We start from the raw sequence: 72089 nt of genomic DNA on the forward strand, positions 1-72089 counted from the left end.
TAAGTATATAACTCATTATAAAGTTCACAAAATAACACATGTTCTAAATATATAAGTAGTAAATACTCGAATAGAAATAGATTCAAAATTTGATATGAATCACAAATCAATCTATATTATAAATCTCACTATAATTATAGAAATGTTTAAAAAAACACAAGTTACAAATTTACTAGTTACAAATTAAATAAAAATTACAAATTATAAATATAAATAAATCCCATAAGTTAAAATTTTAATACTACATAATAATATATCTAAATTCATCTTTTAAATAGTGGGAAAATTCATATTCTAAATAGGTTATACGAAAGTCAAACTCTTTGACTTCTTATCAATACCCTTAGTATTCAAGTATGTGATGTCTATCTCAATATAGACTTCTATCCTGTCAAAGTCTATCTCAACATAGTTACAACATTATAGTGTTTTACGTCTTGTCAAGTCCATCTCAATACAGACTTTTGACTCTATCAGGTCTATCTCAGTATAGACCACCATTAAGGCTTATAGAGTAGTTAGAGACATAAATCAGTTGTAAGTCTTTTCTTTCTATCATAGGCACTGTTATTTGCAATGCAAATTAAATGACAGTTTTTGAATCACAATGTATATGTAGTGAAGGTGTCGGACACCCCCACATCTGCACGGTTATCAGCATATTTCTTAGCCACTCAACTTCTTGGGATACCCCCATTATCTTTCATAAGAGGCGGTTAGCCCTTTTCCACTCAAGTCAGGGATCTCTTTAGGTCTACCTCAAAATAGACCACTCCAATTGAGTATAAGTCACTAAGAGCACTTTTGTACTCAAGTCATTATGTGTGAATTCATTAGGTCTATCTCAACAAAACCACCATTCTCAAAGATTTATGAATTCATTAAGAGCTGTAGCTCAACCTCACAAGTACACAACATTATAGGAATGATCGCGATCAACTAATTAGTGTACTACTTTGTGATTCTTTTCATGGCTTCGTTTGACCACAAAAGTGGGATCCACCATGAATTCATCACATCATGGGCTTTAAGTCATTCCATCAATAATTCAATGACTAACCCCCACACATTCAAACAAGTGTGAAGGAAGTAGATGTCTGAGCGGAAGTGAGCGTTGACCTTAATGTTAGTGGTTTAGACCTTGAACTGACACGTAGTGACTTGAGTAACTTTCTCCTTAGTAGTGAGTTGAATCTTGAGCTAGCCAAGGAGAGGTAGTTTTGAACTCATGTGCACACATCAGCACCCTTTATACAGGTTATTCGGAAATCAAGCTCATTGACTTGAGGTCTACCTTTGCGTAGACCCTAACTTAGAACATCTTATGTTCAGTTGCTTTACGTAAGCTTGGCTTACTTTGTTGATTTTAGGCCCATTTCCTTCGATGTATCGAGGGCGGCCTTTCTATTTAATCATTTAGTGAGAGGATGTGCAATATTCCTCTCGGACCTCACATACTCCAACGTGATTATCCCAGTCGTGATCAATTGTCTTACAGACTCATGTCTAACTCTTGTGTGCCTTATTGTAACACCCCACTTTTCTAACTCTTAATTACAACTCTAAACAGTCATTAACATCACTAAGCAGCGGAAAAACTAAAAGATAAATAGTGGGAGTGTCACCGCCACAACCACCACTCCGTGGTGATTGCACAGGCTAAAGGGGTAAAACTAGAAATAAAGTAAAAGTCTGGCATCCATCATAAAAACTGAAAACATAAGGGGGAAATACATCACCCCAAATAGTCTACATCATACTCAAAACATAAAGTCGATAAGTCTAAATCCATAACATAAACATCAATCAAACTAGAGTTTAGATATCTCTAACTACAAGACTAATCTAACTCGACTTCTTCACACTGATGGGCCCACCTGAAAGGGGTTTTGCAAGCAACACATAGACAAATATGAAAACACCCGTTAGCACAAAGCTAAGTATAACCACACTCAACCCTGTAAAGCATTCTAGCATTTACTTAGAAAACATTTGATTTCTTTATAACAAAAAGCTCATCTCAAATCATCTTTAGATTTATCACATTATTTCTAGATGCTTGCACCCTATAATATCAGCTGGCATGCTCATATATGTATAAGACTGTTCACATAGATTCATCAACATATAAGCTTCTCGAATAGCTTACCAAGCAATTCATGCTTACAGATAGGATCATGCTAATAGACCATATAACATGTGTTCTCATGCTTTCACATTCTCATCACATAACTAGATAAATAGAGCTTCTAGTACAACAAGATAATCACGCTCGATGGAAAATCTTAAGTCAAACTTCTCATTATAAAATCTCATACGATACTCTACTCATATGCAATGTCGTGTAATACTATACATCATTCTCATATGCAATCTCGTGCAATGCTATTATCATACTTCTTATGCAATCTCATGCAATACTATATACATACTCATATGCAATCTCGTGCAACTATATACTCATACTCATATGCAATCTCGTGCAATAATATAAACATACTAATATGCAATCTCGTGCAACTATATACTCATACTCATATGCAATATCGTGCAACAATATAATCATACTCTTATGCAATCTAGTGCAATAATATAAACATACTAATATGCAATCTCGTGCAACTATATACTCATACTCATATGCAATCTCGTGCAACTATATACTCATACTCATATGCAATCTCGTGCAACTATATACTCATACTCATATGCAATCTCGTGCAATAATATAATCATATGCAATCTCGTGCAATAATATAATCATATGCAATCTCGTGCAACTATAGATATATAAATACTCATACACTCTTTTATAAAATAGAGTACTTTCTATGGAGGCCTCTTTCTTACTTTCTTGAGTCTCTCTTGACTCTCTTTCTTTCTCTTGAGTCTTTATTAACTCTCTTTCTTGAGTCTCTATTGACTCTCTTTCTTTTTCTATACTCGTAGACGGCTTAGGGTTTCACCGAAGCGTGAATTACCCTATCGGGAACGGTATAAATCCGAACCAATATCTCCTACCGTCTACGGAACCAATCTCGTGGTTCAAACTCTGTGGAATCAGGTATCGAACTATTAGTGTGTGCACCCCCTAACCAGGATTCCAAGCCTGGCGGGCACTTTCCAACCTCGTAACGTGGGAATACGCCGTGTTACATATACTGGGACCGCAATGCCCATAAATATCTCCCGAGAGGACATAGTCAAAACGGTATCCTCCAAAACCTCACCGATATAGATAATACATAAATATATCTCTCATGCATCAATCTCATGCATGCAACAACTCTACTACTTCTTAATGCATCAAAGAATGATATACCGCATGCTTATGATTTTTGAAAGTATTCTTGGACTCATGTTGGCCCCTTATGCATTTTTGAAATATGACACATGTGAAATGCCAAAATGCTCTATAACATGCTTCTAAGTTATATATAAAATAACATGAAGAATTCAAAATATATTGTCATGCTCGATTTGCAAATAGGCAACTTCTATACATTTCACTTCAACAAATATGCTTCCATTCTCATTGATCAATTAACGCAATTAATCATGCTATAATAGTGAATCACATTCTCAAATGATCATGCTTCTATACTTAATAAAACATCAAACAGATCACAAGGATAACAATTTCTCATATACAGTGCATAGCAAAATATATACTCTGTGTAGTATTTCTTCACAATTTCCTTCATAACATACTCATTTTAAATCCAAATTCAACGAAATCAAAGCCAAAACGTGCGTCGGGACGATCTCGAAGAGCTGAGCCACAAGGGCCCGTAACACTCAGCCCGAAACGACACGTAGCTGAGCCACAAGGGCCCGGCCACTACACAGATTCTTCTCAGAATCAAAGTCAAGGGCCTGGGGCGAGACTCCTCATGGTCCGCCCCTTACACCCCGTTACTTCACCGGGACTAGGCAGCAGCCCTCCTCTAGGGTCGTGCCCTAGTCCCATGCAAGCACGGCTCTAGCCGGCAGCCCTCCTGATGGGCCGCGGCTAGGGCCGTTCATCTGATCTGATGCACACTGTGTTGTGCACCAAAAGATTTTTCATCTGCAAAATCCAATCCAAACAAGTCCAAAACAATCTCAACAACTCACAAACAAATACTAAATCACTTCTAAGCATGAACGCATCAAAAACTCATAGTTTCTACTCAAAACTAAGGCTTCACAAAGCCAATTTTAAAGAGGAATCCATGGGGTTATACCTCTTGTAGTCTTTCTTCTAGCTTGGATCTCTTCTTCCTCTCTATCTACCTTGAGCCTCCTTCACCACCTATACTTCCCAAACACCATACAACCTTAGCCTAGAACCTCAAAGATTAAAAGGAACCAGAAGAGAAATGAAGGCTAGGATTGAAGAGGGAAATGAGCTTACTGTGATATTGTTTTCTCCCTTTCTCTTGGTAGATAATTTGTGTGGAGAGGCAAAGAAAGAGATCAGGGAATCAAGATGGAATAATGGAGTTTATATAGTGTCCAAAACCCTATGTAGAAGGCCAATGATTGGTTGAGGGCAAAAGGGTAAAAGCTTGCATACAAAGTGTTTCTCAGCAAAGTCTTTTGGAGTGGAATGGTACACCTTGTATCATGAACCAAGGCTAGAAATGCTAACTTTAAATACTTTGGGGTTGAAAGTGAATTTTCTCAAAAAGCTATTTGGATGAACACTTGTTTAAAATCTTTTTGAATTCTCCCGGTCTCACTAAGATAAATTTCTCGATTTAAATCTTGGTACGCGAAGTACCCGAAAGCTTAGGAATTTTCGAATAGAATCCATTTTTGGTGTCGAATTAATTTAAAATGTGACGAAAATATTTTATTCAAACACCGATTGATCACAAAATTTTTTAATGGAGTGAAAAAGGCTATTTTGGGATTTCTTAATACCGGATTTATAAAATGAAAATTTGGGTTGTTACACTTATTTTCCCATTGTAAGCACTATTCTTTGTTACACATATAGCAGTTTGAGAATCGCAGTGTTGGACATAGATGGTGTAGTATACCCCCACAACAGCACGTCTGCCAGTAGATTTTTTTAGCCACTCAGCCTCCTGTCCAGCTAGATCAAGCGCTATGAACTCAGCTTCCATAGTTGATCTCGCTATACACGATTGTTTCGTGGATTTCCACGATACTGCCGCTCCACCCATAGTGAACACATATCCACTGGTGGAGCTTACATCACTATTTTCATTTACCCAGTTCACATCACAATACCCCTCTAGGGTTGCTAGGAATCCAGTATAGTGTAGTCCCCAGTCGATAGTACCTTTTAAGTAGCGTAGCACTCTCCTTAGTGCATGCCAGTGGGTGTCACTCGGATTGTGAGTGTATCGACTGAGTCTATTTACCTCAAGAGCGATATCAAGTTTGGTGCAGCTCATCAAGAAGATCAGACTTCCAATTAGTTTGGCATATTCTTCTTGTGACACACCCGTCTCAGTGTTTTTTGATAGTTTTACGCTCGGATCATAGGGAGTTTGTGCAGGAGTCACTTCGAAGCTATTAAACTTCCTTAATAGCTTCTCTGTATAGTGACCTTGTGATAGCTTGTAGCCATTCTCGGATTTTATGACTTTTACTCCTAGTATCACATCAGCCTCCCCCAGAACCTTCATGTCAAACTTATCACATAGTGACTGTTTAGTCTCTTTTATAGCATCTATATTTTGGCTAAATATTATCATGTCATCCACATAGATGCATATAAGCACAACACTTGAGTCTACCTCTTTTGAGTATAGACACACATCTGATCTGTTTAGCGTGTAGCCCAGATCCATAAGTGTCTTATGAAAGTCAGCCTTATTTCAGGTGGAGATTAAGTGGCCCTATAACTATTCTGCATGATCAACACCCTACTTCTTAAGCACTCCCAGGTCGAGTGGTGAAACCGAAGTTTACTTAAAAACCATCTTCCTAGACAAAGTGTTCAAGAATGATGACATTTTCATGTTCTCATTAAATTGCGATTGAAGCCTTTGATATATGTTCTTATTTTATTTTAGTAAAAATATTTGAGCAACATCTATGCACAAATCATTTCAATCAATGTCATTAGTATTCAACATACTAAAGAAATAAGTACTACTAAGTAATCAAAACCTAGGCAACCCAACTAGTATTTAGTACTAAGAAAATCATACTTCATGTGACCCCTTAGAGCTAGAGCAATTATAGTTACTAATATATATATATATATATATATATATATATATATATATATATATATATATATATATATATATATATATATACATATATTGTTAGCCTACGAGGTCCGCATTTTCGCAAGTCAAAATTTTTAGGCTCTAACCAACCTCATTACGTGGTGGTTTAGGGATGACATGCAAGTTTTAACCCATTTTGACACCCCTAATTAAATATTTGGAGAAGAATTTTGTAAAATTACTAAAATACTCATTAAAAAGTTAAAAATTTTAAATATTTTAGAATTAAAATTAACGCTTATGTATGCCACCTTAGACGTACTATTTCTCCATATGTGTGTCATCCTTTCATTTTTATTAGATGCCCTTGAAGGGGTTGTATTTTGCGAGCATCTCCATTTGTATTTTTTTTTTTTTTTTTTTGACAAATGACCTATATGGATGATAAAGAGGGGAAAGAAGTTAGTGCATATTGCACACACCAACAGTGCCCCAATAGGTGATTGTAGTGCATGGCAGGTTAGTGACTCAATGTGACCGTCAATTGCCTAAGATATGACCTTTTAGCTGGGCAGGATGGGCTAGCCCATTCGGCTAATCCCATTTTGATGACTATATATATATAAGAGATGCATATTGCACACACCAACAGTGCCCCAATAGGTGATTGTAGTGCATGGCAGGTTAGTGACTCAATGTGACCGTCAATTGCCTAAGATATGACCTTTTAGCAGGCAGGATGGGCTAGCCCATTCGGCTAATCCCATTTTGATGACTATATATATATATAAGAGATGATTCAGGTGAAAACATGCTCCAACATAAAAAGTGATTACTAATCTTATCCATCCATCTAAGCAAATAAATCGTTGAGAGTTATTAGAAAATGCAGGGTTCTTTCTATAAATACTGAAAATTAAAAGTTTTTAATGATTATAAAATTAATCTCATATTATTTTACTAAAACACTCAACCATTTATGAATCTGATGGGCAATTGAGATCAATCATCATTACTTGTTTACATGATGATCATGTTCTCATTTGATCTTTCACTGACTGCACGAGAAAGCGCGACCGCATTTAAACAAAAATCTATATATATATGCAGTCCATAGTCATCATAACCACAATGTCGTACCTCTCATTTTCAACAGAGGCATATATGCACTCAGCGGTATAATTCTTTCTTCAAGGCTTTATATGCATATATGCATATATACATATAAGTGCATATATGCCTCGGTTGAAAATGATAGGTACGACATTGTGGTTATGATGACTATGGACTGCCAACACCATCTATAGATAATTGAAATATATATATATATATATATATATATATATATATATATATATATATATATATATATATATGTGTGTGTGTGTGTGTGTGTGTGTGTGTGCGCGCGCGCGTGCACGTGGACACGCTCATGTAAGAACAAATATTCAGGAAAGAATTGAGAATCCATCGCAGTCATTCACGTATCTAGATTTAATTGATCAGATGTAATTTAATATTAAAAATATGCGGTGGCGAACTTTGGTGTTAGTACCATGTGTTAAAAGTGTAAGTAATTGGTGCAAGTGTGCAAGTAAAAAGTGCAAGTAAAATCCCTTAAAAGTGCAACCATTTTCACTTAATAATATATATATATATATATATATATATATATATATATATATATATATATATATATATAGTCAGGTTCCCGTGTGGGCAGTGCTTCCCGTGCGAGTGTGCGGTCACTCACCATTAGGTACGCATAAATGCACCACAAAGTGTTCGAAAATACACCATTAGGTGTGGTGCGGTGGTGCATTTTGGGGTGCATTGGTGCATTTCCGAACAATGTGTAGTGGTGCATATTTATATACCTAATGGTGAATCCGCACCTGTCGCACGGGAAGCAGTGTCTGCATATGAACCAATATATATATATATATATATATATATATATATATATATATATATATATATAGACCGATCATGTGAGAACGAACTGCCTTGAACTGAGAACCAATCGCAGACGTTCATGTGTCCAGATCTAACGAATCATAAACACTGTTTTTTATTTAAATATTGTAATGCATGAAATAAATTATTATCTATTATTATTATTATTATTATTATTATTATTATTAGGTGGAAACTTGCCCATAAAGACAAAATCCCTCGTCCCATACCCTAATTTAACAAGATGATGGAAAGGTACGTAAAGCAAAATGATTCAACTATTTAGTTATAATAATAATTATTATATGACTAGTGTCTGGTGTCTACAAAAAATTCACAATATTAAGTGTGACCTTCACATTATAATTATTAAATTTTGATCTTACATCATCTTTACTCACAATTTATTACTTAAGTACCAATTGAGTTATCAGTACCTGCTTCTTTTTCATAAGCTCATAAGTCATAAGGAAAATACTTAGTGTACTCTCATTTTAAACTCACAATTTATACTTTCTTTCACATGCTCTTGATGTAGACACTTTTCTGTGAATCTATATGATAAAAATAATCAATCTTAATTTGACACCTCAAAAAATATAAATGAGAGAGTAAAATTTTAGGAGTTTATGTAGTAAAATTCTAAGTCATAATTCATGCATGGATGGTATAATGGTAGTACCACTAAAAGGCAATGTCTCCAAATTCCAAAGGAGTACTGCTTTGACAATTCTTATAACAAAAAGTCCAATTTACGCATCCCAGAAAAGGGATGAAGTGGCCTGGCAATCTTATCCACTTGGAAAATGTAATTAAGCATCCCGTTGATAATATAGTTTTTAGGGGTGTTAGCGAACAGAGCTTTCGATAAATTATTTGTGTTCGTGTTTGGTAAGTGTTCGTTTGTTAAGGTAAACGAACCATTAACAAATAAAATTTAGAGCTCGGTTAATAAACGAACAGAGCTTGAACAGTTGTATGCTCGTTTGCTAAGAGATCGTGAACAAGCTCGTTTGTGTTCGTTTAATAATGTTCTTGTGTCCATTTAATAATGTTCATGAACAAGCTCGTTTAGTGTTCGTTTAATAATGTTCACGAACATGTTCATAAATATATATATATATATATATATATATATATATATATATATATATATATATATATATATATATAATTAGGTTCTGGTGCGGTTAGGGTGCGCAGGTGCGGTTTAATCTGGGTCATTCATCTCACTTAAATCAACGTCCAGGATTACCAAAATTAAAAAAAAAAAAATGCGGTGGCAATTTTGTAATTTTTGTGATCATGAACATGTGTAGATGTTTGGTTATTAAAGGTTCACGAACGTGTTCATGAACGTAAACCAACGTGTTCGTGAACGTGTTTGTTAACGTTAACAAACATGTTCGTCAACATGTTTGTGAACGTTAACAAACACGTTCGTTAACGTAAACGAACACGTTTGTGAACGTGTTTGTGAACGTTAACAAACATGTTCGCGAACATGTTCGTTCGCGAACGTTAACGAACAGTAATGAACGCTTAACAAACGAACACGAACAGGATTTTCAAAAACCTTAACAAACGAACACGAACACTCCAAAATTCTTAACAAGCAAACACGAACAACCTCCGTTCGTTTATATTCGGTTCGTTAACAGCCCTATTGGTTTCACATAAAAATATTATGATAAAAATATATTGCATTTAATTTTGTACATAACTTTGCACGAACTAATAATATGACTTTACATTCATTTATATATTTTTATTTAGGGAAAATAACACTTTTTCTCCCTGAATTATATACTTATAATTTTTTTCCCACTGAATTATTCAAGTAGCAGTTTTTACCTCTAAAATGTTAAATGAACATATTTATCCTTAAAATAAATATTTCATTTATTTTTCTTCTCCAACAAATTATGACCACGATTTGGTTCAAACCGAACTGACACTATAGCAACCAAATTGAAATATTCCGATTACAATTTAGAATCGAAACTCGATATTTAGAGTTTATTAAAATCGCGAACCGAAACGGTCGATTCATATTCCGAATTGAAAAAATAAAATACATTTATTGTTGAATTTAGACTATTTTAAAAATAAAAAATAAAATTTTAAAATAAAGTTTGAACCGGCAGTTCAAACTGGATCCGGAATCGTGAACCGGCGGTTCAAAATTAAAACCAAATCGTGGTCATATATACTTATATGTGAGAATCAAAATTAATGTAAAAAAAGAACATACACTATTTGTAAATATTATAATTCTAATTTTAAGCTAACGCTAGTAGTTGTTCCAATTCGAACCGCCGGTTCGATTCATGATTTTAATAAATTGAAATCCAAATATTGGGTTCTGAATCTAAATCATAATCAAAAACTTTCAATTCGATTGTTATAGTGTCTGGTTCAGTTCGAACCGAACTGTGGCCATTCCTACGTATAAGTAATAATTTGTTGGAAAAAAAAATAAATTGAAATGTTTACTTTAAAGGTAGAAATGTCAATTTAATATATCGGGAGGGAGGGGGGGGGGGGGGTGAACTACCATTTTTAGAACAATTGAGGTGACTAATGTACTTACATGAATAATTTAAAGAGAAAATGTGCTATAAATATATAAGGGAAAATGGCACTTTTTCCCCCTGAGTTATATACTTATAGCACTTTTCCCCCCTCAATTATTTAGGTAAGCACATTAGCCCCTTCAATTATTCTAAAAGTGGTTGTTTTTCCCCCTAATATATTAACTTGACATTTATACCCTTAAAATAAACATTTTATTTATTTTACTTCTCCAACAAATTATTGCGTATACGTAGGGATGACTACGATTCGGTTCGAACTAAATCAGACACTATAGAAATCGAATTAAAAGTCTTCGGTTATGATTCAGATCTAGAACCCAATATTTGGATTTCAATTTATTAAAATTATGAATAAAAAAAATTGGATCCTGAACCGTGAACTGGCGGTTCCGGACCCGATTCGCGATTTTGAACCGTTTTTATTTTAAAATTTTATTTTTATTTTAAAAATAGTCTAAATTCAACAATAAATGTATTTTATTTTTTCAGTTCGGAACATGAACCGTCCATTCCGGGATTTTAATAAACTCTAAATATCGAGTTTCGATTCTAAATTGTAATTGAAATATTTCGGTTTGGTTGCTATAGTGTTTATTTGGTTTGAACCAAATTATGGTCATAATTTGTTGGAGAAGAAAAATAAATAAAATATTTATTTTAAGGGTAAATATGTCCATTTAACATTTTAGGGGGAAAAACAGCCACTTGAATAATTGAGGGGGAAAAAGTGCTATAAATATATAACTCAGGGGGAAAAAGTGCCATTTTCCCCATATATAATTTAGGGGAAAATGTCATTTTCCCTTTTATTTACAAATTAACCAATTCAATCATGAATGAAGTCATGTAAGAGTATATAATTTTGCGTGCATCTCGATCGGATTATCCTAGCAACATATTCATCTATCCGTTAAAAATTGTTCATCGTCCATACTACATGGAAATATTTTTTTTTTAAAAATATTATTCAATTTAAAAAAAGTCAACATTAGGATTGGGGTTCAACGTTTTGGAAGAATTTAAAAAAAATCGTAGTGTTGGTCCCAGTTGCATGGTAAACAATCTAGAGAGGGTGTGGGGAGTGGGTGAATAGGTTTTTTTAAACTTTTTACACTTGGAAAAAGTGTCAAATTGGCCCCTTAAGTTAACTGAATAGTGCAATTGGGTCCCCTAAAAAAAAAAAAAAAAAAAAAAAAAAAAAAAAACTTCATTCAAGTCCCCTAAATAGGTAAAATTGTTCAATTAAGTTCAAAATCACTTGTTTATCAGGTTAAATTAACGAGGTGTTGACACATGTCTTTTATATTTTAATTTTTTAAACAAATTTATTTTTATTTACTAAATTTACAAATATTATTTAAAAAATAAAAAATAAAAAAAAAAACACAGCCACCGGCTGTCCGCGCCGGACAGCCGGTGGTTGTCCAGAGAGGACAATCACGGCCGTCTAAGGAATACAGTCATGGCCGCCTAAGGAAAACGGTTATGGCCGTCTTCTAGATCTGGAACGAGGGCGACGACCATGGTCGACGCCCTCGTTCTAGACGACCGTGGCCATGGCTAGACATCCATGGCCATACGAGGGCGGCGACCATGGTCGTTGCCCTCGTTCCAGACCTAGAAGACAACCATGACCATCTTCTAAATCTGGAACGAGGGCGACGGCCATGGCCGCCGCCCTCATTCCAGATGGCAATGGCTGTCGTCGTCACCCTCGTTCCAGGTTTAGAAGATGATCATGACCGTCTTCCTTAGGCGGACATGATCGCCTTCCTTAATAATTATTTTTAAATAAGTATTTCAAAATATATCAATGCAAGATTATATAAGAGATGTTCATATGTAATTAAATGTTAAATTTGTTTATTTAAATTAGTAATTCAAAATATATAAATGCAAGAGAATATATGAGATATTGATTATAATTGTCACTAAAATAAATGTTTTGCAACTTTGTAATAACGTTGGTCTAAATACTTAGTCTAAAAATAATAGTCTAAATAAATACTACTTTTAGTTTAAATTTTCCTAAGTCTTCTTAATTCTTTTTTGGGTAGCATTGTCATTGTCTTCATCTTCAGTACTTGTCCTCTTATTTTTTATTGGTAGTGTGTCATGTGCAATTTGGTTACTGGTGGTAACATAGAGGGCATATTCATGCAATGAGATTATGGTGTAGGAAGTTTTAAATTGCCTTGTTGTGTATATGACTCAGATCTTAGTTGTACTATCTATGAACTCTTTATCTTGCAAGCGTCTGTTGATATTTGGTCGTGGTAGTTTTTTCTCCTACATGTTTCATGTGTTGTGAGATGTGTGTCGTAGATTATCATGTGAAATTATTGAACAAAATATTAATATTTATTATATTTGTATAAAATACTTGGTAAATGAATATATAACATATTTTGTATTATAACTTTGATATTTAATTACAAGATAGTGTAAAAAGAAGACAATGAACAATGTAGTGAATATAGTTAATTAATTAATTTAAAGGTAAGAAATCTTTGAATTGTAGAAAATAAAAATAATATAACTAATGAAATTATATCTCTTTTTAAACTTTTTTATAATGGATAATTTTTTTTTTTTTTTGAATAAAGGCATTTTAGACATCTACTTCTAAATTAATTAAATGCATATGCATTATTTTTTGTTGTAACTACTAATTTATTTAATCTAATCTAATAAGAGTAATAAAATGAGGTACTTACTTTTTCATCCACAACAATGAAGTCATTGATTTTTTTTTTCATTTGTTGTTGAAACAAATTGTTTTGGGAGTTTGTCAATGACAATTGCTACAATTGTTGTCAATAAAGGATGATAATAAATAATTTGAAATATATGGTTACAATAGATATTGTTATAATGATATAGTAAAAATTAACTTGCAAATTTATTTAGAAGTTTCATGCATTGATAAAATTCTTAGAATGATGTGTAAACTTAGCTTGTTCAATTGGAGCTAGTGGGATGTCAACATTGTCAATTCTTTGGAATATGGTCCTACCGTTTTAGAGTCCAGGTGTAGTTATATTTATGATCAACAACTTTGTAGTTAGGTCATGCAAGTCTGATAATGATGTAAGAACAATTTTGTTCGATAAAAAAAAATAATAGTACTATATTTGTAAATTAATTTACAATTATACCATTATAAAAATACATACAAAAAATATTACTACCATAATGACCTAAATCATTTCAATAATGCAAAAGCATAATTGAAATATTAAGTATTGTTCTAAATATAATCAAAAGAATATTATTTAAACGAAAAAAAAAAAAATTTAACCTAAATTTGTTTTCTAAAAAAATGTAAGACAATGGTTTTCAAGGTTCCTGATTTATAATCTTTGGTGTTCAATTTTGAATTCAATGAATTTAGTAGGGCTAATTATTTGACCAAAATTTATGTTAAATTTCATATTGTATTTTTTAAATACATTTTAACATATTCGTAGTATATGTTTAACAATTATGTCAATTCTAATTGGTGTGGGAATCGAACCTAGGACCTTTCTTATAGAAATTAATAAGTAAGTTAAGAATAATAAATAGTTAACAGAATATTCCGTTACTAAAGTTTATACTAACGGAATGCATGGTTATTTAAGGGAAGAAAATAATATAATAGATGGTAAATAAGAAAAATCATAAAGAAATACTAAAATCAAAATAATGTAAACCATTCATTCCAACCAACAATTACACCCAACATTTTTTGTTCCCGTTAAGGGCATAACTTTATTGGCTCTTATTAGATTTGTATTTGTATATAAGTTGTATTTGTATTTGTATATTGTATGTAGATGGAAAATTAAATAGGGAGAGTAATAAATTTTTTCATTTAAGTAATATGAGATACATAGTAGGATTAAATGTTATGCAATAGTCAATATTTTGATAATCTAATATTAAAAATATAACATAATTAATAATTAAGAAATATTTTTAAAAAAGAATTGGATTTGTTTTGATAAAACAGTCTATTTCATGACTAATTGGCTCCATTCACCTTCTTTTTTATTCATTTCTCCTCCCTGAAGCACCACTTTTTCACTATATAATTATTATCCGGAATCCATAGCGCTTACTCATGCGGAGTTCTGGGTTCAAATACATGCGTTGCCAGCGGGGTTCAGATCGGAGGCAGTGGTGACAGCGATCGGTTCCTTTTTAGGATCTTTCATAAAGACGGACGAAAAGAACTTTGATGGCACCGTGAGGACTTTCTACCAGGTGCGGGTCGCAATTGATGTTGCAAAGCCAATCAAGAAACATATGAAGCTAAAGAATGACAATGGTGACTGGGTTTTCATTGATTTTAAATATGAGCGCATGCCGACCATCTGTTTTCTGTGCGGCGTGATAGGGCATGGGGAGAAATTTTGTCGTCAATTTTTAATCACGCCAGAGGATGTGGAGAAGCCATATGGTTCGTAGCTACGTGCGGGTAACAGGAGGGGGGTACCAGGTAATGGCAAGCCGTGGATCTCACCAGAGTCAACGGCAGAACAGCTCAAATGGAAGGCGGTTGTTATGGACTCAATTGTCGTCCCTAGCAGTTCGAAAGGGGCTGAGGGTGATGAGAGTGTTTTACCAGAGGTATCAGTTGCAGGGCAGAAGAGGTGACGAGTTGAGGAAGGGATACTCAGGGGATGGATTGTGAGTCTGCAGGGTCAAAAAACGAGGAGGAGGCGGGACTTGCGGAGCAAGCTTGCCGAGGATTATGAGTATCCTATCATGGAATTGCCGCGGGCTCGGCAACCCGATGGCAGTTCGCGTCTTGACGGACCTTGTCCGTGATAAAAGGCCGAATATTTTATTTTTGATCGAGACGTTCTTAATGAAACAGAAAATGGAAACTATACGAATAAAGCTGGGATTTGCTAACTTACTGGTTGTGGATGCAGTTAGGCATAAGGGGGGACTTACGCTGCTTTGGGACGCTGCGGTAGAGGTAGAGGTCACAGGATACTCCGCTAATCACATAGACACCAATGTGACTTTAGATGCGGGTGGCTCGCAGTTTAGGCTGACGGGTTTTTTTGGGAACCCGGAGAGGCACAGGCGACAGGAGTCTTGGAATCTTCTGCGTACGTTGGCTAGCCTAAGCAACTTGTCGTGGGTTGTTTTAGGCGACTTCAATGACTTGTTGGCCCAGTGTGAGAAATGGGGACGGGTGTCGCATCCGGAATAGCTTTTATTAGGGTTTCAACAAGCGGTGGCGGACTGTGGTTTGACTGACTTTGCCTTTTCTGGGTATCGGTTCACTTGGTCGCGAGCGAGGGGGCACCACACATGGTAGAAGAGAAGCTGTACAGGATTTTAGTTTCAGACTCCTAGTTGGAGCTCTTTGAAGGTGCATCAGCAACATCATTAACATGACTTCACAGTGATTACTTACCAATCATGCTAAGATCTGTCGCGGTAATACATGTTCCTAGGCGCAGGAGGTTTTGTTTCGATAACATGTGGCTACGGGAAGAGGTGTTCCGGGAGGTGGTAGAACAGAGCTGGAGTCGATCCGTTGGGCGTGATGTCTTTTAGAGGATTGAATTGTGTAGCAAGGATATATGGCACTGGGGACGCACGTACAATAAAGAGTTCTAGTTCCGTATTGACCGTGGTAAGAGGAGGTTGGAGGTTCTACGGCCGCAAGGTGACCTGACATCATGTGCCGAGTATGATAGGGTTGAGAGGGAGGTGCTTACTCTCCTGGAGCAGCAACACATTTACTGGCGGCAGTGTGCAAAAGAACATTGGTGGAAGGATGGGGATATGAACACTAAGTTTTTCCACAACTCAGTAAAGGCCAGGCGGAGCGGAACCGAGTAACAAAGTTGAAGAATGAAGATGGAGCATGGGTCGAAGGGGAGGATGAAATTAGGAGTGTAATGGTCGGTTACTACAACGACCTGTTCACGTCGCATGTTGGGGATGATAATGAGGTGGTTGCGTGTGTGGGTTCTCATGTCATCGCGGCTGATAACGAACATTTGGAGAGACCGATGAGTGCGGAGGAGGTTCGAAGAGCGATTTTTGCCATGCATCCTGACAAGTCACCGGGGCCGGATGGCTTTGGTGCTGGATTCTATCAACACTTTTGGCCTACTGTTGGAGGGGAGGTAACTCTATTTTGTCGGCAGTTTATAGAAACTGCGAAGCTCCCTAGTAGGGCTAATGACACCTTAATTGTGTTAATCCCAAAGAAGCCAGTACCTAAGACAATGAAGGATCGAAGGCCGATCGCGCTGTGCAACATGCTCTACAAAATAGCCACGAAAGTGTGTGCGAATAGATTGAAAGGCCTCCTGGACAAAGTTATATCAAAGTCGCAAAGTGCTTTTGTGCCGGGCCGGCTAATAACTGATAACATCATGCTCGCGTTTGAGGCACACCACTCCTTAAACGGAAGACACAAGGGCGGGGTGGAGTGGCGACCCTGAAGATTGATATGAGTAAGGCTTATGACAGGGTCAAGTGGCGTTTCTTGAGGTCTGTTATGTTGAAAATGGGTTTCAGCGAGAAGTGGGTAAGTATCCTCCTGGAAATAGTTAGTTGTGCTAACTATCATATATTGCATGAACAGAGACATCTCATGCCAATCATTCCCGGGCGGGGTCTGAGACAAGGTGACCCACTGTCGCCGTATTTGTTTTTAATGGTGGCTGAAGGTTTGAGTGCCCTAATTGACAATCGGATGAGTATGGGTCTTCTGCACGGGATACACGTTGCACGTGAGGCCTCCCCAATTACACATCTCCTGTTTGCGGACGACTGTTTTCTCTTTTTACATGCGAACACGGATGAGAGTCATGAGATGAGGCACGTGCTAGACTTGTATGCGGAGGCTACTGGCCAGTTAATAAACAATGATAAATCCGCCGTGTGCTTCAGCTCCAACGTGAACATGCAGACGAGAGCCCAGGTGATGAATATTCTGGGGGTTAAACAAGGGGACACGGCGGCGAGATATCTGGGATTACCTTCCTTGGTAGGGCGTAATAAGAAATCTATTCTGGGGTTTTTGAAGGACAGAATTCTAAACCGGGTAAGAAGTTGGAACTCTAGGTTCTTGTCGCGGGCCGGTTGCGAGGTTATGTTAAAATCTGTCTTGCAGGTGCTACCTTGTTACGCTATGATGGTTTTCATGCTCCCGGTCAGCTTGTGTAGGGAGATAGAGGTCATCCTAAACCGTTACTAGTGGACGGGGTCTATTAATGACTCTTCAGGCCTGCGCTGGAAGTCATGGGGGGGGGGGGCCTGAGCAAACCGAAAATGAAAGGAGGCCTGGGATTTAGAGATTTGAGAAGTATGAATCTTGCTTTGCTGGGTAAGCAAGCATGGAGACTCTTGACACGCCCGGAATCGTTTGTAGCGCAGGTTTATAAGTGTCGGTATTACCCTAATAGTTCTATTTTTGACGCAGAACTTGGGAACAACCCATCATATATATGGCGTGGTCTTTTGGAAGCTAAGCAGATAATCCGCCAATGGGCTAGGCGAAGTATCGGGGATGGCAGGACAACCACTATTGGGTGCGATCCATGGCTTGTGACGGAGATGGACCCATATGTTACCACTGATTTGCATTTGTCCATCAGAGAGGCCCCCGTCAGTTCTTTGCTCAGGGAAGATGGGGTTAGTTGGGATGTGGCGTGTGTCAATGATGTTTTCGACGAACGAGATGCAAACTATATACTAAACATCTCGGTAAGTATTTGCAAACCTGCTGATTCATGGGTATGGTTTGGGGATTCGAAGGGAAGATACACGGTCAAGTCGTGTTACCGGCTCATTACTGGGGAGTCCAATGATGATAGGCCATGGAATCTGATAGGGAGCTTACAGGTACCCCCCGAAGGTGAGGCTATTCTGTTAGCAACTGGCTCACTACATTCTACCTACGAGGGATGCCCTAGTAGCGAAACGAGTTGCATGCCACCTTGCTTGCCATATGTGTGAGGGAGAAGATGAGAGTACAGAACATCTGTTTCATGACTGCTTGCATGCTGCGAATCTGTGGAGTACAATTAACCTGCCTCCTCTGCTGCTGCAACAAGGTAATGTGATAGATTGGTTTTTCCAGCGCTTGAGGAGCTTAAGTGGTGACTTACAGTGCCTGTTTGTGATGTTGTGTTGGGGACTATGGGGGAGTAGGAATGATAGTGTATGGAGGGGAATGCCATTTGATCAAGAGTCAGTGCTGCGCTCATCGGTGTCTTTTTTGCACAACTGGAGGGCAGTGAACGAGCAGGCAAGTGGTGTAGTGCATGCGAGTCTGGAATCTTGGAAGCCGCCGACTGTGGGGAGACTCAAGCTGAACACAGACGCGACCATCAGTGTGGAGAATAATGCTATGGGGCTCGGATGGGTTCTACGGGACCAAGATGGTCGTTTCATGGCTGCACGGAGTATGCGAGTTCCAGGGAGGTATATGGTGGTGGAGGCAGAGGTGCTTTGTTTACGTGAGGCACTGGTTTGGTTATGTGGAACGGGAATGGGCAACGTGGACAGCGAAACAGATTCCCATATTTGTTTTCATGCTTTAAATTCTGATTCTTTTACTTCTGCATTTGGTTTTTTGATTGATGATGTTAAGCATATAGCCTCTACGATTGATGGGGTTAGCTTTGAGTGTGTTAGGCGATCTGCGAATCGTGCGGCCCATGCAGTAGCTAGGGAAGCCGTTTCTGTGTCAGGTCCAAGGGAATGGTTTGATATGCCACCTCTATATCTTGTTGCGATTCTTAACGATGATTTAATGAATTAAGTACTTTTCTTTAAAAAAAAAAAAAAGTGTGTTAAGAACTCTAATATATTAACCTTAATAGAGCGTTGGGTTGGAGGGAATTTAAATTTCATTCCCACATAATTCCAAAAGTCACTAAATTCCTTAGTTTAGTTCGAATGAATGGAATTGCAATTCTATCATTTTCATGGAATTAAAATCTCATGACTCCCCCTCCCCCGAGATTTTAATTCCATGGATTTTAGGAAGAAAAAATAAAAAGGTAATCATGAGACAAAATTACCCCTCCCTTTTTGTAACTTAAAATCGATACCCATAACAACAATAGACATTTTAGACTTTATACTACTTATTTCCTTTCAATCCCCATGTATACCACACATTGGAATTGAAATTCCCAGTAATTATATTCATTTAAACCAAACACTGGAATTTAAATTCTCATTTTATTCTCAGTAATTTATCTCTTATATTTCCCACGTAATTTCCTCTCTCCAACCAAAAGCTCCGTAAACAGTGTGTGTAATTAACTCTTATTCATGTCATTATGTGTCAATCCATTAACAAATTTGTTTACATGACTTGTCGAATCTGATTAACTCTAATAACTAGGTCTTCTAAGTATATATCATAAAGTATATATCATAACTTAGGTTAGCATATACATAACTTTTCATCTTTATATAATAACTAGTATTTTATATGCGCGATGCGCAAAAAATATATGCCCAATATTAAAATTAAATATTAAAATCTTAGTTATATTATTTTTTTAAAAATAATAGTGTGTGTGTGTGTGTGTGTGTGTGTGTGTATATATATAATTGTATAATTCATATTAATATTTTTGAGGTAAAAATTATAGAATGATAAATTACTATATATAACTATGGTAACATTTTAATTAAAACCTAAATGAATTAAAACTTACCATTGAAGGATGTAAGAAAAAATTATTGTGTATGCATGCACATAGTAATAATAGTGTGGAAAGATAACAGAAGTTATAACGGCAGTGATATTTTTGTCCAAAAAATTATGTAGTACAACTTTTATAGCATAAGGTACAAAAAAATTTAACAGAAAAAAGGGACAAAAATCAGGGATATAACCTGGATTGGAACTTATTATGTTTTTAGACTAGTATTTGTCTCGTGCGATGCACGGATAAAAGTTTATAAGTATTGTTATAATGTTATGATATTAAGCAAAATTAATTTTATTAAAAATGTTAGTATAACTATACAATGTAATATTTAATATTTTTAATTTTTTTTTTGAAAATCATATTTTAAAATATTTAATTATGTTATTATTATGTTGATTTTAAAGTATATTGTTACTTGTATTATTATTTGAATTTGAAATTGAAATAACTAATAACTAATTTAATTATATAGCTAACGTATAGTATTTAAGAAAACGCAATATTTGTTTAAAACTTCCATAAAAAATGTATTCATTTGAAAAAGATTATTTATGTAAGAATTATGTTGATTTTGTATCGAATTTCTCATTTTTATATATGTAGAGTCAAATTAATTATAATTATAACAGAGTTAGTAGTACTCAAAAAAATTATAATTAAGATTTAAATGAATATATACACAAACTATATTAAATATAAAATTTTATTAAAATTTGAATAAAAAAGAATTATAAATTATTTAAAAAAAATTGATAAACAACGTTAGTAATTAAAATACAAATCCTATTTAAGTCGCTACAAATTAATATATTGAGACTGTTCGAATTACTAAATCAATATATATATATATATATATATATATATATATATATATATATATATATATATATATATATATATATCTTCCAATTCAAATGAATACATTTTTTTAGGTTTTATAAGTATTGTTATAAAAAAAAAAATTCTTGTATATAAAATAACTCAAACATTTGGGAAGAGGAGTGCTAAGACAACGTCAATAAACAATTTAAATCACTCGAAAAACTCTGGACCGCATTGGATTAAAATTCACCGGTAACTGACTCTCTTCTCGGACACCTCTGCTTCTTCATTGGTTTGCCTCAATATCGGTGAGTTCCCTCGTTCATTCATCTCTTTCACTGTTGTAGTCCAACCGTTCCAGCGCCGATCTTTTACTATTTGAGTAAAAATAACAACAGTTTTGAAAATATTGTCTTCGTTCTCTTTGTGTAATTTGTACATTCAATGCAGCACGTGGTACAATTTTGAAGCAGTAATCACACTTTGACTGGACAATATTGAGTTTTACCTTTTAGGTTTCACCAAATAAGAGGATTAGTGGATTTGCCTTATAGGTTTCACACTTTCCTTGAACACACAAATAATTATTTACCAATAATAGATGCAAATCAAATTATTAGTCTTATAATTTGACTAATTTTTTACGCGCATTGCGCGATTGGGATAATGCCCAATATTTTTTTTTTTTAAATAAGTACTTTAAAGTATATCAAGGCAAGATTATATTGGAATTGTTCATGCATAGATAATTGAATGTTAAATTTGTGTATTTAAATAGGCAATTCTAAGTTTACAAATGCAAGATAATATAGTCAAGATTGATTATAATTGTCAATGAAATAATTCTATAGGTATGGTTGAAACCAAATACGGGGCATAAGGAGAGAAAATAAAAATTAGTGTATAAAATATTAAATATATACTAATATTGAAGAACTAACTCCTGATTGCCAAACAAGGACATTGCGAGATAGTTTCCACTTCTATTTGTTGTGTGATTTGAATACTCTTTTTGTCAATAAATCTCCAAAGTAGTTAATATGATTGGTTTAATTATATTTTTTTATATTTTTATTTTTTTAAAACAATTATTATTATTATTATTATTATATATATATTTTAATTTTTTCATCGTATTAATAAAATACTTGGTAAATAAATAAATAGCACTATTTTGTATTATAACTTTGATATTTAATTAAAAAATAGTGCACAAAAAAAGATAATAGACAATGTAGTCAATATAATCAATTGATGGATTTGTACATTGGAGAAATATAAAAACAATATAACTAATAAAATTATTTCTCTTAACTAATTTATTGATAATGAATACATTTTTTTTAATAAAGACATTATAGGGACAATGTAGCGAATATAATCAATTGATGAATTTGAATGTAAAGAAATTTTATATTAGAGAAAAATAAATACAATATAACTAACGAAATTATTTTTCTTATTTAATTTATTGATAATGAATAATTTTTTTGAATAAAGACATTGTAGACACATAATTCTAAATTAAAGAAATGCATATGTATTATTTTTTGTTGTAGCTACTAAATTATTATTTTTAATTTAATAAGAGTAAAATAGAGTACTAATTATGTCAACTTTGATTGAGATGAGGTTCGAACCTAAGACCTTTCTTATTGAATTCAATGAGTAAGTTAACGGTAAACTAACAGAAATTAACGGAAAATATAATATTTAACGGAAAAGTTAACGGAAAATCATATTCATTAAGGATAAATTAGGAAATCTTAAGGAAAAATTAAAATCTGATCAATCTGAGCCATTCATTTGATTAAAAAATTTGACCGCCATTTTTTCTACCCATTATAGGCCTAACTCTCTTGGCCTATAAGAAAAAAAGTGGATGAGAATAATACTCTAATAAATTTTGTATCCTTACGATTGTTCAAATACTCATCTTCCTCCCTATGCGTCTCTTGCAGGATGTGTTTCATCCTCTTGCTAATAGTCAAGATTGAACTGGGTGTGCTACATAAAACAACGGTTAGAGTAATTTTTTCCTCTATACTATAGGAAACCATAAATTCATATGCTTTTGTACTCTGTGTAATACAGTAATGTTTGTACAGAGTGTGCTACATAATAGATGAATTTTCTAGCACATCGTGGAATTTCTGGTACACAAAAGGGTAGTGAAGATGATGATTATGCAATTCTTTGGAGTTTTCAGGACACAAAAGGTAATCTCAATTCTTATATTTGTATAAATAAACCAACAGTGTGATTTTCATATTTTTAGAATTCTATTCTTTTTTCAAAAAGTTTAGAATTTTGTTTTTTTGTTTTGTTTTGTTTTTTTTTTTTCAAAAGAAAGAGGATTGAGAGCTTTACCATGTGCAGGTGTTCTCTATTGGATGCTTGGCAGTTCATAGGTTCGAACACACCTGAGTTTGATGGCACTGGTGAAAGCTCGTTGGCCATGAGGAACATGCTTTTGAAATGTGATTAGAACATGTGAAAGCTGACAGTTTTACAGTAGCTTTCGCAAGATTATTTTTGAAGCCTGATTAGACCACTATTTATAGTACATTTTATAATCTGTATCTGTATATTATAAATAAATGTTAGTTATTGATTCCAATTCCATTGGAGATTGAAGAGGCATCAGGCGGAATTAAATGGTGACTGTGGGTATTCTCCACTAAATGTACAAAGTTTTTTTTTTTTTTTTTAAATTGATTTAAGATATAATAAATAAATGTTGTGGTTGTGCGGATTCCCAAATCAGTTATAATAATCATTTTTTGGCGGGAATTATAGATTCTGCTTTATTATAATAGAAGATTGAAGATATAACTTGAGAAGCCGCACTTTTTTAATTTGACATTTTGGCATTCACAAGATGCAACGGTAAGAGATGGAGAAGTGGTGAGTCACGACTGTTTGTAAATGTTCATCACTTATTGATCTTTTTCTTTAAATTTTCATATGAATTTTAACATTTTATGATATATGAGTATATTTTTGGTAGGGTAGCGGCCCACCTAACTCACGGGTCAAGACAAAATAGGATTGTTTAATATTCTCTTACCTTGCTTAGATAACAATTTAGCCCACCTCGTTTACTAAATAGTAGGATAGGGACACGGAAAATACAATTTAGCCCACCTCGTTTACTAAATGGTAGGATAGGGACACGGAAAATACAATTTAGCCCACCTCTTACATCGTTTACTAAATGGTGCGCTGTTGGAAGTAGACGGAAGGCTGGATGGCGGCTTGTCGCTGCTTCATTTACTTCGGGCGGCGTGAAATCAATGGAACAGCGAGGCGAAGGTTGCTTCTTCCCTGCCTCTTCGCTGGTTTTCCGGCGATTCTTTGGAAGAATATGGAGATGACTGGTACGCTATATTTCTAACATTCTGCTCTTACAAACACAATACCAATTCAGACCTGTTATATATATCCTATCTACTTGAATGTAAGGACTATACAAATAATATTCTAAAAAATTCAAAAGACACCTTGAAAATCACGATCTACTTTAATACAAAGACTACACAACTAATATTATGAAAAACTCAAAAGACACTTCGAAAATACTGGTCATTACTCTTATTTAGAAGATCCTTTCCTTGAGCTGTACACAATAAATGCATTCAAGACTTGATAGTCTTGTTTGTATCATAAGTCTACAAATTCATCAAAACTACGTACGGAGTAACTTTTATTGGGCGGGAAACTGAAAATTATTTTTATTTATCAAAAATTGTGGCTTTATTATATATATTATATACTCCATATAATATATATTTACCAAAAGTTGTGACTTTGTTATTATATAGATTATATATAAGTAATTATTAAGAAATATTTAACCTTAAAAAAAAAAAGAAAGAAATATTTAAAAGTAAAGGAATTGGATTTGATTTGACCAAACGGTCCACTGCCTTTATTGACTAATAGGCTCTATTTTCCTCTTTTTCATTCATTTCTCCTTCCCTAAGAACTACTTTTTCACTATATAAGTAATGCCTCCTCAAATCCCGTTCTTTTTTTCCCCTTCTTCTCCTTTTTCATATCCCCCATTTTCCTCTCCTGTTTACCCGGAGATCTCGCCGGACTCCGACAGCCATTGCCGCCGGAAAATCTACACATTCTCTCACTACCTCCCAACAAGGCAAGACTCTCTCTGTTTCTTTCAAAAGCTATTTTAGATCTGGTTTGCCTTCTTTCTCAGTATTTTTCTTCCAATTACCTTTGTTTTTTGCCATATACGATCCATTTCCCTTGGATCTTGAAGTATTTTTGTTCTGGTTTTATAATGTTGTTTGTTTTGAAGCAGTACTAGCTTCCCAGCTTCAAAGATTTCATCTTTTTTTAATTATTTGGAAACCATTTTTTATTATTTCCCGAATCTAAGTATTCAGAATTGGACTTCCTTAAATTATTGATTTAGTAAATGTTACTATTATATTTGATTTTGATGAGTTTCAAATCATTCGAATAGTATAATGAAAAGTTTACTGTAGATAAGATTATTAATTTATTATAATTGTGGGGTTCATACTAATTACTATTTCTTTGATAGTGTTATACGTCTGAATGTGTGGATACAACCATAAAGATTGAAACTTTGAGTATTGGCTGATGTCATTTGATTTTGTCTTTGTCTTCCCCATTTTAACTTTGGGCCAAAATGCATTACCAATTTGTGTATCTCGCAATTACTATTATGTGCACAGTATATATTACCATATATGGTTAAGCCTCCTTTTAACAGTATAGTGTATACGTTGACAAATATTAGTTCTCAGAAAAGAGAAGCATATTTGTATTTTCAGATATTACTTCAACTTGGAATTTGTATTTCTGTACAGCAAATATGTAAAGAGGATTGCTTTTTTTTTTTTTCTTTTTTTTTTTTTTTAATGATATCACAGAGCAGATTTGAGTTGAAGGGTAAAGATGAGTGTAGATGGTCATGGTGTTAAAGATTTTGGACTGAAGAATCTAAGCACCCAGTGCTCCATCTCTGAGGCTGATGACTATGATCTCTCAAAGCTTCTTGATAAGCCTAGGCTGAATATAGAGAGGAAGAGATCCTTTGATGAAAGGTCACTGAGTGAGTTGTCCATTGGCCTTGCTAGAGGTTTGGATAGTTATGAACCTGCTTACTCGCCTGGACGCTCAGTGTTGGACACACCGAATTCATGGAGCCGTAACTCTTTTGAGCCCCATCCGATAGTCGCTGAGGCCTGGGATGCTCTCCGCAGATCAATTGTTCTTTACAGAGGCCAACCTGTTGGGACAATTGCTGCGGTTGACCATGCCTCGGAAGAGGTCCTAAATTATGATCAGGTTTGTCCATGTATATGTTTTTGACTTTTGGTGATTTGATGTTGTAATCTGCTGATCTACATGGTATTCCTATTTCTGTAACATAATATAATCGGGTCATACTTTTTGTAAAGGTACTGAAAACCTATTTGTATTTGTGTCATATTGATTGGAAACTGAGTATAATTGAATGAGGTAGAGTGGCTTCGAAATTAAAACTTGTGTTCAGATTTAAGAGGCTGCTAAAATCTAGGCAATTGTGTTACTGAAATTGTGGTTTAGATGGCCTTTGTTCCATACTCCCATAATCTATTTCTTTGCTAAAAGCCTAAAATCATAACTTTTGTAGGTTTTTGTTCGAGACTTTGTACCTAGTGCTCTGGCCTTTCTAATGAATGGCGAGCCAGAGATAGTAAAAAATTTCCTGTTGAAGACACTTCAACTTCAAGGTTCTGAAAAAAGAATAGATAGATTCAAGCTGGGGGAAGGGGTTATGCCAGCTAGTTTTAAAGTCCGTCATGATCCAGTTCGTAAGACGGATACAGTAATAGCAGATTTTGGTGAGAGTGCAATTGGAAGAGTAGCTCCAGTTGACTCTGGATTTTGGTGGATTATTCTTCTTCGTGCGTATACAAAATCTACTGGTGACATGAGTCTTGCTGAAACACCAGAGTGCCAAAAGGGGATGAGGCTGATATTGACTCTGTGTTTGTCAGAAGGATTTGATACATTTCCTACTTTGCTGTGTGCTGATGGATGCTCGATGGTTGATAGAAGAATGGTACGTTAATATTATCTTCTTGCATCATTCAGTGTTTGTTATTGCTGTATTTAATTTGTCGATATTTATTTTATTGGAGTTCGATTCCTGGTATCTGGGGAGTTGGATTTCCCATGCAGTTCTTGCTCAATCCTTCTAGCTGAAAATGAATGCTATTGATATCTGTCTTGACCATCAAAGTAAATGTCATATGTGGTAGACTTGTTATAAATCTGTATAAATAACCTTTATTTGTAGATGATCTATAAACAAAAACTTCTGCATTTTAGCATCTCTTTCATTCTACAGAATTGACATTATCTATGATGGAGTAAAGAGGCAGGGAACTGAGTTGGTGGTAAGTAAAGCTGGGAAATTGATGTGAGATAGGAAAATCAGGAGATTGATTGATTCTAAAATATCTTTGATTGATTGTTATTTGAATTTGATTTACTTCCTTTACAAATGTCTAAGGGCATCACCAATGTGGGGAGACAGGGTTAGCGGGGAGTGGAGATTTATTCTCCAAAGAGATTGTTCTCTCCGGAGAATAAATGTACTACACCATCAGTTTTTTTTTTTTTTTTTTTAAAATTAATGCCTCAATGGCTTTGCCGTCGAGGCAAAATTTATTTATTTTAAATTTTAACTTTTTTTTTTAATCTATATATATATACCCTAACTCTTAAATTTTATCTACACTTCAATTTCTTTTCGAATTTTAATGTGGTTTTAATTGTTTGAATTAATTTATGAAATTATATTTTGTAATTCAAAAATTATTTTATTTCTTTATTTAAATTTATTTAGATTTAAAATTGAAATTTGAAATTATAATTATAAGTTTGAAATTAAAATTATAGTAAAGTGAATTAAGTAATAGATGATGTGCTTTCAAAAAAAAAAAGTAATAGATGATGGAGAGGAGTAGGGTCCACAAAATGAGGAGAAAAAGGATTAGAGAGAAAATAAGGGAGGAGATTAGATGGTGATGGGGAAGAGTTATACCACAAAATGAGGAGAATAGGGGAGAAGTGTCGTGGATGCCCTAATAATATTTGTAAGGTGCCTTGATTTTCTCCTTTACTTTTTATGTTTTAGAGAACTTGTGTAATCCTCCTATTTAAAGAGGATTTCTATACTAATAAATTATAGTAGAATTAAGTAAGAATCAAGGAAAGGACAACTCCCAAAAGTTGCAAGTTGTTTTCCCTGTTCTTCCTTCACCCTTTTTCAATCGCACAAAATAGGCAAACCACCTTTTGCTTCCATTCCTTCCAATGATCTCTATCAATCATTGACGTGAGCTTTGCCCGTGAACATAACATTTGTGTTCTGTTGTTGGGCATATACAAGGGCAATATCGAAATCTTGCAAGTAGAAGTTTGGGCTCTTCAAGCTTCTATACAATCTATACAAACATCCTTCCAAAAAATGGAGATCATAACAAACTTGGTCCAAACTCTTTCCAACACAGTTGACAACCTTGGCAAAATGATGGAATCACTATTAGCCAAACAAGGCAGATACTCGTCGCCTTCGGAGAAATCTACCATCATTTTACCACAATACCACTTACTCCACTAGCCGCACCGATCCTCACATCCACACCAACAAGATAATACACCACAAACCCACTACACTAAGTTGGAATTCTCAAATTTTCCGGATAAAGAGGACACATTGGTTTGGCTACATCGTTTAACTCTGTTTCGCTAACACATATATGCTGGAGGAAGAGAAAGTAGGTACAATTGTCTACGACATGACTTAGACAACCTAGCTTTGGTACATAAAACAGGATCAAGATGGCTAATGCTTTATTTGACAAACCTTCAAAGATTGTGTACACTTTTTTTTTGGGCTATCTTGAAGCTTTAACCCTCATGTCGAATTAAGTAGGTACCAGGGTTATCTAGGCGTCGCCTAGGCGTTTGGGCGGTCACAGCCTTGCGCCTAGACCGCTCGCCTCGCCTAAGTGCAAAATACAACCCAAAACCCCACAAAACATACATGGGCAGAACCTACACACTAAGGCGAGTTGACTGGTGTAATTTTCAGCTGGAGAAGACGCCGGAATCTGCCTCACGCGCCGGCGCGTGGCGTCGGAGCAGCGGCACGGCGGCGGCGCGTGGAGGCGCATGGAGGCTCCGATGGCGGCGCGGTTCGAGCTCCGGCGTCGTCCTCCTGTTCTGAGGAAAGCCCACTACCTCACCCTGACATGGTATCAATAAATACTAACTTCTCACTACTCTAGGAAAAACTATTCATCTTCTCAAAGATGACTGAAGTAAATAGGGTTCAAAAAGGCTTCCCAAGACAAGATATTTCCAATATATACAATAAATACTAAACTTCTCATTATTCTAGGAAAAACTATTCATCTACTAAAGGCAACTTGAAGTAAATAGGCTGCCCAAGACAAGATATTTTCAAAATATATATGTATATATTTTATATATTTTATTTATTTAATACTCATCGCCTAGGTGGTCGCCTAGTCGACTAGTCGACTAGGCAGTTGGTGGCATCTCGCCTAGAAAGTCAGCCTTGATAACCTTGGTAGGTACAATTGTCTACGACATGACTAAGACAACCTAGCTTTGGTACATAAAACAGGATCAAGATGGCTAATGCTTTATTTGACAAACCTTCAAAAATTGTGTACACTTTTTTTTCGGGCTATCTTGAAGCTTTAACCCTCATGTCGAATTGGCAAAACTGAAACAAAGCAACTTGCAGTCTTGCACTTTGAGGAATACATTGACAATTTCCAAATGATGTTGGCGAGGACAGACTATGTCTGATATAACAAACGGATTGATTTGTTTACAATAGGCTTAGCTAAAATTCTCTAGATCAATGTTGAAAGATGCAAACTCACATGCTTATTAGATGAAGCAAGAGCTTGTGACTACACTCGCAGAACATAGTTGTTGGGCAATTTGGCAACACGACACCACTCTCCAATGGACTAGTATTCGTCTAGCAATATTATCATGGTAAAGCAACAACCCTTTCAAGCGCACACGCATTAAGCATTTCTCACCTGGCGAAATGTTGGAATGGAAAAATGTGCAAATGTTATAATCGTGATGATCCATGAGTGAATGGTCGTTGTTGCAAATAATTATGCATGCTAGGTTTTGATGAAGAAATGGATGGGGTGCAAATTGAACCTACAGTGCCGAAGTAAACCATTCCCAAATGTCCTAATTTCAAAATTTCAAGCTTGAGGACAAGCTTGATATCTGGGAGGCGAGTGATGAGGTGAGACAAGAAGTCACTCAAGTTAGTGTAAGAAAATTAGGAGATTGATTGATCCAAAACAATTAACAATCTTTGATTGATTGCTATTTGAATTTGATTTATTTCCTTTACACATGTCTAATCAGTTTGGTAAGGAGCCTTGATGATTCTCCATTCCTTTTTACGTTTTACTAAATCTATGTAATCCTCCTATATAAAGAGGATTTCTATGCTAATAAATGTATAGCAAAAATTAAGAATCAAGGAAAAGGATAATTTCCAACATTCTAAGTTATTTTTCCTGTTCAACCTCCTCCCTCTTCCTCTTTTTCAATTGCACAAAACAGGCAAACCACTCTCACTTCCAATGATCTACATCACCCGTTGATGCGTGCTTTTGCCTATGAACATAGCACAAACTGAATTGCAAAATAACATAAACAAATCAAGGAATACCTAAAACGGTTTCCTCCTCCTACAAGTTTTGCAACTTGCCTCCTCAATAGTTAGTGGATTATTTCACTAATTTCTTGAAGCCCCATTTATAAACTATTACCAAGTACTAAGTAAATCATCAATCAAAGATTATTTAATCATCCCATCTCCGAATTAATGCTCATTCTAGATGCAAATCATGCAACTTGATTATTTCCGTCCATTCCCATTTTCTTTCCTTATGTAGTTTTGGCCTTTATGGGAGTAAATACTATCTTGGGTTCTCATCCATGTGGTATTTGCCTTCTCAAAGTATATCATTGTCATTCGCTAGCAAACTAGCATTATCACAAGGCTAGAGGTGGGAGGCATGTGTAGGTCACCGGGTTCAATTCTTGATGTGTGGATGTCGGGCAAATCATCCTCATGATATGATCCATGTGGTCTTTGCCTTCTCAGAGTATATCATTGTCATTCGCTAGCAAACTAGCATTGTCACAAGGCTAGAAGTGGGAGGCATGTGTAGGTCACCTAGTTCAATTCCTGATGTGTGGATGTCGGGCAAATCATCCTCATGATATGATCATGGGTTAGGCCAAGCGTTACGGGCCTATGCGGCATTGAGGAAGTAGATGGCAAAGCTTTGTCTCTCTACCTATGGTGGCGACAGAGAAGGTTATTAGGGAATAAGAACTGAGAGTTGGCGGAAGAAACTTCCTTGAATAATTTTATTCAATTCCAACTTGTCTTCCAACTACATATTGTTGTCCTATTTAAAGGGACTTCCTTTGTAATTTGCTAAGGAAAGAAAGACATTCGCCAAATATAAAGAAATTCTCAATAATGCCAATTGCAATAAAATAGTAAACTAAATAAATGAGATTGCTTAAATTGAGAGCATGGCATGCATCCCCTCCTTGTTGTCCACCATGATCAAAAGTCCTCAAGGATTTATTGGGCAGTCATGAACGGGGTTGTATGGTTTGCACAAAAACTAGAGACCTTTTGTGCCCATCTCAAGGTATTCGTGATGAGAATATTGCTAGGCACCTTTGTTGGAACTCGCCATCCCAGAGTTGCGTCGAAGAAGAGCGGAAAACCATGTTTTGCCTGATAGGTTATAGGTGCATACATTTTCCCCCATTGTTTGTCAATTTGAAGTGTTTTGGCGCAAATTTATGTTGGCAATCCGCAGTGGAGTAGGAGTAGGTTGAGATGGGTCTAGTATTTTAAGTGGCTGGCCCAGGAAGCCAGCTGAGCTCATTCCTGGTTGACCACCTTTTAGTCATGTTGTCTACCATTTGCTTTTCTAGATGGCAACTATGATGAACAAACTCCAATTCTCATTCCACAAAGTGGGCCACTTGGATTGCAATCCTAAGGTACAACACATCGTTTGGTTGAAGGCACACACATATTTCCTCTTTGAGCCCATTGAGAAATAAGCCCAGTTGGACATTGGGGTGAGGTCTCGAATTTATGGAGCTCTTCCCGAAAAGCCCATTCCCAGTTGACCACGTTTTAGTTGTGTTGCCTACCATCTACTTTCCTAGATGGCAACTATGATGAACAAACTCCGATTCTTGTTCCACAAAGTGGGCCATTTTCACGGCACAATCCTAAGGGACAACACATTGTTTGGTCGAAGGCACACGTGGATTTCCTCTTTGAGCCCATTGAGAAATAAGCCCAACTGGACATTGGGGCGAGGTCTAGAATCTATGCAGTTCTTCCCCAAATGTAATTAACATATTCAACCACAATACCCACTTGTTGAAGAATCACAAGTAGTTCAATCAAGGATGCAGAGACACTGCTACTAAATTGATCCAAGAGTTTTGCCTTGAATTGGCCCCAAGTTAGGTGTGACATCTGTTGCCGCAACCAATGGAGCTAGTGTACTGTTGTGCCTTCCATGCTGACAAAGGCCATGGCTACCTTCAAGTCCTCTCGTGTGCAAGCCATCTGATTAGGTTCATCCTACCAAAATTGGGGATTCCAAAAAAAATTGGTTGTCACCTTGATAGCATCCCCAATTGGCATAGGAGAAGAGGGTTTGGTCAGACTAGATTTTTCTAAATGTGAGTCAATAGCGGCAGCCATGCCACTTTCCCTTTCTCGTGGAACAAAAGGGTGACTAGTTTGATTAGTTTGGATATGGCCTCTCCATGCTAGTAAATTGTTGTTCATGTGTATGCAGAGTTCCTCCTAACTATTCTCCAAGGCTTCCCGATCGTGACTCCATACATGTCATTCCTAGAGTCAGGTCGGACCAAATAGATGGAGTAAAGAGTGAGGAACCTAGTTGGTAAGTATATCTGGGAAATTGATTTGCAAAATAACAGAAGCAAATCAAGGAATACCCAAAATGGTTTCCTCCAGCAAGTTCTGCAACTTGCCCCTCAGAAACTAGCTGATTATTTCACTAATATCTCAATGATCCACATTTATAAACTATTACCAAGTACTAAATAAGTAAATTATCAATCAAAGGTTACAAACAAATTTAATTATTCCATCCTTGAATTGCTCATTCCAGATGCAATTCATACAGCTTGATTATTCCTTCCATTCCCATTTTCTGTCCTGCTGTAGTGTTGGTCTTTCTCCAGGAGAATACTATCTTGTGCTCCTGTCCATGTGCCCCTTGGTGTGTATCAATCTATGTGACTAATGAATTCAGAGTTCGTGCTTTGGTAGGAAATCCTGGATGTTCTGATGATTTAATAAACTCTTCAAGTAATTACAATAAATAATAAAAATCTCTACTTATGTGTGAGTACCGTCATTATGTTATATTGAGATGATTTAAGGCTGATTTTATAAAGGAAAAATTGTAATTTATTCCCCTTCATAATATGCTAATTATCAATGTCACTCTTGGAGTATTAGTGGTGTAAATGTTGCCCCTCAATTTTCAAAACGGTACATATATTGTCCCTCCCGTACCGTACCAGAAGAAAATTGAGGGGCAACATTTATACACTACGGGAGGGCAATATATATACCATTTTGAAAATTGAGGGGCAACATTTACACCACTAATAATTCATGAGTGACATTGATAATTGGCATATTATGGAGGGGCATAAATTACAATTTTCCCTTTTATAAATGAATGTGCATTTTGTGCTTTAATGGAAATATAGAATCATCTGAAAATTTTTGAGGTTATAATTGGATTTAATATCTGTCCGTTGATTCCCTTGGATGATAACATATGCATTGCTGCCTCAATAAAATTTCCAAGTTGAGGTTGTGGGGAAAGAAGTCTCAGTATATGCTGTTATTGGCTATGTTTTCTAATAGTTGGAAAAAATTGTCCACTGAACTCCGCACTTGAAGAGTCTAGTATTATGGGGTCTGTAAATCCATATTAACGGATCAGTACTGGGATTCTGTTACACATCCCGAAGCTAATCTGTTACTCATGTTTACTTGTTAAATCTTTGGAGTTAACTGATGAGAGGAAATTCTGGAGTGCTATAGCATTGCTTAGTTTACCAACGAGTTTCAATGGAAGCAATGCGTGATTAAGAACTGTTTTTGTTTAAATTCCACTAGCCTTTCTCTATACTGATCAGTTTTACGTAGTAATACTAAAGGATTATTAATTGGAGACCTTTTGGCTTTTGCAGAATTAGCTAATGACTAGTAGTACAATGTTGGTTTAGTTCCTGACAAAAACAAACGATATTCTTTTGCTCTTCTATTTGGATAGCATATGGTTTATGTTTCCCAGTCCTGAAGGGGGGCAAAAATATTTTTTATTTGCATAGTAAATTATTACTTTTTGTTGGGAACTTAAAGTTCTCTAAATCTTTTTTGGTTTTTTTGGTAAGTAAGAAGATTAGAGTTACATATTTCTTGTTTTTTATCTCTTTTTCATGGTCAAGTTTTGGAGTCTAAAGGTGGTTCCTTTTGTTGTTATTTCAGGGAATCTATGGTTATCCTATCGAAATTCAAGCACTATTCTTCATGGCGTTGAGGTCTGCATTGGGAATGTTAAAGCAAGACGATGCTGAAGGGAAGGAATGTATTGAGAGAATCGTAAAACGTCTTCATGCCTTGAGTTACCACATGAGAAGTTACTTCTGGCTTGACTTCCAACAGCTAAATGACATTTATCGTTATAAAACCGAAGAATATTCTCATACTGCAGTAAATAAGTTTAACGTCATTCCTGATTCGATCCCGGACTGGGTCTTTGATTTTATGCCTACGCGTGGTGGTTACTTCGTAGGCAATGTTAGTCCCGCAATGATGGATTTTAGATGGTTTGCTTTGGGTAATTGCGTTGCCATCTTATCTTCTCTTGCCACTCCGGAGCAAGCTTCTGCTGTTATGGATCTTATCGAGGCACGTTGGGAGGAGCTGGTTGGAGACATGCCTATGAAAATAACTTTTCCCGCGCTGGAGAATCATGAATGGAGAATCGTTACTGGCTGTGATCCGAAAAATACCAGATGGAGTTATCACAATGGAGGGTCTTGGCCAGGTTCTTCCATATTTCTTTACGTGTCGTTTTTAATAAAATTTTTACTTGATGCCCCCTTGCTATCTGACAATCTTGGCAGCTCGCAAGCATTTCCAAAGACGTTAAAACTTAAAACCATGGTTGAAAAAACCGCTAGGCGCTCCTCGGACGCTCGGGGGCGCCTAGTGCCTAGGCGGCGATTAATCGGCACCTGTGTATTTTTTATTTTTATTTTTTTAAGACTTCATAATTATAAACTATTTAATACTTTAATAGTTAATACTAAAATATTAAATATTAACCTAAAAAACATCTAGAGTTTGAAAATTTTAGGGCTATTTTGCTGAAAACGGTGTCCTTTTGAGTGAAATAATTTTAAAAAGAAGGGAACAATAGCTAATCGGCCGACTAAGCGACCTAGTCGGTGCTTAGGCAGCACTTAGGCGGCCTAGTTGGCCAGCCGCCTAGACCACCGATTAGGGTGATACGTTAGGCGCCGATTAATCGGTGCCTAGGCGGGATTTTTGCAGCACTGCTTTAAACCCGTTTAACGTTGTGAACTAGATACTCGAAACTTTATTTCTCTAACGCTATATGCTCTTCTTGGTCTCAAACGCTGCTGCAGTGCTCTTGTGGTTGCTTGTGGCGGCATGCATCAAGACAGGGCGGCCGCAGACTGCAAGGCGAGCTATCGATCTTGCTGAAAGCCGGCTGCTCAAGGATAGCTGGCCGGAATACTATGATGGGAAATTCGGAAGGTTTATCGGGAAGCAGGCCCGGAAGTACCAGACATGGTCGATTGCTGGATATCTGGTTGCGAAAATGCTGCTGGAGGATCCTTCGCACCTCGGGATGATCTCGCTGGAAGAGGACAAGCAAATGCAGCCCGTGCTGAAGCGATCGTCTTCGTGGACTTGCTGATAGTAACACCTAGTGATGAGGAAATACTAATGCTGATTGATTACGTATCTCTCTGGTCTGGTTTAAATGCAAAGACATTTTGCTTATAATTTCTGTTTGTTTAAGAGCTTTGTTATGTAGATTTATGGTGTGTCTAATTTTATGGAATTTTGCATTTTAAAGGAAGCTAGAAATAAAAGATGAGTAAGTAGATCATATCTGCTGCACTTGCTGCCTTTATGGGGAAAAATGTTTCTCCTAAAATAACTTTTGCTCTCTTAAACTGTTTTAGTTCTTCCCCTTTGGGACTAAAATCTAACCTATCCATAGTATCTGCTCAACGTTCTTTCAAACTTTTTAAGAAAATGGTAGGTATTGTGTGATTTGCCCTTGTTGATTGTGTTCACTTTTCGTCAGTAGAATTGCTTACTTAGTTCGATTATTTAGAGTCCCCATACTTTTAAATAAAAGCCAAGTTAATTTGTTCAATCAGCTTAAATTTCCCTTACTCCGTCCCCGAATTAATTAAAGGATTAAATTCGTGCCTTCTATCAATCTACGAATCCCAAAAACCAAATGATACAACTAGGAAGCCTGATCACCCCGGGACAAACGAATAATAGGAAGTCCTCAAAGGCATAATCGAACCATCGAACCATAGACCTCCAAATTCTAAGACCAAGACCTTAACCATTAGACCACAAGTGTTTCCTAAAATCTCAAGGGGACACAACCTTGTTAACCCCCTCCAAATCCCTAAAACCCAAAATCCCCAAATCAAAAACCCTTCTTCCTCCTTCTTTCTCTCTCATTCTTTCTCTCTCCCTCTCACCCACTCCCGCCGCAAACCCTCCCCCAAGAACTCGTCGAACCCCCCGGTCACGCCCCACACACCGCCCGACCGCCATCCGCTCGTCGCCACCACATCGCCCTCCACAACTGACGCTGTCGACCTCCCGTCTGTCAACCACCCATCGCCCGTCCGTCGTCCGTCCACCGCCCGCCGGACGACCACAGCCGACACGACACCGCCACAGCTGCTGCACCACCGCCGCGACCACCCACCCACCACCATTCTGCCCGTCACCAGCCCGTCGAACCCCCACTGCCAGCCGACACGCCAAACAATGCCCGCAACTACTGAAGCCGCAAACGCCCACTGCCGCCGCCGTCACTGCCGTGCACTCGCCAGAGCTCCCACCGGAGAAAGTAGACCCCACACCTGTAGCCACCTCCTAAAATCTTACGATGTCGAAAAAGTCCTCCAATGCCCGAGCCCCGGAATGGAACAACGCTGACTACACAGTGATTGGAGGTAAAGCACTCGAACTCGACCAATTCTCTCCGGAGTTGGTTGACATGCTTAATTTCCAAGGATTACTAGATACGTACCTCGGGCTAAAAGGGGACACGTAACCCAAATTGGTCAAGGAATTCTATTGCTATTTGGTAGCTACCAAACGAGGGGACAAGTTGGAGATCACCTCCAAAGTCCGGGGCAAGGAGATAGTGCGCACCGAGGGCTGCCTGACTAAACTCCTGAAACTGACCGCCACGGGTGTGTTAGACTATGACTGAAAGGCATGGGTCAGTACCCGAGACACGGGGTATAAGGATTGCCTCGGATATTTGTTAGGAAGAGAAGACAGTTTTACCTCGGCCACAAGGCCAATCGAGAAGCTGCTAACCGCCGAGCAGAAACTGCCAGTTATGATTGTGTCCAATAGCTTGTTGCCCACTAACAACAAGAGCAAGGACGTGGGGAGTTTGGAATGCACATTTGCCTACTTCCTTAAGCATAAGGTCAAGTTCAATCTACCCGCCCTTATGTTGAAGCACATAGAATTCTGTAAATCTAGTAACCGGCCCAGTCTACCCTACGGGATGATCCTAAGCTGGATCAGGGAAACGAAGGGAGTGGACATAAGCCGGACTGAGGCCAGACCCATGAGTGGAATGGTTTTCAATGCCCAAAACCTCCGCCGCAATGACATCTACCTCGAGGAGGTTTGCCTGAAATCCCCAGAAGAACGACGAATGCTGGTGGATCAGTTGGAGATCTCAAACAAGAAAATGAAACGGGCAATGCATGAAAGCGAAGAGCAGGAGGAAGAAAGCGAGCCTAGCCAGCCTGAACCCACACAGGGAAGGGGAAACCTAGGGGACCAAGACGAGAGGTCCACCAATGAGCGCATCCTCGCGCAGCTCACGAGGCAGAATCAGATCATGGATGAAGGATTCTCGTCCTTAATTATCGCGACGAGCTCATTGGATAGGAGGGTGGCTGTAGTCGAGACCATGCTAGGCGCACGTGGAGCTTCAAGCTCAGGAGCGGGAAACCAAGGTATACTTGAAATCTCAAACCTCACTTACCACCGACCTAATCAACCCCCACCCTACACTCGTTAAATGACAAACTTGAGCCACATTTCCTTAATTAGGAGACCAAATAGCATGACCCCTAGGGGCAAAGGGAGTAATCTGTGCCCAAGCTCCGAGGACGAAACTCCTTGTAAGGGGGGAGGGTGTAACACCCCGTGTTACGGCCTCCGTATCCGAAATAATTATTTAATTAATTCCGCTACCATATAGTTAAAAAAGATTTAATCAGACTAGAATCCCCATTAATTAAATAGTGTGGTCCACGGTGGACCATGGACCCTTATCTTTAACCAAGTCCTTAATTCTATAAGGAATAGGAAAAGTGGACCCTTACCATTCAGGCCCTAGTTAGGAATCCTAAATCTATATATAGGGACTTAGGAATCATTTAGAAACCCTAACACAGTTAATCCTACCACACAAGATATACCCGAGGGGAAACCTACAAAGGAATTCCCCTGCCACCAAACGTAGAGGAATCCACTGGAAGGAAATCTTAGAAAAGAACCTTAGTAGCCAAGGATATTGATTAGGGCTAAGAGGTAATCCATGTCTCGACAAAACCTATTTTCCTTGCTATATCTTATTCATTGGTTCATTTGATAATCGTATGTGTAATTCTGTGATTGAGTCTTGATAGAGCCTTGCTTAGGATTTATATTGTGTTTATTTGATGATCTTGACGTTCTTAATATTGTGATTGATTATATGTATGATCTTGTATTTTAATTATGTCTAGAGCCCTAGGGTTTATAACGTGAATTTCGTATTATGATGTTATTGGTATATTTGGGTGGGATTATGCATGATCGGGTGTTGAGTCTAGCCTAGGATTTATATTTAGGACTTTGCATATAGATTTCTTGATGTTCTTGTGGTTCCGGATGTCCCTGAACCGTTATATGATTAATGTGGAGTCTTGGCATGTTTAGGAATCGTGTTAGAACGTATTTGGTATAATTCTTGGTTTAATCCCGTTAATTGAATACGTGGTGTTGTCATTATGTGTTTGAATGTGTCTGGATATGGTTTCGGGTTCCACGAGAAATCCCGGGACCGAAAGTTGCCTGTGAGCCAGTGGGGGCTAGGTGGGGGCAGGGGTGCCCGCCACCTACCCGTTGCCCCGTTGCCCCTTTCCAGCGGGCAGCCGGCGAGCAGGCGACTGCCCACCGGGCACCCGTTGGACTGTAGAACGCCACCGACGGGTGGCCGGCGGGTGGTCTTCCACCCGCCGCCAACCCGCTGGAAAGTTGGTGTGGTCCGTGATGTTTTACCCCGTTTGTTGTTTCCCCGTGTCCCATTGTACCCCGTTTGTCGTGTATGAGTCTCGTTTGGTATTTTCGGTATCATTCTAGGAATTTATGTGTAATACGTGTCGTTGTTTTTGTGTCTTGATTGTTATTTGATTATGTGTTGGTTGATTGAATGATGATGAGTATCGTGGTCATTGCGCAATGGCCGGTGTGAATGATGATGATGATGAGATTGTGATTGGTGGAAATGAATTGTTGGCGGTTGGCACTACTTGTGCCCGGTCATTGTACTAAAGGTACAGGCCAAGCGGTTACTGTGCTAAAGGCATAAACCGACCTTCGACTAGCTTGCCGTTGAGCATGGGTCAGGTTATAAGTGCTGCGGTGTCATGTTAGAGCTATATGCGTTAACCCCTTGATATTGGCACTAGAGGTGCGGATCATGTGAATGGCACTGCGGCACCATCTTGATATGTTGGTGGTTTATAGGTGGTTTGTCGGTGGGGGCATGTAGTTGCCCGGAGGAATAAGGGGTGGTGATATAAAGGTGGCCTGGAGGTATAGGTTGGAACTGATATAAGGACGGAGGGGAGCTACAAGGTTGGAACTTGGTATAAGGTTGGATGATGAATTGTGCGCTTTGATGACTACTTGCTAATTGGTTGTCTTGAATGCCTTCGTTGCCTCTAACTGTTACTTATATGCTTATCTGCCTGTTATGCCTTGCGTTGCGTTCTTAGGATGCATCCTAGTCTTTATGATAAATCTATACTGTCGAGTCTGTTAATGCATCTTGCGTCTTGATCTTGGATTTAAACTAGAGTCTCGTAAGTATATATGTATTCCAGTTTCAAAATGAGTTTCTTATATCTACCTATATTGTACTTAACGCGTTGGAGTGGGTTACCATCATAATTCGCTGACGGTTGTTACACCCAATGTTTTTCAAGTGATGAGCATTAGCTACGGAGCGCGCTAGTCGGAACCGTGGACTTAGTTTAGTTAGTTCTAGCATAGTAGATGACCTGCGTGCCTTGGGTTGTAATTGAATATCGATTTATCGGTTCAATTTTAGAACATGAACATTCTCAAGTTCTTTAGCGCAATTAATTAATTAATTTTTATTAATTTAAAATTTAAAACGAATCAAGACGTCAACGATGCATATTTCAAATTCCTCAATCAATAATGAGTCCAAACAACAAGACAACACTACATGTTTAAAAATCCAATGTCCAAACATAACATAAAACTTAATTCAAATTACAAGATAGCAATCTAAGTGTCAAATAGAAAAAAAAAATCGAGATTTAGAGAATTGAGAATTTAGTAATTAGTAATTAGTATATAAACTTGGGTAATTTTCCAAATATAAAAACATTTAGGTATAATTAGATACATAGATATGAAGAAAGGAAATGTCATAGTTTTTTATGCTTACACTAGACTTTAAAATAATTATAGTGGTGTTATTAAAGATGATTGGCTTTGGCTTGTGGCAACAATTGAATCATGCACAAGAGGTGTTTGGTGTAGTGTAATGAAATCGGTTTGTTTCTCATGAACATAATCTTCGTGGCTATGTTTTAACGTTTAATCAGAGTTTGAAGACGAAATAATGACTATGAGAAGCAATATGTGGAACATAATAATTTATGGTTACAGAAAGCTAAAAGTTTGTTTATTAAGAATGTAAAGTTTTTATTTGATGCAGGGATAGCTCAGTTGGGAGAGCGTCAAACTGAAGATGTAAAGGTCACGTGTTCGATCTACGTTCACTGCAACTTGGCTTTGCAAAATAGGTTTGATAGTTTTTAAATGTAAACCATACATTTATAAGTTAATAATTTTCAATATATGATTTTCAACAGATGATCTATGGAAGCTGGTAGGGAATACCCCGACCGAGGTGCTTTCGTCCTTTTCTCTTTGTCTTTGCAGGTAACAGGTCGGGCTTCATGTGAAGAACCCGGTCGGGGTCCGACCGGGAGTTGCCCGAGCGGCATTGTCGACCACCGAGCGGTAGTCCTTTGGCGAGAGAGCTGATAAAGGACACGTGGCGGCTCTCTGTGACGACAGATAGGGCACCCGGGAGGATGACACGTGGTGGCTACGTGGAGAGCATGCCGAACGACCGGATTTGTGTCTCCGGCGCAGCGGCTATAAATACCCACAGTAGTTACAGTGTAAAGGACTTTTGGACGATCGATAGGTTGTTACTAGAGAATCCCGACCGTAGTCAGTCGGCACTCAGAGCAACCAAGTAGATTGTACTTAGGACCTTTACCGCGATCAATAAAGATATTTACTTGCTTTAATTGGTCTCGGGTTTATTTAATTATTGCTTACGTAGAATTAGCAGTATCATTTTGGCGTCGTCCGTGGGGACCCGTGCAAGAAAGCAACGTCTTGACGAGCACTCGGTTCCTTTGCAACGATGTATCCGTGGGCGTACAACAATTTCGCTGACGACCAGGTGGATGCAGCGAGTTCATCCGATCACCACGCTACCCAACAGCAAGGTCAGACGGTGGACTTGAATCTTAATCTCTCACCACCACATCCATCCAACACATACCCGGCTGCCCAACAGCCGGTGAACTACATTCAACCCGGATACCCAACACCCGGTCAGCCGTATTCGCAACAGCCGGCGATGTATCCCGGTCAGTATCCGTACCCGGTCCCACCTCCGCCGTATGGGTACTGGCCTGGCCAACCGATGTACTACACTCCCCCGGTTGGATATCCACCATATACGCCTGCTTACACGGCTCCAGCCGCCGCCCCTCCAGTTTACCCGACCGCACAGGTAGAGCCGTAGCATCAGTCCACTTCCCGGGCTCGACGCTCGGCTCGTTCGCGGTTGGGGTCGGGGGGTGCTGATGCGATGGAGGCACCATGGCAGGCCCAGCAAGCGGCCGAGGTTCCCGCTCAAGCGGAATATCCCGAAGAAGTTGCCCGAGCGGCAGCTTTCAATCGTCTTCGACCGGAGATGCGTCAGCGTTTAGGGCCCCAAGACCCGAACCGCCAACAAGAAGATGTACAGATGCAGGAGGCCAGCCAGGAGGCTTCATCCGGGCATAGCGGGTCGAGATCTCACCAATGACGACGCGCTCGGGACGCAGCTCAAGCTGCCCAAGCCGCCGAGCTCAACGAGACCCGAGGATTGCTCTACAACCTCCAGGCGGAGTTTGCGCAGTTTAGAAATGCGTACCCTGCAGCACCCCCGGTCGACCAATCGACCTTGCACCAGACGCCTTTTACAGCGGCGGTGATGGCTCAGCCCTACCCGCTTGATTTAAAGGTCTCTGGGGAGAAAAGTTATGATGGTCGGACGGACCCCGAGGTCCACGTTAATGACTTCTACAGCAATATGATGCTGAAGGGCGTGTCAGACGCCGTAATGTGTAGGGCTTTTTATTCCACGCTTACCGGTCGAGCGGCGGAATGGTTCCGGACCTTGCAGCCGGGTTCGATCGACAAGTTTGACACCTTGGCGATCAAGTTTGTGAGGAAGTTCGTCACTTCCAAAGTCGTAAGGAAGCCCTATATGTATCTCGAGAAGGCCAAGCAGCTTGAAGGGGAGAGCTTGACCGACTTCCTGGTCAAATGGAAGGCGGTGGTCGGGGAGGTCGAGCCCATGGATGATGCGACCGCCACCCATATGCTTCACATATCTCTCCGGGCGGGTTATCTATACCAGGATTTCATTCTACACCCCCCGGCCACGTATGAGGAGGCCCATCGAAGGGTCACAGATTATGCCAACGCCGGTGAAGCAAATGCCGTAAATATTTATTTAACCGCCTGGGAGCGGGAAGGTTTAATGTATATACGATCGGTGATTGCTCAACCGCCTGCATGTGGCGGCCCGGTCGGTTATTTTCTTTAACTTTAGTGCACGCAGATCAATCCATCGTCAAGTTACATCGACCGGGCGAGTTTATCGATCGGTCAAATGCGCTCCTCTTCGGCGGACATTCGGGTCACGCCACCGATCGGGGAAGCCAGGAGCCCTAAACACAATTCCCCGATCCGTCCAATTTCTTTCCACTATCGCACCCACTCGTGCCTCGAGGGCACAATAGTGTGGGGGCTGGGATGAAGGAAGTATCCAAAGGCCCGTCGTTCGGAATAACCCGAACGTAGAGGCTTAAGTATCCAAAGGCCCGTCGTTCGGAATAACCCGAACGTAGAGGCTTACCTATTTCCAAAATTCGCCAAGGCCTGGGGATCGGGTAAACCCGATCGGGTTGGCCAGTTTGACGTCGGAATCTCGGAGGCACGACTGGGCCATAAGGCCACAAGGTCGGACATCGAGCGAGTTGAGTAGTGCGCGACCGGACCAAAAGGCCGTAAGGTCGGGCATCTAAGATCGGTGCATGCATGTTGAAAACAAAATGTAAAGCGAGAAACGAACAACACAAGTTAAACAGGAAAAGATTATCATTGATCAAAAAACGTGCTCGGTACAACTCGGGACCGGGCTCCCGATTCAATGCTTACAAAAGGAGATAATAAAACTGGCAGGCTTCATTTCTTCGCGGCTTCGCCATCGGCCGGGTCAGCAGGCTTCTCAGCGGCAGCTCCGCTCGGGCCGACGACCTCAATCTCGGGGTCGTAGGGGTCCAGCCCGGGGTCGGGGACTTCAGTCGGGAGGGTGGTCAGGACTAGCTCGAGGTCTTCGCCCTCGAGTGCCTCCCTCATATTGGCCTCCGTCCTCTCCCTCATGTCCCTCTGACCGCTGTTGTAGGCCCAATGGCCGAAGGACCAGAAGAGCTCATTCGCAACTGCGTTTTTCCGCATTTGCCGTACGAAGGCCATCCCGGGCTCGACATCCCGGAAGAAGTACTCGATCGCTGCGGCCGGGTCTGTGCTTTTCTTGACCGCTTCTTCCCGAGCGTCCTTCTCCTTTTGCAACACCTTCGACAAGGCGCTCCGGTCGGTCCGGGCGTTTTTTAGTGCCTCCTCGGCCTTTTTCAGCTCGGCGGACATCTCCTCCAGCTCCTTAAATCGCCGGTCGGCGACCTTTTTAAGCCTTACGGCCTCAGTGGCCAACAGCGCCTGGCCATGAAGGGCCGCCCCAATTCGCGATGCCTGCAAAGTTAAGCATATTAGCCCGATTGAGGGTCCATTATACAGAAGTGAAAGAAAAGAGAGTTCTTACCTCGGCCAGCTCGCGACCGAGCCGTTCAGCCAGTTGGGTCGGGCTAAGCTTGGTCAGGTCTATCTCGACCGACGTTAGATTGCCGATCCGGGATAGTATGGAGGCATCAGCCATGACAGACCCGACTGCCGGGGTCGGGCTCTTTTCTGTCCTCTGCCTCTTGCTCCCGGCCGCTTCCTCGACCGCTTTTTCCAGCGCCTGCCCCTTCGGCTTGCTGGTCACTCGGGTGACCAATGTGTCCGAGGCATCCAGGACCCCGCCCTCGTCGGTGATGATCGGGATGGGGCCTAAGGGTCGGGCAACTGGGATGGAGTTCCCCCCCAAAGACCCAGCGGTCGTCTTCTTCTTCCCCAGAGTTATTTTCGTTCGGGGAGGAGATTTTGGAGCTCCGCTGTTGAAGCATTTTGGCGCCATATCTGCAAAAGAAACAACTACGTTAGCTCGGGAATAAATTCGTTGTTCGGGGAGTTGCGAGCGGGAAAGTTAGTTAGGGTTAGACCTGTCTTCTTCCGTTTACCCCGAGCAGGAGGACCTGCCACCACCACGCCCATCGGCACGGGCTTATACTTCTCTCTCAGGTCGTATACCGGGTTCGGTAACTGGGCGGCCTCAAGGCTCTTTGCCGACCGGAAGATCTTGTATTCATGGATCTCACTTGAGATCCGGACGACAGCCTCCCGAAGAGCCGGGGTCTCGACCGGCGTAACTTGTTTCCTAAAGCGGGTGCTCCAGACTCTGTCGATCGGGAGGATCCATGGGTCATACTTAACCGAGAAGATCCTCCTTTTCCACCCTTTGTTGTTCCCAGGCAGGCCTGCGATCGAGCACCTTCCCTCTCGGGACTGCACCATCAAGAACCCACCTCCGTAGTTACCCGAGAGGATCTTTACCTGATAGATGTAGTTGAAAAGCTCCATCGTGCAGGTTACCTGGTGCCGAGCACAAATCTGAGGAAAGCACGCTATAATGCGATGTGAGTTCGGGCAGATTTGCGCTGGCATGACCTGGTAGTAGCCCAGGAAAGCGGTCAGGATGGCGGGGAACGGGAAGACGACCGGGGCTAGTAGGGAGTCATAGTGCATCCCGATCCACTTGCCCCGGTGACGCTCGATAACGTTCCCGAGCCGCCGACTTGTGTCGAATTCTACTCGACCGCTTAATCTTTCCACGATCCGCGCAGCCTCCCCATGGGTCAGCTCACTCATCTGCTGGGCGACGCTCTCGCTGTTTAGATATTCGAACCCGTCATCCTCACCGGTCGCCGGTTCGGTTATCTCCTCCTCGACCGGCTCGTTTCTGCCCAGCAGATCGTCTGTTTGAGGAGCGATTTCCGGGTGATCCCCTATCACCCGGGTGGGCGTTTCTTTAATGCCCTCGTTGTCACGGCTCGAGTTTCCCGAACCGCTCGAGCCCGATCCTGAAGAGTCGCTTGTGCTCGAGGATTCCTGCTGCACGGGGGCCCGCTCGGGAGCCTTCCCCGGTCGTTGAACGACCTCAGGAGAAGACGACATAATCTCTATCTCCTCGTCGCTGATTTGCTCAAATCCGTGGTCGTAGTCTGCGACCGAGGCGTTTTGGCTATCCGAATCCGACATGTTTTTCTACCTAAAGGTCGGTCGGAGTTAGTGCTGGGTTCGGGAAGTTAGATCGGAGTTAGTTCTACTCTACTCCTGCGCAAAGCTAAGAATAATGCAAGAGATAAGGAGTAAAGAGCTTACCGATTGATGGTACTTCGAGGAAAGCTTGAAGCCTGGTTTTGCTCGATTGGTTCGCTGAACTGTTGCTCGGGACTCTTTGAGGATACCGATCACTTCAATGGATTGAGGAAAGTTCAAATGAAGGCCTTAAGGGCCTATTTATAGGAGAGCATTTAGGCGGGAAAACGAGTCCACTTGCGTGACACGACCCGCACTGACTCCGAGGCGGCCGTTGCAGTCGCAGAGGCCGGAAGTGGCCGACACGTGGCGAGGGGTGGAATGACAGCTGGCTGATCGGTTTGAAGGCCGACGGTTGGGCTTCTTCATCCCGTCCCGTTTTTTCCCGGACGATCAAAAAGACCCGGGCTGGGGGGCTCTTGGTAGGGAATACCCCGACCGACATAGCTTTACCCCGACCGAGGTGCTTTCGTCCTTTTCTCTTTGTCTTTGCAGGTAACAGGTCGGGCTTCATGTGAAGAACCCGGTCGGGGTCCGACCGGGAGTTGCCCGAGCGGCATTGTCGACCACCGAGCGGTAGCCCTTTGGCGAGAGAGCTGATAAAGGACACGTGGCGGCTCTCTGTGACGACAGATAGGGCACCCGGGAGGATGACACGTGGTGGCTACGTGGAGAGCATGCCGAACGACCTGATTTGTGTCTCCGGCGCAACGGCTATAAATACCCACAGTAGTTACAGTGTAAAGGACTTTTGGACGATCGATAGGTTGTTACTAGAGAATCCCGACCGCAGTCAGTCGGCACTCAGAGCAACCAAGTAGATTGTACTTAGGACCTTTACCGCGATCAATAAAGATATTTACTTGCTTTAATTGGTCTCGGGTTTATTTAATTATTGCTTACGTAGAATTAGCAGTATCAGAAGCGTTTTGTTGTCGTCCATCGGTTAGGATATCTGGCTTTCACCCAGGAAACCTGGGTTCGATTCCCGGCAACGAAATATGATTTCACATGTTATTTGTTCAGACGTCCCGGGTTTACATCCCTAGTTATTCTCGCCATGTTGCCAATATAATAAACCATACATTTTTCTTTATCTCTTTTTGTATAAATAAAATCAATATATAAAAGTAATATCGTTAAAAATATCTCATAGAGATATTTTAAATTCACTCATATTGATATATTTTTTGAATATATTCTTACAATAAATGTGTGATATAGTAATAATATAGATGACCTATGATGACTTACTGTACCTACAATAGTGGCTTAATGAGTATGCAATAGTAATTTAATGAACTTGTAATAATGTTTTGATGGACGAGCACAAATGACTTAATGAACTTGTAGTAGTGACTTAATCAACTTGCAATAGTAATTTAACAAAAAGCCATAATAAGTTGATAAACTTGTAAATTTACTTAATGGAATTGTAATAATAGTAATTAAAAGAACCTAAAATTAGGGGTGGGAATTTCGATTTACAGTTTGGGTACCTTTTTTTTTTTTTTTTTTTTTTTTTTTTTTGTTTTTTTTCTCGGTTTGATTTATGTTTTTTCAATTTTGAAAATACGAAACCATTCAATTTAACATTGTAGTTTAGTTTGGTTCGGTTCAATTTTAGAACATGAACATTCTCAAGTTCTTTAGCGCAATTAATTAATTAATTAATTTTTATTAATTTAAAATTTAAAACGAATCAACACGTCAACGATGCATATTTCAAATTCCTCAATCAATAATGAGTCCAAACAACAAGACAACACTACATGTTTAAAAACCAATGTCCAAACATAACATAAAACTTAATTCAAATGACAAGATAGCAATCTAAGTGTCTAATAGAAAAAATAAATAAATCAGGATTTAGAGAATTGAGAATTTAGTAATTAGTAATTAGTATATAAACTTGGGTAATTTTCCAAATATAAAAACATTTAGGTATAATTAGATACATAGATATGAAGAAAGGAAATGTCATAGTTTTTTATGCTTACATTAGACTTTAAAATAATTATAGTGGTGTTATTAAATATGATTGGCTTGTGGCAACAATTGAATCATGCAAAAGAGATGTTTGGTGTAGTGTAATGAAATCGATTTGTTTCTCATGAACGTAATCATCGTGACTATGTTTTAACTTTTAATCAGAGTTTGAAGACGCAATAATGACTATGCAAAGCAATATGTGGAACATAATAATTTATGGTTACAAAAAGCTAAAAGTTCGTTTATTAAGAATGTAAAGTTTTTATCAGATGCGGGGATAGCTCAGTTGGGAGAGCGTTAGATTGAAGATCTGAAGGTCACGTGTTCGATCCATGTTTATTGCAACTTGGCTTTGCAAAATAGGTTTGATTGTTTTTAAATGTAAACCATACATTTATAAGTTAATAATTTTCAATATATGAGATGATCCATTGAAGCGTTCCGTTGTCGTCCAGCGGTTAAGATATCTGGCTTTCACACAGGAGACCCAACACAATATGGTTTAATGTTTGCTTTCTCTCTGAGTATGTCCCGTGTTTGCCAATATAATAACCCATACATTTTCCTGTATCTCTTTTTGTGTAAATAAAATCAATATATAAAAGTAATATCGTTAAAAATGTCTCTTAGAGATATTTTAAATTCACTCATATTGATATATTCTTACAATAAATGTGTGATATAGTAATAATATCGATGACCAATGATGACTTACTGTACCTACAATAGTGGCTTAATGAGTATGCAATAGTAATTTAATGAACTTGTAATAATGTTTTGATGGACGAGCATAAATGACTTAATGAACTTGTAGTAGTGACTTTTTTTTTTTTTGAAAATTTTCTGCGGTGCTTCATTAGAAAAATGCTGAAATAATGTCTGGTGGGTGAGTATCCCAGTACATAGTATCAGGTTGCTGATAAGCCGTAGTGGCTAAAGCATGAGCTAAATAATTGTCTGATCTAGAAATATAATTAAAAGAACATGAGTGAAAATAAACGGCAATTTGCCTGCAGCTATCAATGGCATAGCCAACGTAAGAGCGAAACGCAGTGGTTGATGATGTAAGGTAGCGTTGTAGTGTCAAACAATCCGTGATATAGTAATAATATCGATGACCAATGATGACTTACTGTACCTACAATAGTGGCTTAATGAGTATGCAATAGTAATTTAATGAACTTGTAATAATGTTTTGATGGACGAGCATAAATGACTTAATGAACTTGTAGTAGTGACTTTTTTTTTTTTTTGAAAATTTTCTGCGGTGCTTCATTAGAAAAATGCTAAAATAATGTCTGGTGGGTGAGTATCCCAGTACATAGTATCAGGTTGCTGATAAGCCGTAGTGGCTAAAGCATGAGCTAAATAATTGTCCGATCTAGAAATATAATTAAAAGAACATGAGTGAAAATAAACGGCAATTTGCCTGCAGCTATCAATGGCATAGCCAACGTAAGAGCGAAACGCAGTGGTTGATGATGTAAGGTAGCGTTGTAGTGTCAAACAATCCGTGTAGATCTCAATATTCTGTTCACCTCGATCCTTTAGCCATGATAAAACTTCCTTACACGCCAAAGCCTCAGCCATAAGTGGTGACGTACAGGCCGGTAGCGGCGCGGTTAGTGCCGAGATATAGGCTCCATCTCCATCTAATAAAACGGCCCCTACAGTTGCATTCCCTGTCTCGTGTAGATATCCCGCATCGACCCTGCATCTTCTCACTGGCGGCACAGAGGATCCGGCGGCGTCGGCAGCACCGCGGCCGGCGGTGGGACTCGCCTGGGCAGCGTGGCGGTTTTCTGTCGGCAGCGTAGCAGTGGCAGTGGCAGCCACGGCTGGGCGGAACTGAGTCCATGCGGTCTTAGCTGCCGCTGGGGCTCTGAGTAGGGACCCCGGGCGTGGTAAAAATGCCTCCCAAACTGCACAATTTCGAGCTTTCCAAATATTGTATAGAATTGATGCTGCATATAGCATTCCATCAGAATCTAAAATATTTAGAAGTTCCCCAAACAAAACATGAAAAATATCCGTGACAATATTGGGGATTGTAAGGTTGGATTGATCCCAAATGTTTCTTGCAAAATCACACAAGACTAATGCATGCATTGTATTCTCATGTGATATCCCACACATAGCACAATATGGGTTCACCTCCACCCTCTTTAAAAGCAAGTTCGTAGTTGTAGGCAAAATATCACAAATAGCTCTCCAGAGGAACATTTTCCACTTTGGTGGAATTTTTAGTCTCCATAAAGCTAACCAATTAGTAAAGGGGTCTTGATTATTCTCATAATCTCCCACCAATCGTCTGTACCCGCTTTTCACAGAATATAATCCTCTCGGGTCCCCGTACCAATACCATGCATCATTATAATCCCGGGATACAGGTACTCTCATAATTCTCTCGACATCCGTAGGTTGAAATACATCTGATAAAATTTCATTATCCCATGTACCAGTTTGTTGATCTATTAGCCCCACTACTCTGGCCTCTCGTAACTGTATAGGCATCTCTGTTTGTATCATAGGGTCCTGGTCATCCAGTAACCATGGATGGGTCCATATAGATGTAGTTTCCCCATTCCCAATTCTTCGTCTGACCCCACTACAAATTATGCTCTTTGATGCCATTATACTCCGCCAACAAAAACTGGGATTATTTCCTACCTGCGCATCAAAGAAAGTATCCCTGGGAAAATATCGGCTTTTGTAAACACGAGCTACTAAGGAATCAGGCTTAGTGAGCATTCGCCATGCCTGTTTCCCCAACATAGCTAGATTAAATGCACGTAGGTCCTTAAAACCCAATCCACCATACTTCTTAGGAACACATAGCTTGTCCCAAGCCTTCCAGTGAACTCGGTTGTCCGTCCCAGAACCCCACCAATATCTATTCATCGTTCTTTCTATAGCCGTGCATACTGATATAGGTAGCAAAAAAACGCTCATTGAGAAGGTAGGCATAGATTGTGCCACACTTTTCAACAGTATTTCTTTCCCTGCCTGAGACAATAGCCTTTTATTCCACGACCCAATTCTTTGGCGTATTTTATCCTCAATATATGCAAAAGCTGCCTTTTTATTCCTACCCACAAACGAAGGTAGACCCAAATACTTGCCAAAGTTTGGTGCCTGCTCCACCCCCAAAACTTGGGCCACACTTTCCCTATCCACATTACTCGTATTCCTGCTATAACAAATACTCGACTTGTGGTAGTTAACCATCTGTCCCGATAGATCCTCATATACAGTCAGGCATTTCTTTATCTCATTAGCCTCTTCCACATTAGCCTTAAAGAATAAAAGGCTATCGTCCGCAAAAAACAAATGAGAAATCTGAGGGGCACCTCTTGCTACCCTACATCCATGAATTAATCCCGCTCTGTTAGCCTGTTGTAGTAACAACGAGAGTCCCTCTGCACAGATAATAAACAAATATGGGGATAGCGGGTCTCCCTGTCTCAAACCACGCGTGGGTATTATTGGGTCACTCCTTGAGCCATTTATCAGAATACTATAGGAGACTGTGGTCACACATTTCATAATCAAATCAACCCATCTATCATGGAAACCCAATGCCATCATCATATTACGGAGAAAAGGCCACTCCATTCGATCATACGCCTTAGCCATATCCAGCTTAAGTGCACCCCAGCTCCTCAATCCACACTGTTTTCGATTCAGAAAGTGCCCCACTTCTGCAGCTAATAGAATATTATCTGTTATCAATCTATCTGGGATAAAAGCACTCTGTGTCTCAGATATTATTCCTTCCATCAAAGGCTTCATTCTATTAGCCATCATTTTAGCTATTATTCTGTAAATGACATTGCTAAGTGCTATAGGGCGCAAATCAGTTACTAACTCTGGATTACTCTTTTTAGGGATCAACACAATATCTGTCTCATTCAAGCCAGACGGGAGGTCACCTGATTCAAGACAGTTTAGCACAAAACTCGCAACATCCCCTCCTACCACATCCCAGAAATGCTGATAAAAACCCAGATTCATTCCATCCGGTCCTGGTGCTTTATCCGGATACATTGCAAACAATGCATCCTTTACTTCCTCCAGATTAAATGGCCGTAATAGTGAGTCATTCTGCGCCTGTGATACCCTGGGTTCTATCCCCCCAAAAAAATCATCTCCAGTTCCCGGACCCCCAGAGCTGAAAATATTCTTAAAATAGTCCAGAATGATATCTCTCATGGGATCCCCCTCCAACCAATCCCCATTGTCATTCATTAATCTAAGTAAAGTATTCTTTTTCTTTCGGTGAGAGGCATACCTGTGAAAGAATTTGGTATTGGCGTCAGCTTCCTTGAGCCAGTGCTGCTTGGCCCTCTGCCTCCAGTATGCATCCTCCTGGGCCTCAGTGCGACTCAGAAGTTGCTCTATTCGCTGAAACTCGACAAGAGAGGCCGAGTCAGTGCATCCTCTCAAACGTTGTTGATCCCGTTTCAGCTGCACAATCTGTTTCCCATACTTATGGAACCGATCCCCACCCCATCGTGTTAACCGGTTTCCACAGTATTGAACACAACCCTGTAAACCCTGCCCTCTCCCTTCCTGCCACGCCTGCTCCACCACACCCCTACATCCCTCATCATATAACCATGCCATCTCAAACCTAAAACCCCTTCTTCTAACCCCATCCCTCCCTACCTCCTCCTGAACTGTGAAAAAAATGGCTGAATGATCTGACTTCCTGGTTCTCAAATTCATAACCTTTACATGGGGAATTATATTGCGCCACTCGTTCGTTACTAGGACCTTATCAAGTCTCTCCTCAATCCAGTTTGCAGTCCCTTTCCCCTTCTCCCAGGTATATGGGTATCCAATCATTGGCAACTGGGCCAATCCACAATCCTCAATCGTCTCCCCAAAACCTCGAAGAAGGCTATTCGGATGTGGATTTCCCCCTCTCTTCTCATACTGGTATAGCAAATCATTAAAATCCCCCACCACCACCCACGGGAGATTCGATTTTGCCGCCAACATTCTCAACAAATCCCATGATTCAGCACGCCTATTACGGTCCGAATAACCATAGTAACACGTCATTCTCCAGGCCGGATGACCTGTCATAGTTACCTCAATATCAACGTAGTTTCTTGAGTAACTAAGGAGTCTCGCCGTATTATTCTTCTTCCACAATAACGCTAATCCACCACTCAAACCATCATTGTCAACATAAAATAAGCCTTCGAAACCAATCGTAACACGAAGACGCTCAGCATGATCTCGCGCTACCTTAGTTTCTATTAGAAATACAAAGTCGGGTTGCTTTTTGGACACCATGTCCACCACCTCTCGAACTGTCCGTGGATTACCCAAGCCACGGCAGTTCCAACTCAGCGTACTCATTGGGTTGGGCGGGTCTGTGATCCAGAACCCGCCGTAAACAAGTTTTTTGAGCCATCCACCATCGCTGCCATACGCACTTGCCCGCTGCGACTAGCGTCGCCAAACAGTGATGATCACCGGAAAAAACGTAGGAAACCGTCGGAAACCTAGCAAACCCTAGGGGAGGAGAAAACTCTAGCAAACCCTAGAGAGAAAACCTTGTAGTAGTGACTTAATCAACTTGCAATAGTAATTTAACGAACAAGCAATAATATCTTGATAAACTTGTAAATTTACTTAATGGAATTGTAATAATAGTAATTAAAAGAACCTACAATTAGGGGTGGGAATTTCGATTTACAGTTTGGGTACCTTTTTTTTTTTTTTTTTTTTTTCTCGGTTTGATTTATATTTTTTCAGTTTTGAAAATACGAAACCATTCAATTTAACATTGTAGTTTAGTTTGGTTCGGTTCAATTTTAGAACATGAACATTCTCAAGTTCTTTAGCGCTATTAATTAATTAACTAATTTTTATTAATTTAAAATTTAAAACAAATCAACACGTCAACGATGCATATTTCAAATTCCTCAATCAATAATGAGTCCAAACAACAAGACAACACTACATGTTTAAAAATCCAATGTCCAAACATAACATAAAACTTAATTCAAATTACAAGATAGCAATCTTAGTGTCTAATAGAAAAAAAAATCGGGATTTAGAGAATTGAGAATTTAGTAATTAGTAATTAGTATATAAACTTGGGTAATTTTCCAAATATAAAAACATTTAGGTATAATTAGATACATAGATATGAAGAAAGGAAATGTCATAGTTTTTTATGCTTACATTAGACCTTAAAATAATTATAGTGGTGTTATTAAAGATGATTGACTTTGGCTTGTGGCAACAATTGAATCATGCACACGAGATGTTTGGTATAGTGTAATGAAATCGGTTTGTTTCTCATGAACGTAATCATCGTGGCTATGTTTTAACTTTTAATCAGAGTTTGAAGACGCAATAATGACTATGCGAAGCAATATGTGGAACATAATAATTTATGGTTACAAAAGGCTAAAAGTTCATTTATTAAGAATATAATGTTTTGATTAGATGCGGGGATAGCTCAGTTGGGAAAGCATCAGACTGAAGATCTAAAGGTCATGTGTTCGATCCACGTTCACCGTAACTTGGCTTTGCAAAATAGGTTTGATAGTTTTTAAATGTAAACCATACATTTATAAGTTAATAATTTTCAATATATGATTTTCAACAGATGATCCATGGAAGCGTTCTGTTGTCATCCAGCGATTAGGATATCTGGCTTTCACTTAGGAGACCCTGGTTCGATTCTCGGCAATGGAAGATTTCATATCTATGAATTTAGAGAAGATTTGTATTGCACAGTATGGTTTAATGTTTGCTTTCTCTCTGAGTATGTCCCGTGTATTTGTTTAGACGTAATTGGTTTGTAGGGTCCTCATCTCCTAGGGCTATGTTCTAATTGGTTTGTAGGGTCCTCGTTTCCTAGGGCTATGTTTCCTTGTTGGGCCATGACCGTAGGCTTTGCGCAGTTGAAGCATCGTAAGGCGTTTCCGAGGCAGTCCTTGCCCCTATGGTCCTTATTACATTTTCTGCAAATTGAATTGTCTTGCGTTGGTTTCGTTGTACCTTATGGGTGGTCCTTGATTAGGTGAGTTAACCGTCCTTGTGTTAGAGTCATTCCTTGCTCTTTTCACAGTCGGTCCCCCACTTTCGGTATTCCTCTTGCGGATTTGTTCTTGAACTCCTCGTTGTAGAAGTTGGATCCGGTAAAGGTCGGCGGCACAGGTGTAGCTCGTTAAGGTTCCTGGGCTTACATATGATTAGAGCCTTTCGGGCTTCGAAGTTTAGGCCCACCGCAAACTTCTCTATTTTGGTCGTCTCTGTAGGCACCAGTTTAGGTGCGAAACGAGCTAGCTCAAGAAATCGTTTGTGGTATTCCATGACTGTGGCCATCCCCTATTTTAGGTGGAGGAATTCTTCGTACATGGCTGCCCTTATGTGTGCGGGGTAGAACCGTCCCCGTAATCGTACCTTCAGGGATTCCCAGTTGAATCCCGGTTCTTGCCTACAAGCAGGTCCTTCGTGGACCCACCAAAGGTTGGCTTCGTGTCCGAAGTCGAACGAGGCTAATTCTACACGGCGTCCCTCCGAGCATTCTACTACCTCGAAGATCTTGCCGAATGTCCAGATCCATTCCTCGAGGGTCGTGGGATTTTCTTCCCCGGAGAAGATAGGCGGGCGATGGCTCGAGACTTGGCGAGCAATATCCAAGTTCCCGTTCGGTGGTGGCGGTCGGTTGTTGTTATGGAGGATGGCGTTGCTCAGTGTCTGGGCAACCTGAGTCAGTTGCTGTAGGTTCTGAGTTAACGATTCGTGGGCAGAGGGTTCGGGGGTCCTTGACTGACTTCTTGTCGGTGCCATCCTGGTGTCTACAGGACCAACACCGATTGTAATGGTAAGTTAGGGGTTCGCATCCTTACTTTGATGCTATAATTATGGGAAATTCTTAAGCTGAGCACAGAATAGAGTGAGGAGAAGTTAAGTAGACAATGATAGATAAACTCACAGCCTCACCGCACGTCCTAAGTCTCCTAGATCCTATGTACTTAAACACCTAGAGTTTAAACCTAACGTCCTAAAGTCCCTTCCTAAAGATCTTAAACACTTAGAATTCAAGTCTAACCTCTTTAAAGTCTTATCCTAAAGGCATTGTCCTATGGTCGAACTTAGGCTCTGATACCAACTGTAACACCCCTAAATTTTGAGATATTTAAAACTTATAAAATAAAGGCGAATCTAACATTTAAATCCCAAACAGAGCATAATCCATCCATAAGAGTCGGGGTGTTATGCCACACCTAGGTTTGAGAACCTAGGTGCACAGGCTAAACTAACCAAGCATGGTCAATCCATAAATCGATATTCAATTACAACCCAAGGCACGCAGGCTATCTACTATGCTAGAACTAACGAAACTAAGTTCACGGTTCCGACTAGCGTGCTCCGTAGCTAATGCTCATCACCTGAAAAACATTCGGTGTAACAACCATCAGCGAATAATGCTGGTAACCCACTCCAACGCGTTAAGTACAATATAGGTAGATATAAGAAACTCATTTTGAAAATGGAATACATATATACTTACGAGACTCTAGTTTAAATCCAAGATCAAGACGCAAGATGCATTAACAGAATCGACAGTATAGAATAATCATAAAGACTAAGATGCATCCTAAGAACGCAACGCAAGGCATAACAGGCAGATAAGCATATAAGTAACAATTAGAGGCAACCAAGGCACTCAAGACAATCAATTAGCAAGTAGTCATCAAAGCGCACAATTCATCCTCCAACCTTATACCAAGTTCCAACCTTGTAGCTCCCCTCCGTCCTTATATCAGTTCCAACCTATACCTCCAGGCTACCCTTATATCACCACCCCTTATTCCTCCGGGCAACTACATGCCCCCACCGACATATCACCTATCAACCACCAACATATCAAGATGGTGCCGCAGTGCCATTCACATGATCCGCACCTCTAGTGCCAATATCAAGGGGTTAGCGCATATAGCTCTAACATGACACCGCAACACTTATAACCTGACCCATGCTCAACGACAAGCTAGTCGAAGGTGGGTTTGTGCCTTTAGCACAGTAACCGCTATGGCTTGTACCTTTAGTACAATGACCGGGCACAAGTGGTGCCAACCGCCAACAATTCATTTCCACCAATCACAATCTCATCATCATCATCATCATCATCATCATTCACACCGGCCATTGCGCAATGACCACGATACTCATCACCATTCAATCAACCAACACATAATCAAATAACAATCAATACACAATAACAACGACACGTATTACACATAAATTCCTAGATCGATACCCAACACACCAAACGAAACTCATACACGACAAATAGAGTACAACGGGACACAATGGGACACGGGGAAACAACAAACGGGGGAAAACATCACGGACCACACCAACTTTCCAGCGGGTGAGCGACGGCTGGAGTACCACCCGCCGGCGGCGGTCTACAGTCCAGCAGGTACCCGGCGGGCAGTCGCTTGCGCGCCGGCTGCCCGCTGGAAAGGGGCAACGGGCACCCCTGCCCCCACCTACCCCCCACTGACTCATAGGCAACTTTCGGTCCCGAGATCTCTCGTGGAACCCGAAACCATGTCCAGACACATTCAAACACATAACGACAACACCACGTATTCAATTAACGGGATTAAACCAAGAATTATACCAAATACGTTCTAACACGATTCCTAAACATGCCAAGACTGCACATTAATCATATAACGGTTCCGGGACATCCGGAACTACAAGAACATCAAGAAATCTATATGCAAAGTCCTAAATATAAATCCTAGGCTAGACTCAACACCCGATCATGCATAATCCCACCCAAATATACCAATAACATCATAATACGAAATTCACGTTATAAACCCTAGGGCTCTAGACATAATTAAAATACAAGATCATACATATAATCAATCACAATATTAAGAACGCCAAGATCATCAAATAAACACAATATAAATCCTAAGAAAGGCTCTATCAAGACTCAATCACAGAATTACACATATGATTATCAAATGAACCAATGAATAAGATATAGCAAGGAAAATAGGTTTTGTCGAGACATGGGTTACCTCTTAGCCCTAATCAATATCCTTGGTTACCAAAGTTCTTTTCTAAGATTTCCCTCCAGTGGATTCCTCTACGTTTGGTGGCAGGGGAAGTCCTTTGTAGCTAGGTTTCCCCTCGAGAATATCTTGTGTGGTAGGATTAACTGTGGTAGGGTTTCTAAATGCTTCCTATGTCCCTATATATAGATCTAGGAGTCATAACTAGGGCATGAATGGTAAGGGTCCACTTTTCCTATTCTTTATAGAATTAAGGACTTGATTAAGGATAAGGGTCCATGGTCCACCGTGGACCACACTAATTAATTAATGGGTTATAATTGACGTTCAAATTTTGTTCCTATTGTTTTTTGTTAGAACCAAAAGAAAAATAATAATAAAATTTACAACATCAGTTATAGTTTAAGAATGAAAATTTAACTATTACTCTCTCACAAGTTCATGATGTAGACACTTTTCTATAGACTTACATGATGAAAATAATCTATCTTTGTTTGGCACATAAAATTTAGAAATATACATAGTAGAACTCTTACCTTATAATTTAAAGACGGAAAGTACATTTTTTCCATAAAAAAATATAATTGCAGAAAGCTTACGTACGATTTTGATACAAATATAGTTGTTGGTAGGATTTGAATTTTACCCATCACATCTACGCTAATTGAAAATTTAGTGATCCCATTAATTAAATGCTTAAAAATATGATGTGATATCTTGAGTGTTTAATTAGGACAGCATTCAACCCAATTCTTTGATCACTTTCCATCTTAGTTGGAGATGGTAGTTAACTAGTTATTACAGAGATATATTAGTGCATACTTTTGGCCTAAAATTGAAGACATAAACAAAAGTGATTTTCTATTTCTATTCCCTTTAACTAGAAATAGGTGTTTGGTTCAAACCTTGAAATTGAAATAGTAATTAGAATCAAATACTTGGTAATTGTAATGAGTTTAAGTAAAATTTTAAAGAAATTTCTTTGTTTAATAATAAATATGAATTGGAATTAAAATAAATAAATAATTGATTAATTAATTAATATAAAATGCATACACAATTACACAAACATGCGGAATATATCAAAGTTACAATGCAAGGAATGTCATTCCTGGATTGGTTCGATGCAGGACTAGAGGGTTGGAACTGCAATAGGCGTAGCCACAGCCACAAAATCACCTTCGCCACTACCATTTGGTGGCTATGGAAATGGAGAAATGATAGGATTTTTAATGGTAAAGAGATGGGAGTCTCCCAAAAAGTATATTGGATTCAAAGACAAGTCAGAGAAATTAATGAGGCTTTCAATAGAAGCAGCCAGGTGAACGCAGGGAATTCTGTACGCAGCTGGAGGCTTATTAAATGGTCTAAACCCCCACATGGGTGGGTTAAGGTAAACATAGATGGCTGCTATAACCCCACTACTAAGCAAGCGGGATGTGGAGGCCTAATTAGGGATGATCAAGGTAGCTGGATTAAAGGCTTCACTTATACAATTGGGGCCGGTTCGATCGAAGTGGCCGAAGCCTGGGCATTGTTGAAAGGTATACAATTAGCTTCTTCTCTTGGACTAAAAGAAGTTTGCTTTGAGAGCGACTCTATGACCATTGTAAAGGGCATCAATGAGGGTGGGATGCTGGACACGATTGCAAGTAACATAATTCATGCATGCAAACAAGAACTTACAAGCATTACAAACTGGGTAGTGATGCATGTATCAAGAGAACAGAATACTGCTGCTGACCACCTAGCAAAATCAGCCGGCTCCACCCTAGGACTTAAGATCATTAGTAGTGTAACAGATGAGATTGCTCAGATCATAGAAGAAGATAGATTTGGTGTGCCTATCTGGCGCCAAGTTGACAGCCTCTGATTGTATTCTTTTGGGTTTTTTCCCTTCCAGTTATCTAAAAAATATCAAAGTTACATGTTGAATACATAGACAATGATCTTTTTTTATTTTTTTCGTATTTTTTATTCCATTATTCAAAAGTAAGGATGAGAATGATAATAGATTTTACTCCGTAACTGTTAAAAAGTTATGTTATATATAGTGATGATCCTATCGTGATGTTATGTTCCTATGAGAACCAATATCCCTATGAGTCTGTAAGAATCAACATTTCCATGAGTCTATGATAACCGATATGGTGAAAATATATCTATGAATAAGATTAATTGAAAGAATTAAAAATGCATATTAAGCATGTGTTGTATGCAAATAGGGGCATGCTTAATATACATACATCATAATGCCCCATATGCACATGCACATTTTCAATTTCCCCAATTAATCACATCCATAGATATACTTTTTTAATGCACTAGATTGGTTCTCATGGACTCATGAGGAGGTTGGTTATCATATAATCTCTCTCTCTCTCTCTCTCTCTCTATATATATATATATATATATATATATATATATATATATATATATATATATGGAAGGGTTCATGTGCGGATATAGCTTCCCGCGCGGTTGTGCGGTTAGATCTGAGCCGTTGATCAAATCTAAATCAACGGCTCAAATCAATGAAAATTAAAAAAAAAACGCGTGTTTGGAAGAAAGCCACGCACCTTAACTGTTAGATCTTAAGCATAAACTCACGCACATTAAGTACAAAACTCACACACATTAAGTACAAACTCACGCACATTAAGTACAAAATCCACGCACATTGTCGGACAAGAAGACGCGCTTTTGGTAGACGCTTTTGGTCATTTAGACGTGCTGCATGCTTCTTCATCCAACACACATTAAGCACAATCTCACGCACATTAAGCACAAAATCCACCACTTTAAATATTAACTCACAGACTTTAAGTTTCAACAACTCTGACATTAAGCACAAACTCACGCACATTAAGTATAAAACCCACGCACATTAAGCACAAAACCCACGCACTTTAAGTATTACTTTAAGTTTTAACAACTACTCACGTTAAGCACAACCACGCATATTAAGCACAAACCTCACGCACCTTACGCACAAAACTCACGCATCTTATATACAAAACTCACGCACATTATTCACAGATCCGCTCACCCTAATTTTGACCTAGATGCAAACATTACAAAATTGTCACCGCATCTTTTTTTTTAAAATTTTGGTAATCCTGAACGTTGATTTAAGCGAGATGAATGGCCAGATTAAACCGCACAACCGCACCTGGGCACCCTAACCGCACCAGAACCTAATTATATATATATATATATATATATATATATATATATATATATATATATATATATATATATATATATATATATATATATATTGTTGGATAAAATGTGGACAGAGCTTCCCGTGCAAACATGCAAATCTGCACCACCAGATATGTTGAATGCATGAATACATTATAATGTGTTCAGAAATGTACCAGGGTGAAATGTAGATATGTACAACAATTACTAAACACTTTAGGTTGAATTAGAGGCAGAGTAGGAAATAAAAACTTAAGTTATTACTTAGAATATAGTAATAGCGTAATACTGGGCCCTGAAAATCTAAAATAGTTATTCCCTTTGTAAGAGGAATAGCTCGTTCTTGGGAACAATATTTCTAGTAACAAAATGCATTAACAAACAATAGAACAAGCCTATTATAGGAAAGGTCATTCTATTCCAAGTCTATTCCGCAAGCCAAACAATATTTTATGATTACTAAATCTAATAGTATGATAACAAAAATAGGCAAACACACATAATAATAATAGTTTCAAATATGAAAATCTCTAACCAATTACCACCATAGGTCTCATCCCATTAGACCTAACAATTATGGACACGACCCGTTAACTCACGAAACCGGACACGAAAATAACAGGTTAGTGTTTAGCCTTAACGTGTCCCGGATCATTAATGGGTTGACCCGTTATGTTTTGTGTCTTAACGGGTCAACCTGTTAAGAACCCGTTTAACCCGTTAATATTATCGTGTTAACTCGTTTACACAACCCTGTTTATAACACGCTAAGAACCATTGTCATGAATGAAATTACAAAAGATATTATGAACATGACTAAGGATGAATTTACTACATTAGACCAATATCCTACACCAATTATTGATGTTAAACAATCTGCAATTTCAATTTTTATTGTGTTCAATTTTATTCAAAAACTAGCATGGACTTCTTTAATTATGACTTTTGGATGTTATTTTATCATTTCATGAATGTTATAAATTGAATTTTTTTTAGTTTGTTTGATGGATTAAATTGTAGGTTTTATTTCTTTTATATATATATATATATATATATATATATATATATATATATATATATATATATATATATATATATATATATAATTTAACTTTAAATTTTAGTTTTTTTAATATATTAATAGGTTTAGCGAGTTTAAACAGGTTTCGTGCCATATCATGTCGACACGACCCGAAACATGTTAATTAAACGTGTCTATCGTGTCAACCCATTTAACATGTTAGCAAATCGTGTTCGTGTTCGGATTAAAATTTGAACCCGTTAATCTTAACGTGTCATGTCCGTATTTAGCCTTATCGTGTTCGTGTCATTGTCGTGTCGACCCGTTAACAAACCCGTATACACGAATTGACAGGTCTACATCCCATGCTTATGCAATCATTATGCTATGGACCCGTGTCCAGCATGTATTGTGGATATGGAACGGTGCCGTTAGTGGCACCATTATCTTCCTTTTTAAAAAATAAAAATAAAAATTCAGACCTCTTCGTTATAGGAGTATATGTTCATAATTTTATCACTATATGTTCATAATTGTAAGTTCATAACGTCAGAGCTCTGTGTTCATAATTCCATACCAGTACATTCATACTTCAATAACTGTACATTCATAATTTTGTAACTGTACATTCATAATTCAATAACTGTAAATTCATTATTTTCGAAGCTCTATGTTCACAATTTTAGAGCTCTATGTTCATAATTTTATCACTATATGTTCATATTGTAAGTTCATAATGTCAGAGCTCTGTGTTCATAATTCCATAACTGTACATTCATAATTTTCGAAGCTCTATGTTCACAATTTTAGAGCTCTATGTTCATAATTGTAAGTTCATAATATCAGAGCTCTGTGTTCATAATTCCATAACTTACATTCATAATTCCATAACTGTACATTCATGATTTCCTGTTGATGGGCAAATACGCATAGAAGATCCGTATAGTCGGTCCGTTAAGAAGTCAGCCAACCGGTCCGTTACGGTCATCAACCCGACGAGACTAAATCACTTGTGGTCAACCATACCGTTCGTACCGATAGGCCTCGTGACAAAAGAAGATGCTCTCGGATCACCCTTGGAATCGCCCCGACGGAAAGCCACCCGGTCGGTCTATCGTAGGTCGACCGACCGGTCTACCGTAGGCTGACCGGTCGGCTTACAATGTGACGTAGCGTACAGAGCCGAAAACGTAACTTACACGGCAAGTTATAGGGTCCAACTTGCACTTGCAGAACGGCGACTTACAACTTGCAGGTAGGCCGGCTCTGTCACCTCGGTCAGTCAACCTACGAGTAGCTGCAGAGCGACCGCCTGACTGAGCCAACGAGAAGACGCCACGTCGATCCGATTGCAGCAGGCGTATTAAATGCGTAGACCGACTTAGTTAAGTATAAATAGGAGGGTCTCACCCCTCACTTCTGAGATCTTCATCTTCAGCTCATTGTAACTACTACTCACTACATTGCAACCTACTTGTAGCCACTTAAGCACTTGTAATAATACTTAGCCTCGGACCACTCAATCGTCGCCCGGAAGACCGACCGACCGACTGACCGACGAGCGCTCTTTTCTACTCGTTCACAAACATACGTATTCGTAGTGTAACCGTAACCCCCGGTTCAATTTACTCTGTCATTGGCGCCGTCCGTGGGAACCGAACAAGTCAATCACTGTCCCTTTACCCTTTTTTTCATCTACCTTGCTTGATCAAAATGACGAACAACAGGAGGAGTTGGAGGCAAAGCTACGTGCCGAGGGAAGGCTCAACCCGCCAAGTTGGACAGCACCCCAACAGTATGGCCGAAACGCTCCCCGATGATGATCTGCGTCGACAGTTGGACCTATAAAGAGGCTTGATGAACGATCTCACCTCCAACCACGGATGACAGGATACACAACCTACCCAACCGGTCGGACAGGATCCCGACCAGCAAGCTGGACACACGAACGTCCACCTTCAAATGCCGATGACATACACCATACTACCTTTGACAAGGGAGATGTTTCCCCCGACACCGGGTACATTTGGAGGAAACCCCATGCAAGGAACACCACAACAGGGGTTCACTCAAATTTATCAACCGTGGTCTGGAACTCCCGGGTACTACTTTGTAGCATCCACTCTTCAAATCCCAATTGCGGAGCAGCAACAACTAGCCACACAACATGTCCAACAATGGCCTCCGCAACCCCAAAATCGCATCTTGGAGGAAATAAAAGTGGCAGACCGACCAGGTAGCTCAGGCGGACCGGTCGGGTACCTAGAGGAAGTAAAAGTGGTAGACTGATCACGAAAGCCCAATCGGGAAGGATGTGGAGGCCACCGACAAACTGATGTCATTCAACGAGAAAGTGCTTTTGAACGAATTCGAAAAAGTGTCAAGTTCCGACTAGGCCCCCGAGACAGGCAAAGTCACCCAAGGTCGAAGTCTTGAAGAACTACGGAGCGAAGGAAAATAACACCATAAGAGCAGTCGATCGGTCAACCTACCTTCGGTCGGTCTACTACTTGTAGAAAATTTGTCCGGCCGACATCTTGATCAAATTTGTCTGTCAATATTAAAATTGATTTTAAAAGAGTGACTACTCTCGACTCTACTAGTGAAAACTTAGACCGGTCGAGCATTCCCGGTCCTACATGTAATAATTTAGCACAGTTGATTGCAAAAAAAAAAAAAAAAAAAAAAAAAAAAAAAAAAAAAAAAAAAAAAACTCTCAGCTAGTCATTTGAGGTTTTACCCGGTCGAGTTATCTCAGCCCTACCTGCACAATTTTACCCGGTTGAGTTTGTGATTAAGTTCACTTGTTTCCCGGCTCTGTCGTTTGAGGTTTTGCCGGTCGAGTTATCCTGGCCATACCTGCACGATTTTGTCCGGTTGAGTTTGTGATTAAGTTCACTTGTTTCCCAGCCCTGTCGTTAGAGGTTTCGTCTGGTCGAGTTATCCCGGCCCTACCTGCACGATTTTGTCCGGTTGAGTTTGTGATTAAGTTCACTTGTTTCCCGACCCTATCGTTTGAGGTTTTGCCGGGTTGAGTTATCCCGGCCATACCTGCATGCTTTTGTCCGGTTGAGTTTGAGATTAAGTTCACTTGTTTCCCGACCCTGTCATTAGAGGTTTCGCCCAGTCGAGTTATCCCGCCCCTACCTGCACGATTTTGTCCGGTTGAGTTTGTGATTAAGTTCACTTGTTTCCCGACCCTGTCGTTTGAGGTTTTGCCCGGTCGAGTTATCCCGGCCCTACCTGCACGATTTTGTCCGGTTGAGTTTGTGATTAAGTTCACTTGTTTCCCGACCCTGTCGTTTGAGGTTTTGCCCGGTCGAGTTATCCCGGCCCTACCTGCACGATTTTGTCCGGTTGAGTTTGTGATTAAGTTCACTTGTTTCCTGATCCTGTCGTTTGAGGTTTTGCCCGGTCGTGTTATCCCGGCCCTACCTGCGCGATTTTGTCCGGTTGAGTTTGTGATTAAGTTCACTTGTTGATCCCCGGAACTATTAGTTAAAATTCTCTCCGGATAGATTTTTCCCGAGCCGACCAGTATGGTCCTGCTCGGTCGATCAGTTGGTCATATCTACTTGTTATTCGTGTTTAAGTAACTTTAGAGATCTCACGGGGTACTCTATGCGACTTTGAGATCAACTATATATCACACTTAACCATTGAAATTACTTCCTTGCAATCCAGATGTTATGTACTTATAAGACAGGCATCACGGTGACTAGAGTGGATGACACCCGATCGGTCCAACAAATCCAAAAAAAAAAAAAGAGCAAGGCTGACTGTCCGGTCCGATCAAGTGTGCTGTAGGTCGGACGGTCCATGCAAGTAGGCGGTTGACCAACAAAAAAAAAGTGTTATCAACAACAGCTAACAAACAGACGGTAGCAGACGGCCGGTCGGTCGACCAAAGATATAAAAAAAAAAAAAAAAAAAGAAAAAAGATGGAAGATCAACGACGACGTGGGTCAGTCAGTCGAGTGTCGTGATCGGTTGGTCGGCCAGAGAAAAGATCATCAACAACATCAACATTGAACAAAAACAAAAACCCAACATCACCACAGACTATGAGGGGGCGCTGGTCGACCGACCTGCGTGGTCGATCTGCCGATGGACTGGATATGAAAGATTATGATGGTGAACGTAGAAGAAGCAGTCATCAAAACAACAAGTAACATCAATAAAAATAAAGTAGCCGGTCGGCCATATTGATGAAGAAAGAACAACAAACATGCAGCATTCAAGCAGCAACAGTACAAATTGAAAAAAATATATATAAAAATAAAAAATGGAAAGACAGCAGCAAATGACGAAGCAGCAAAGCAGAAAGAAGAAGAAGCATTCTTGGTAGCAACAATATATATGTACGTGCAACAATAAAAGAAGAAGAGGAAGCGGTGGTGTACTATCATCTGATCGGTCGGTCGGAAGAAATCAACAACAACGAATGAAACAATAGACAGCAGCAACAAAAATTAAGGCATTATATTAATATTTTGCAGGGACGTCCAGCAACGAAAAGAAAAAAAAAAAGAAAAGAAAAAAAATGCGAAGATTGGAATGGCTAGTCGACAGATCAACAACAAGCAACAATTCAAACAAGAGCAACATTGTAGACGGTGGGTCGGCGGTTAAATAAAAAAAAAAAATAGAGCATATTGGCGTAACCTGTCGACCGGCCGAGATGGGGAGCAGATAGACAGAATGCATATGGTCTCACAAAGCAGCAACTTACAAAAAAAAAAAGAAGATAAATCACGAAGCAGGCAGAAGCAAGCATATTACTAGGTGGCATAGGCAAATCAAGAATCAACACATACATATGCATATATTTTGGCAAAAGAAAAAAAAAAAAAACACATGATGCATGGTGGCAGTATGCAAAGAAGACACCTATACACATACTTAGTGATCAAACCAGTGATGCATGAATGCTAGGGTTTGAGAGCTTCATCATAGAGTAAGAAAGGAAGCAAAAGTATTATTGAGTGTGATATGAAATCTTAGCTTACACGGAAGGCTAGCCATCTGTTTTATACAGAGAAAGGAGAACAAGATGAAAGCAAAAACCGTTATAACTAACTCTTAGGGTAAAAAGACTAAAAAACCCCTAAAGCCTCAAAGCTTATAATCAGCAGCAAGCAACAGAGAAAGGATAGGTCATTTGGCTAACTCATTGGATGTGTTATGCTTCATCACCCCCCCCCCCCCCCATAAGGTGGAGCATGGATGTCCTGCATGCCCAGCTTAAATTGGCAATCATCAAACAGAGGTTTTGACAACCCTTTGGTGAAACTGTCTGCAAGCTGCTTGTTGCTAGGAATGGCAAGGAGTCTGATCAACCCTTCTTGAACTTTATGCCTCACCACATGGCAATCAATATCAATATGCTTAGTGCGTTCATGGAATACATGATTTTCTCCAATGGCCACTGCTGACTTGTTATCACAATACAAAATAGTAGGCTCAGCAATGTGAACCTGCAAATCTTTGAGGAGATAAGTGAGCCACTGTATCTCACAAGTGGTAGTAGCCAAGGCCCTATATTCAGCCTCAGAAGATGATCTAGACACAGTTGCTTGTTTTTTTGTTTTCCATGAGATTAGAGAATTCCCTAGAAAGATGCAATATCCAGTGATGGATTTTCTTGATTCAGTACAAGTTCCCCAATCTGAATCTGAAAAACCTTGTAGTTTGGTAGGAGAATTTGCAGCATAGAATAAGCCTCTTCCAGGTGTACCTTTTAAGAATCTAAGCACTCTATGTGCAGCCATGAGATGGATATCACTTGGTTTATCCACAAACTGGCTGAGTTGTTGTACAGCATAGGATATATCTGGTCTTGTATTAGTTAAATATAGAAGTTTCCCCACAAGTCTTCTATAATGCTCAGGGTTAGCAATTGGCTTCCCATCAGTAGTGTTCAATCTTTGACCTGTGGTGAAAGGAGTTTTGGCAGGTTTGGCTTCTAGAAATCCATTCTCCTTCAAGATATCTAGAGTGTACTTTCTTTGACATAGGTTGATGCCTTTAGAACTCCTAGTAGTTTCAATTCCCAGAAAATAGTGTAGCTGTCCAAGGTCTTTTATTTTGAAGGAAAGATCCAGGAACTGCTTTAGCTTAGTGATCTGTGTAGAATCTGTACCAGCTATCAAGATATCATCCACATATACTAGTAATGTTGTAAAGGATGTACCTGATCTCTTTGTGAATAGGGAAGGATCAGCAGTAGACTGACAGAAGCCATCAGTTAGAAGGGCATGAGTGAGTTTTGCATTCCACTGTCTGCTGGCCTGCTTGAGACCATACAGTGACCTGAGCAATTTGCACACCTGATTGGGTCTATCACTTACAAAGCCTGGTGGAAGGACCATGTACACCTCTTCCTGCAAATCCCCATGAAGGAATGCATTATTGATGTCAAGCTGTTGGATTTCCCAATTCAAAGCCACAGCTACTGCCAAAAAGGTTCTTATGGTTGTCATTCTTGCCACAGGGGAGAATGTTTCAGTGTAATCTACTCCCATTTGTTGAGTATATCCTTTGGCCACTAGTCTAGCCTTATACCTCTCAATAGATCCATCTGCATTATGCTTGATTTTGTAAATCCACCTGCACCCAATAGGTGTTTTTCCATCAGGTAAGTCTGTTAAGATCCAAGTGTTGTTTTGAACAAGGGCTTCAATTTCAGATTTCATGGCTTTCTTCCATTCATCCTTTTTTACAGCTTCATTATAAGACTGGGGTTCAGATGGAGTTGAGACAGCAGAAACTCTGGACAAAGAGGGATCAAAACTGGTATATTTGTGAATGGGGTATGGAGAAGTCTTTTTGCCTGAGCAATCAGCATATAGGTGTTGACAATAATAGTCATGTAATCTGAGGGGTGCACTCTTTGTCCTAAGAGATCTCCTGATGAATTGACTGTCATTGTGAATAGGAGAGCTGTGACTATCTGATGGTTCAGCATCATTCTGCTGATCTGCTATAGTTTGAGTACCAGAATCTGAGGGATCAACTCCTGTTTCAGTTGTCACCTCATTTTCAAAATCAGGAGCAACTGTGAAGCCTGCATTGTCCTCATCATTTTGGTTATTGATGTGGTCTTCTTGCTCAGGTCTGAAAGGAGGATACTCACTGTCAGCATGTATGGGGACTAAGGGCAATGAAGGATCAAACATCACATCTTTTGTGGATTGTGGCTTTGCAGAGGCTGCCTCTTTGAAGGGATAGATCTGCTCATGAAATTTAACATCTCTAGACACCAAAACAGAATTGTCAGTTATATCATATAAAATATAACCTTTTGTGTGAGCTGGGTATCCCAGAAATATGCATTTTCTTGCCCTTGGTTGAAACTTGGTTCTTGTGTGTGGCAATGTGGCACCAAAACAAAGACAACCAAAAGATTTGAGTTGATTGTAATCAACATGTTTTCCAGTCATCAATTCAAAGGGAATTTTTCCATCAAGGACTTCAGTTGGGAGTCTATTTATGAGATATATGGCATGTAACACACAATGTCCCCAAAATTTTGTAGGCAAAACAGATTGGAATTTCAGTGCCCTAGCCACATTCAACACATGCTGATGTTTCCTTTCTGCTATACCATTCTGTTGTGGAGTGTACACACATGACTTTTGATGGATAATTCCTTTCTCATTAAGGAAAGTAGGCATTAGAAATTCAGTACCATTATCTGTTCTAATGGCCTTAACACTCCCAGAGAACTGGTTTTGAACATAACTGTAGAAATTTTTGAAGATGTTCTTAACTTCTGACTTGTTTTTCATTAGGTGCAACCAGGTAAACCTACTGAAATCATCAATTATGTTCAAAAAATAATGTTCACCTTTAAGTGAAGCATCAGCAAATGGACCCCACACATCCATATGCAAGAGATCAAAAGGTTTCTGAGCTTTGGAATTGCTAACAGGGAAAACTGACCTTTTATGCTTTGCATAATGACAAACTTCACAGACCTTGTCAACAATTTTAGTAGGAAGAGTAATGTTTATTCCTTCCAAGAGTGGGATCTTATTAACAGGATAGTGCCCTAGTCTATCATGCCATACATCAATGTTAATGCTATTACATTGTGGTCTCATTTCTTTATCAAGCACTTGTTTTCTCAATCTGACAGGAGGTCTAGCAATTAAGTAAAGTCCATCTTCTTCCTTAGCAAAACCATCCACTCTTCCAAGATGTCCCTGAATATCACAGTAATCAGATCTTACAATGACTTTACATTCTGCCTGCTTGGTCAGTTTGCTTGCAGATACTATATTGAAAGCAAAAGTTGGAATGCATAATACATTCTCCAATAAGATATTTTTGTCAAATTTCACTTTCCCTATATGAGTAACTTCAGCAGTTTTTCCATTAGGCATTTTAACAGAAATCCCAGAGACTTGATAGCTACTTTCAAGATATTCTAATGAACATGTAATATGATCTGTGGCACCAGAATCCAGTATCCACACATCAAAGGAATTTTGAAAGGCATTGATATATAGGTTACCTTCATTATGATTCTCAGCAAGTTCCTTAAAGTCTGCTGTGATTCCATGGTTGGTGAGAGCAACAGCAGCATTGGAACTGTTGGCTTTATTCTGGTTTTGGAGAAGGACCACCAGCCTTTGAAACTGATCATCTGACAGGCCTATGTCTCCAACCTGATTCACAGAGGTGTTCATAGAGTGTTGTCCATCCTGGTTGCTTTTGAACTTAGTTTTATATCCTGGAATCCATCCTGGTGGATAGCCATTCTTTTTGTAACACTTCTCAATAGTATGCCCTAGCATACCACAGAATGTGCACTTAGGCACATTTTTTGTTCCATTACTGCTGAATTTCTTCTTGTTATTGGATGATGAATAGGCCACAACATTCTGCTCATCTATAGATTGTGTTTGACTACTGTTTTGAGTTGCATTAGCTT

The 72089-nt window shown here is 39.2% G+C and overlaps 2 protein-coding genes, 1 long non-coding RNA gene and 2 other non-coding genes across 7 annotated transcripts; all 5 read left to right on the plus strand.

Moving 5' to 3' along the window:
* The first annotated feature begins 18037 nt into the window (after window positions 1–18037).
* Window positions 18038–19532, plus strand: LOC109154456. The gene is made up of 3 exons (XM_019302237.1): window positions 18038–18092; window positions 18189–18610; window positions 18726–19532. The coding sequence occupies exons 1-3, from the start codon at window positions 18038–18040 to the stop codon at window positions 19530–19532; spliced, it is 1284 nt and encodes a 427-aa protein (XP_019157782.1).
* Window positions 19533–25249: 5717 nt separating this feature from the next.
* On the plus strand, window positions 25250–36617 carry LOC109154545 (probable alkaline/neutral invertase D). Of its 3 annotated transcripts, none has more exons than XM_019302317.1 (5): window positions 25250–25420; window positions 26189–26601; window positions 26930–27361; window positions 34961–35522; window positions 36127–36526. In XM_019302317.1, exons 2-5 carry the CDS (start codon window positions 26209–26211, stop codon window positions 36420–36422), a joined length of 1683 nt encoding a protein of 560 aa, XP_019157862.1. In that variant the 5' UTR covers window positions 25250–25420; window positions 26189–26208; the 3' UTR covers window positions 36423–36526. The 3 variants fall into 3 exon arrangements, with proteins under 3 accessions (XP_019157862.1, XP_019157863.1, XP_019157861.1); XM_019302318.1 differs by having other exon boundaries at window positions 25271–25420; window positions 26184–26601; window positions 36127–36617; XM_019302316.1 differs by lacking the exon at window positions 25250–25420 and having other exon boundaries at window positions 26010–26601.
* On the plus strand, window positions 28440–31897 carry LOC109154546. Its single transcript, XR_002049738.1, has 3 exons — window positions 28440–29088; window positions 29907–31402; window positions 31551–31897. It is a non-coding gene; the product is annotated as an uncharacterized LOC109154546 (long non-coding RNA).
* Window positions 36618–49124: 12507 nt separating the features above from the next.
* Window positions 49125–49197, plus strand: TRNAF-GAA. Its single transcript has one exon. It is a non-coding gene; the product is annotated as a tRNA-Phe (tRNA).
* A 6126-nt stretch (window positions 49198–55323) lies between these two features.
* TRNAF-GAA lies at window positions 55324–55396 on the plus strand. Its single transcript has one exon. It is a non-coding gene; the product is annotated as a tRNA-Phe (tRNA).
* Window positions 55397–72089: the final 16693 nt, after the last annotated feature.

The sequence above is a fragment of the Ipomoea nil genome, unplaced genomic scaffold, assembly GCF_001879475.1.
Source record: "Ipomoea nil cultivar Tokyo-kokei standard unplaced genomic scaffold, Asagao_1.1 scaffold2647, whole genome shotgun sequence".
NCBI classification, from domain to species: Eukaryota; Viridiplantae; Streptophyta; class Magnoliopsida; order Solanales; family Convolvulaceae; genus Ipomoea; species Ipomoea nil.

Coding starts and splice junctions, on each gene's coding strand:
- LOC109154545 (XM_019302317.1), top strand. CDS start 26,209: ATGAGTGTAGATGGTCATGGTGTTAAAGATTTTGGACTGAAGAATCTA. Junction 26,602..26,929: donor AGGTCCTAAATTATGATCAG/GTTTGTCCATGT, acceptor TAACTTTTGTAG/GTTTTTGTTCGAGACTTTGT. Junction 27,362..34,960: donor CGATGGTTGATAGAAGAATG/GTACGTTAATAT, acceptor TTGTTATTTCAG/GGAATCTATGGTTATCCTAT.
- LOC109154456 (XM_019302237.1), top strand. CDS start 18,038: ATGAAAGGAGGCCTGGGATTTAGAGATTTGAGAAGTATGAATCTTGCT. Junction 18,093..18,188: donor TATGAATCTTGCTTTGCTGG/GTAAGCAAGCAT, acceptor TTTTTGACGCAG/AACTTGGGAACAACCCATCA. Junction 18,611..18,725: donor ATCTGATAGGGAGCTTACAG/GTACCCCCCGAA, acceptor CATATGTGTGAG/GGAGAAGATGAGAGTACAGA.